The sequence below is a fragment of the Coffea arabica genome, chromosome 5c (genome assembly GCF_036785885.1).
Source record: "Coffea arabica cultivar ET-39 chromosome 5c, Coffea Arabica ET-39 HiFi, whole genome shotgun sequence".
NCBI lineage: Eukaryota > Viridiplantae > Streptophyta > Magnoliopsida > Gentianales > Rubiaceae > Coffea > Coffea arabica.
In genome coordinates this window covers 33,716,914-33,789,002 of record NC_092319.1, presented here as the reverse complement: position 1 = coordinate 33,789,002, position 72,089 = coordinate 33,716,914, and the positions used below count along the sequence as shown (strand labels likewise).

The following is a 72,089-nucleotide window of genomic DNA, read 5'->3' as shown; positions in this document are numbered from 1 at the left end:
TGGAATTCTCACTATCATTTTTATTATATGATTTTCATTTATTAGACTACATGATAAAACAAATGGTTGGAGTACCATTATCAAAAAGTGAAGTGCGATTCACATTTTCCAAATAATGATAGTTTGCAAATTAAAAAAAAACCACTTGGATCAATTGGACTGACCAAATCAGTTCAGACATTTAAACAATTACTTTTCCAAATTGTTTCTTAAATTTATCTAGTACGAACTATTAAATAATTTTTGCTTTGACAAATTTTACCCTTAAATTTCACATTAATGAACTATTGGAGCATCATTTGGGATTTTTTTATGGAAATATATACAAATTGTATGACCTAGTTCTTTTTTGTACTAATTTTGTTGAAAATAGTTCTTTTTTTTCAAAATAAACTACCCAAAAAGGCCAAGTTAGATTGGAAAAATATTTAGTAAATTTGTACATTGACTGACTAAATATGGCACAAAAGAATCCATAAACAAGGAATTATGCATCAGAAATCATGTACACTCCAATTTAATTTAAAAAATAATAATATTATCTCCAAACTTCTAAGTTAAAAAAATCTAAAAGTTAAACGTATCCACTCTTGCTTTTAATCACTCACGATATACGTTATTAGATCATATAGTAATATTCTCCAGAAATAATAGTCATTTTCCAAACTCCTATTTTTAAAACTCTAAAAGTTAAACATATCCACTGTTATACTTTAATCTCTACTAAAAGAAAAGGTGTGAGATGCTAATCTAGTTTCAGTTTAAGAGTCGCGTTGTCATGACCTTTTCTGAACAATCAAGATACAATACAAACTTGATATCATCTACATTCATTAGGCAATGCATTCAAATTTCCATTAAAGAAATTGAACCAAAAAGCATTCAATCAAAGTGCAACAATTCACCCAACATTCATTTTTGTATTCATTTCTTTAGTTAACTAATCATTCTTAACTAAATCATACAAGATCATTCACAATTTTGTATATTTTCAGGAGATACAAGCATTTCAATTATCTAACAAGTTTAACAAGTATATTTATGTCCATGAATAGAAACCAAATTGATAATCCTTAGAACTCACATTCATAATATTTTCATAAGCATTTGGAATTTTCTACAATTATTACCCATTAAAACATTACATAAAATGCTTTTATTCACCTCAAATGATTGAAAGGATTTCTCTTGTTATTAAAACTGGAGTGCGTCTTTTTTTATTAGTATTTTAACCTTTAAGTTTTAGAAGCATTTCCCTAAAATCATTTGTCTTATAGACACCTTGTTTTTCTTTGTGAATTGTAGACTTGTCCTTTTTAACCCACAACAGTTTAACTTCTCTATCAAAATTTTCTTTCTTATAACTTGTATCAATTATATGACCAAATTTTTTACAAAAATAGCATGAGATATTGGATGAACAAGTTATTTTATGCTTAGCAAAATTTTCAACCCTAGACGGGCAGGAGGTGGTGGAGTTTTGCGTGATGGTGAGGGGAAGCTCCTGCTCGCTTTCTCCACATTTTTTGGGAGTTGTACTAGCATTCAAGCTGAGGCGAGGGCCCTTCTCTTCGGGGTTAACTTGTGTATTTCACGTGGATATGTGAGAGTGCAAGTTGAAGTGGACTCACTGGTGCTAGTTCAAATATTGCAGCAAGCAATTCGATGCCCGTGGAGTATTGATACAGAAGTCCGGACCCTCCTTTAGCTATCGTCTCATTTCGTTAGCATCTCTCATTGCTTCTGAGAAGGTAATCAAGTGGCTGATTGCTTGTCTAATATTGGCTGTGACGAAGCTTGTGACAGAACCTATCATCAGCTTTCGGATCTCCCTACTCGAGTCCGAGAGGCATTTAGACTGGACAAAATTGGTCTTCCTTCCCTTAGAAGATGCTAGGATAACTTGTTGTCTGAGAATGGTACTCCTCTTTCCAGCCAAGTAATTTAGTAGATGCATTGTGCTCCTGGGAGGTAAGGTCTATGTCCCCCTCCGTTTCTGTCTCTTTTCTGACGGGAATAAAAAAAATGATCTTTCTTGATTAAAAATGCTTAGCAAAATTTTTCATATAACCACTAGGCAATTTAGATTCATTTTCATCCTTACAACAAGTTTCACTTTTTTCTTTTCTAAATTTATTCAAGCACAAATTCAAATCATCCATTTTTTTCTTAATATTTACATGTTCTACTTTTAAAGATTCATAAACCTTCACTTTTTCTTTGAGTTTTTTAATTTTCTTTTTTCAATTCCTTATTTGAATTTTCAAATTCTTTGTGAAACTCTTTTAAACTACCAATAGTGACTTTAGTTTCTCATTTTCTTCTCTAATTTGTGTCTTCTCTAAAGAAGATTCATCCAATTGAGATTTTAATATCTTATTCAATTCATTTGCTCTTTTTAACTTTTCATATAAACTTCAAACAATCTTTTTAACTATTAGATCATCTATATTATCTTTGTCATTAGAATTTGAAGTTGAACATTCTTCCTTTTCTTCACTAAAATTAGGATTTTTACTCTCATAGATCTCTTCTAATTTTCTCCAAATTTCTTGAGCACTTTTACAATCTTTTATTCTTTTTGGTTCATCTTTATCCAAAACTTTACAAAGATTATTCATAACTTGTATATTTTGTGCCAATATTCTTTTATCATGAGACTCTTTCTTAGTCTTTTCTCTAAGTTTTCCTTTTTTTTATGATTAAAGCATTATAAGAACCATTCACAATAACATACCACAAATCAAAATCAATAGATTTAATAAAGGTTTCTGTCGTAGGTGATTCATTTATAGATGTTCCAAATAATAAGTTGGTTGCCATGATCTACTCTTAAGTCAATTGCATTTAATCTCTAGTTGACCAAATTTTGTTACCAATTGTAAGGTCCAAAGACTAAGGGGGAATGAATTAGGTTGTATAAAAACTAAACAAGTTATACAAAATTTCACCTGATTTTAAAACTAGCTGAATTCATGTAAGTGATTACACACTTAAGCAAGCAAAAAAGCAATAAGAATAAGGCAATTTAACCTTAAAAATAGAATAAAAGAGAAGAACATAAAGCAAACAAACTCCCAAACTTCTTTCAAATTCGGAGTTGAATCTTCCACTATTAGTAGTTTCTTCAATTGATGGCATAGCAAATCACCTTGTATATAAGAAAGCTCATTCTTTGCTTATCCTAAACGCCCTTTAGTTGAGCTAAAGAATTTTTCAATCTCACTCAAATTAACCCTCACAATGCGACAATTGAACGCCTTCAACCAACTAAGAACTAGTACACTTTTTAACCTCACCAAAATTACAAGTAAACTCACACACGAGTATTTTTCCTCAAAATTACTCTTTCAAAGTTTGTAATCATTGTAGGTGAAAGTCTTTCTAATATTTAGATTTGGAGGTATTTATAGATAGTGAAAATTGTCCCCAAGAGTCTCTCTAAAGGTGAAAACTTAGTTGCTAAAAAACTAGCCGTTGGAGCTATCAAATGTCCGATCCAAAAATTTTGCATCCAAACTTATATCCAAAGGTTGTTAAGTTGGTCTTCACTAGGAGTTTTAGACATCCGAACCTACGTCTGAGAGATGTGTCTGATAGAAATAGAGAGTTCACAGAGAGTTAGCCAGCTTGTTGGATGACTAATAGTTATATTCTATGTTCGACCCATCGTCCAATTATTAGAGTTGGCATTTTCTTCATTTTTCAGATGTCCGATCCTTCTATCTAGCATCTCAAGCTACGTCCAACCCTAAGTGATAAGTTGCATTCAAACTTGTTTTCCTTTTTTCTAAATTCATTGAGCTTGGACCTGTTCCTAACAAATTTTTCATGAAAAGAAATTAGTCCAAATCATTATTATGACTTGTTAATCATTAAAACCAAGAATTGATCAACCTAGATCTTCAATTAATTATCATTCAATTATTCAAAATATATAATTGAAAAGGTTTATACATGTTGGTACCAACTATCATAGGTTTGTTGAGATAATTTAAAAGGGCTTGCAACATAATTATGTATTATAAGAAATTTTGTTCTTAAAATTCATACTTCATGCACTGATAGAAAGTAAACGGGACTACATAATTATGTATTATAAGAAATTTTTGTTCTTAAAATTCGTACTTCATGCACTGATAGAAAGTAAATGGGACTACATAATAGTTGTGCAATAAGGGCCTCCCAACATTTTCATTGTCGATCTCCTGAGCATACTTCGAAATTTTAACTTAATTTTAGTAAAGATAGAGAAAAACAAATTGAAACGTAGGTAAAGAGAAGAAAAAGAAGAAATGAAAGAAGAAAACATAAAGCATTGCAATGAGAAATCATCCTTGATTGGGTTTCACAAAACAAGGTTGAGGAAAAGTTTCAACAAACTTTTGAAATTATTTCACGATGTTTTGTTTGTTAAATAGAGAAAGGCCCTGATTGCACAGCTATTATGTAGTCCCGTAATTATGTGGGTGGTAGTTATGTTTTAGTGGTGTTGAAGTAGGTATATATGCAAAATTGTGGCAATGGTAATAGAAGCTTTAATAGTGCCGGAACAAAGAGTAATTAAGAATTATTCTCCCATTTTACTAAAGCATATTATGTAGACAATTATCCTTGATTAACAAAATTTCTTAATAAAATTAATTATCTCAAGTTTAGTTTATGAATATTAGTTCAAGACGTGTACAGAAATATCTTGAAATATTTTGGCAGTCATAAAACTAAAACGTTTTATTAATTTTTTAAGAAGATTTGTACGACTTTGCTGTTTCACTATAGGGGTAATATGATGTTTCAAGAGGTTAAAACATGCAGACAACATGACACCCACTAATATTTTGGTGATATATTAGCAAGTGAAATAGACGAGCCAAGATTATTAACAGGACAACATGACAAGAAAAAGTTTAAAGACTTCATTTTCTATGACCACCTCAACTGTAAATTGAGTTTACATCCCCTACTAGTCAAAGTTTGTTAATGCTGTTTCATTTCTTGGGTTGTTGATATTTGTATGCAGGTTCTGAACAATCTCAAGTGTAATGAGATAATCTTTAATGAGAAATCTAATGGTAATGAACATGTGGAGTGGATTAATAAGATTATAGCTAAAGGGGCTTTTCATGAAATTTACTTGTACAACAAATCCAATTACATAGAAGGATCGGCATGGTCGAGATTTTCTTATACTAGGAATGCGATAAAGCACGCCAGCAATTTTGAAACAAGTCAGGGATTATTGAAGAATAACCAACAAGTTGTGATTTGGATAGAGCTGATTGAAGAGAAACCATTTGATCTTTTCGAGAATAATATAGTTTTTCCTATGGAACCAATCAGTTTGTGCATTAGATTAGAAATCCAGGATATCTTATAAAAATGCCACAGAACTTTCAAGATGGAAGTTATCCTATAGGTGCTGTATTTATACCTGTTCGTAATGCGAATTATAGTATTCATTCTTATAGGAATGGGAATGAAAAACAAGAGATACTTTTTTGTCAAAATATGGACAAACAGAAATTTAATTCCAAAGGAAGCACTTCATGAAGCCTCCCGCAATTTGATTGATTGATTATTTCACTTTTACATATGAAAGAAGAAAACATGCATTTGCATTTGCATGAGGTTGTTTGTAGAGTATGACAGCTATGGAGATGATGCATAGTAGACATAAAAAACCAAACAAATATAAGTTAGATTATTTTAAGTTCAAGATTTTCTACTTAATTTTATCTATGTTTTTGCTCAATTAATGCAATGAAATTCTGAAGAATTTTTTGGATTTGCGGGTGATGATATGCAAAGATGTTTTATGACATTGATTTTCTCCAAAAAAAAAATGTTAAACACCCCGGAACTGCTTTGACTTTATATAGCAAAAAAAATTTTAATTTCTAACTACTAGTAACTTTTGGTACACCTTGTGTTTCTTTTAGTTGAAAAACAAGAAATGTGTGAATAGACATAAACAACATTAAAATATTATAGGTAATTATAAAACAAAAAGTTCTATATACATTTTTTTTGGTGAAAGGTAAATTTTATATTTCACTGTATGGATGATAGTAGTAGTTAAAAAAGAGACATAAATGTTAACATTAAAGAGGTACTCTGTCCATACGTATACTTAAGTTTATATGTGTGTGTGCATCACACATACATATAAAGATACACACACGCACATATATTGTTAGGCCCCAGAATTCACATTGTTTCGATGATGACAAAGAGCACTTGTATTTTTGTCAAGTTTTGTTGTAGAATAAATAAAGACTTTTCGGATGCACAAAGCAATTATCCTAAGACTCATTGGACCATCCAATTGTCTCATAAAAGTTTCGCAAAAGGAGTAATTTCATGTTACTTAGACACATAATTGGACACTTCAATAAAATCTTCCACTATCTGAATATTCTTGTTAAGGCCTAGTAATATTCTAGTCAACGGATGTAAAATAGAATGCATCAAGGTTATTTGAATTCCAGAAGTCGCAAAATTCTCAAATAACAACTATGAGGACACACAATTGGACACAAGAACTGTCCCAAGTACTCTGTCAAAATAATTCTATTCTAATCACATTGAAACAGACAGGACGCAGGTTGGGACATTTAATGACCGTTTGAACGCCATAACGGCTAGTCTATTAGCTATTAATTTTTAGTTAGTTGATTAGTTGTAACGTTATTATTTTCCTATGTATTAATAGCTATTGAGATTAATCTTGTAAATAACAGTCAGAAAATGTGATTAGTGAGTGTTCAAGCAAGAAACTCATTGTTGTAATAGTTAGCTAAGACTGAAAAACTCTTCTTAGTGAGATTGAAGAGTACATTTATAGCTTGGATAGGTTAGTGGTGACGGTAAAAGTTCTTTCTCTTCAAGTAGAGAGACTGATTGAGCAGAAGTGATCTGAATCCTTGTATAAAGTATAACTTGTTCATCTACTTTGAAGGAGCTGTTTGTAAATACAAGTTAAAGTTGGTTTCAAACTTGTGCTGTGATTTGATTTGAGTTATTTTCAGCTTTATTATTTTGAACTTATTGTTTATCATTGCTTACAATTTGTATATCCAACTATACTAATTCTCCTTGTAGGAAGTAATTGTCCAAAAAGGAAGTAAACTTTCTTAATATTATTTAAAGTTTGGACAACCTAATTCACCCTCCCTCTTAAATTGCCTCTGAGATTGACATATATATATATATATATATTATGATATATGTGGTCCAATGAATATCAGGACATGACATTGAACCTATTATTTCATCACTTTTATCAACGATTTTACTCGTTTTGATTAATTTTTATTTGATCTCCCATAAGCCAAAAGTATTAGATTGATTCAAACTATATTTGAGTTTGGTTGAGAATCAATTGGACAAAACGATTAAGCCTTTGTATTTTTGTGTCTTTGTCTATATATATATAGTGATTAATATATATTACTAGGCATTAAGGCACACTTTATGTGTGTACAATTAATAAATATATAATTATTTATAAAGATTTTTTCTACAAATCGTTTTTACACTATGAAAGTAATTTTTTAGAGGATTTCAAGAAAATTGAAATATACAAACAATTGGTTATTTGATAGTTGCTTACAGTTATAAAAGTTATAAAAATAATTTTAAAAATTTTTTAAACTTGGAAAAGAATGAAGATAATTGTTTAATATGGTTAGCCCATTTTAACCTTTATTATAAGGGTTACAAAGGCATAACATAAAATGCCATAACACCATAAGCCCTCTTAGGCTTTATATATAGTGTAGGTAAGATATTTTGAACTTGAATTTCATGTGTGTGTGAAATTGCGTAATGTAGTGAAAAACACGGTATTTGTCGGATGTCCATATTGATATAAATTTCATATAATGATTTTTAAACACCCAATTAGATTTCTATGTGAGTTTGAACCTCAACCCAATAATTTTCTGAGTCTTTGAATCTGATTTTTTTTTGGTTTCAATATAAATCCTACTCATTCACAAACTAGTTGCGAAGTGAAAAAAATAATAGAAAATCGTTCAAAACGTCCCTCACATTTTGCAAAATGACTTTTTTCATCTCTCACTTTTAAAAGTGTAATTTTACTTCCCTTATAAATTCACACTGGTTAAATTTGGTCCCTACTTAGATTTCTAACTAGTTTTTGGCTGGAATCCACCACATGCCTTGCATGTAATCATTTTTGAGGGGCACAATTGTCAATTCAAATTTTACATAATCCGATTTATAGTCTCTCATATTTTACAAAATGAATTGTTTTATCTCTCACGTTTCATAAAATGAATTTTTTTATCGCTCACATTTCACAAAACAAATATTTTCATTTCTCATTGATCATGTGTACGAATAATTTTTTTTGTTAAACCCATGTATATTTCTATTTGATTTCACTTAAACAGTACGAATAGCATGCAATATATCCCTATTTGATTTCACCTAGACAGGCTAATTGTAGTTGTATATATGCTATTCAATAGATATATTCATGGTTTAAAACTAACAATTTTGTTTTAAACCCATGTATATATGTGACAGCCCCACCTCACCTTAAGGTGAACCAAAGGGTTGGTGGACCGCCTGCCCAACTCTCGTCAGGACTACGAAGTCGAATCACGCAAACCCGATATAGCGCACAAACGAATTCCCAAGAAAACAATCAATCGAAGACTACTAAGTTGAGAAGCATGAGATCTACACCGTAAGATACCATCTCAAATGAATACACTTAATGTACACGATGAAACACTTATATACATTCATGGAAAACTGTACAACTAAAAGCGGAATACTTCATTAAAAAAACAATTAGGGTTTTTATTACACAGGAGACATTCATGGAAAACTGTACAACTAAAAGCGGAATACTTCATTAAAAAAATAATTAGGGTTTTTATTACACAAGAGCTAACAAATAAACGTTTTACACCCGCTCAACCCTTTTTGCAAAATCACGGCTCAAAGTGTGGTTCCCTGCAAGGAAAACAAAGATAATGGGAAAGGGGTGAGCTTACGCTCAATGAGGTACCAAAATAATAGCAAGTAAGAATCATGGAACTTCATATTTAATTAGTCACATATGCAAATCAAATAAAGAAATGAACAAACACCATAGATAGAAAGGATACGGGTGGCTCTCAAGAGCCAAATTTCCACTTGCTTCACTGAAGCTTGATCGAAATAATAGTTGACACTCCGTCAACTTCCAAAAAGAGTAACCAGTCCCGTCCAGTAGAGCACCGCTTTACACCAAAATCCGTCCACCAAACTTACCCCTACCGGGCCCGAGCTCCAAACAGAAACAGAAGTGGTAATACTTGAGTATACCGGAATCAAGGGTCTCAATACCTAAAGATCCTAAAACAGACTACCGTGGTTCGTTATCTAATCGACCAGGCCCTTGCCGGCCCGACTCGAGTAACTAGCCACAGGTGTTGAGCTCAGAGATCACAAAAAGGTCGTTGGATACAAGTTTCCAAACGACGTCCGAACAGATACAGATACATTCAAATTCGCACCAAAAATTGGCATATGAACAGACAAGAGAACGAGTGTAATAAAGTACACCCTCGTCTCAAACAAAATAAACAGATAGTGCAGTCATTTAAATCGCAGATTGCAGAGGCAGAAACCAGGTTAAATAGCAAATGAGGGGAGTGGTACACTCACCTGATTAAATAAGGATAATTTCAAAAATTTTCTTCCCAAGTATGGCTTTACTCGTCGGCACCTCCTAGAACAATCAAGGTAAACACTCAAGACTGGACTCCAAGACATAATAAGTGAAATTCGCAAGTAAAACTTGATCACCAGTCAGGTGCCTATCCAAATAAACCATTAATGTAAAGCGAAAAGGTGACTTTAGAGTGAAAAGATAACGATTAGTCCTAAAGGCATGAACAATCCTCAAAACCCTTCCTACAATGACTGACCAACTCCAAATTTGAAGTAGAAAATAAAAGTAAGATCGATACTAGGAAAACAGGATTTTCCAATTTCGCGCAACCCTATATGAAAAATCATATTTCAAGTTTTATAAGTCCAAAATGAGTAAAATTTATACCATTGGAAAATACATTCCAAGGCCTATAACTTTCCAGAGAACACCCTCACAAGATTCAGAGCACAAGTCAGTCAAATTCAAGCCTCAAGTTGCTGCTTTATCCAGTGAAAGACATAACAGGTACAATATTTCAGTCAACTTTAAAAAATCACCAGAAATTGTACAGATAGAAACAAGGTCTGAAATTTACACGGTTTATAGCCCTACGAATCTAGTTTAAACCACAACAAATGGAACTCAGTTCCGACATTCCTACATCCAGATATAGTAAATTTCTCGAGACTGTGCAGAAGCTCCACGAAAATCTTGACAGCATTTCCCTTAGTCTTTCTTTACTTTTCCAACCAAACCTCAACACCCAATCACAAACTATCAAACACCTTTAATTAGAGCCACAATACCCTTCAAAACAACCAAATGGTAGCTCAACAAAGAAACCCTAGAAAAGCCCCAATTATAAACCCTAAAACCAAAAGACAGTTTTGACATCATTTAGCGGAACGGACATAACTTGAGCTACACTTATCGGATTTGGGTAAAATTTACATCGTTTCGAAGCTAAGATAGATAGCTATAACTTTCATGAAGACCACTCAGTCCAGTTCTCACTATAACTAGGTCAAATATACCAAAACAACTCCAGATTTTCCAATTCGAAGTTTACTGTGGCAGTCCTGATTCATTCAGTCATATCTCAACATATACAACTCCAATTCAAGTGATTCCAAAGCCATTAGAAAACTAAGACACAAGGGTAGAATTCTTAAGAAGACATCAACAACCAAATCAGTATTATTCCTGGTCAAAACAACCAATTACAGAAGCTTATTAGCATGTTCGGATAGAAACAGGGCAGCAGGGGTATTTCGGTCTTTTCACAGGCTACGTTGCTCCGATTGAGCTGAAATTTGCAGGCTACTACAAAACATCATTCTCTACAACTTTTATGTTTGGGCAAGAGCTGATTCGGCCTCTAACATGCTCAAATAAAACCGGACAGAACAGGGTCATTCAAAACCCTAACTTGGAATTCATGCATTCAAGTGCTAATCTTCCCCAAAACAACATCTAAAATAACTAAAAACCACTAATAAGCAATTAATTGAAGTAAAAAGGATGTTCTTGACAAAATACCTTAAAACCCCAAGAAAGTTGGTAGCTTAGTGCTTCCCTTTCCAAAACAACTCTACCAATCCTTCTTAATCCTTTCTAGCAAGAAGTTTTATGGAGTAATTTGGAGATTAAACGGTTGAATTGAAAGATTGGGCAAGATTAGAGGTAAGAAAGTGGAGAGGTTTTTCTTCATTTTTGCTTGAAGATGGCTGGCCAAGAAGATGAAGAAAATGAGAAATTTTTGGTCAATTTTAGTATTTATTTGGTAAAGGTGATAAGATGGTCTTATGATCAAAATGTAAGAATTAATCAACAAGTGACACTTGTCACTTCAATTAATACATGGTTATCTTTTTGTCTCTCCACTTTCATCCATATAACAACCTCTAATTATCTCTTAGCACCTGGTAAAATAAACCCGGTATCCAAAACTTAATCTAACTGGCCAAATTTTTCCGAACTTTCCGCACTAGCAGGTCCCACGTCCGGTATACGCTCTTAATTTCTCAAAAACCAACCGATACTAGAAAAATCATCTAAAAACTATATTTACTCATAAAAATTATCTAGAAAACTTTTCCTAATAAAGAAAATGCGGAAAAACATGCCATTAAATAGGATAAAACCCTAGAAAATGGAAAAATTTATGAGCTCTCACAATATATTTATTTGATTTCACCATGTGAATCTATTCAATATTTGTGGTCTTCTCTCTTTTGGTAATAATTTATTTATTGAGCTGTATGATAAAATCATCTAATTAATGGGTCCTAACTCGAATTCTATAGTCATGCTAATAAAGTGCAGTTTAAATCTAAAATTTCTACTAATCAACTTTAAGATTAATAGTTGAATTACTTGTCTTGTGATTGTCTTAAAATTTGTAAGTGCCAATCACTACTTGTTTTTGTCACACTTTTCCTTTGTTTATTTTTTTCCAAATTTAGTTTAATATAAATACTCGATAATCTTTAGAATTGAATGCCTTCTTTATTTTTAATTTTTGAGTAAAAGGAAATGAACATGAGTGAAAAAATAACAATTTTTTATACCCATGTATATATCTATTTGATTTCATCTGAATAATACGCTTAGACAAAATTAAATAGAGATATATTACATACTATTCGTACTATTTAGGTGAAATCAAATAGATATATACATGTTTTTTTTTAAAAAAGTTATTCGTACACATAATCAATGAGGGATGAAAAAAATTCATTTTGTAAAATTAAATGTGAGAGATGAAAAAAATTCATTTTGTGAAATGTGAGAGACTATGGATCGGATTATATAAAATTTGATTTGATAATTTTGCCCTTCCAAAATGGTCACGTGCAAAGTTCGTGGTAGATTCCGATCAAAAATTAATCGGAAACTTAGATAGGGATCTAATTTGACCAATGTGAATTTATAAGGAAAGTAAAATTATACTTTTAAAGTGAGTGACAAAAAAAGTTATTTTGTAAAATGTGATAGATGTTTTGAATAATTTTTTGAAAAAAAAGGGATCAAAATCAGAAGTAAAATATGGGTACGTAAAGAGGACAGCAACTTGCAACAATAATTCAAAACAAGTTATACGTGACGAAATTTGACCTGACTATCAAATGCGTTGTGTGCACGAAGGAAATAAAAATTAAGTTAAATTTCTCATCCCATTAACATTGGATGAAACTATAACAAACTTAAAAGTTCAGGGTGTAATACGTCCAAAATAGAAATTTAAGGGGCAAAGTGAGAAACCGTCATAATTTAGGAGGTTAAAACTGTAATTTAACTTAAAAGTAAATCCCAGCCACACCCAGTTGCCAATCGCAATCAAACTGACGTGGGCCGTTATTCTCCTCAAACTGCCGCACCAAATTTCCTCTTAGATTCATCTCCACACTCCCATTTTCCTCTTACATCTGACCAGAGAAGGGTGAAAACTGAAAGGAACACCAAGCTTTTTAAGCCCAGCAAATTCTCCAGCTGCAAAACTGGAGCCGATGATCATCAAAACTGTTCAAGATTGAAAGCCCATTTGAGAGAAGTCTTAAATTAGGGAAAAAAAAGTGACTGGGAACCTGGGGGGAATGGAGGAGAGTTCATCTGGGGCAGTTGTGCCGGCTGCAAAGGGGGAAACAAGGGACAAAAGGGCTGCAGCAGCGGCTGCCAGAGAGGTGGATGAAGAGGAGAAGGAGAAAGAGAAGACAGAAGAAGAAGAAGGAGAGTTGTTGGATAAGGAATTGCTATGCCCAATATGTATGCAGATAATTAAGGATGCATTTTTGACTTCATGTGGGCACAGTTTTTGCTATATGTGTATAGTAACTCATTTGCAGAACAAGAGTGATTGCCCCTGTTGCTCTCATTTTCTGACACCCTCTCAACTTTACCCCAATTTCCTCCTCGATAAGGTAGAAAGAATATTCCGAGACTCTATTCTGCATTTACTTGTTGCTTATTTTGTTGTAATTGTTCTTCAATTAAACCTTTTGGTACTTAATTACTATTATTTGTTGATGTGGAAATCTTCATCAGCAATGAAATTGGAGTTAATTTGGCACGATTTTACTGTGTTTTTTCAAGGAAATATTGCAAGTATGATCGTTATTGAAACATTTGCTGGTTATTGATAAAAAATGAATTGTAGTTAATTTTCGTGGAGCGCGCTCACACACATATAAAATTCATTTTATGGCTTCTCGCGCCTCATGCAGGTGATAAGCAGTTTTGATAAGTTAGGTTGTAAACATATCGCTAGCCTGAAGTTAGGTTGTAAGTATGCATGTTGGACGAAGTGGTCTTAGTATATTCTGTGGAAGATGTTAGCTTCAGAAAGGTGAAGAACCAAATAAGGTAGAGATACATTCCAGATGATCTTAGTATGTAGGATATGAAGCTTTTGCTCTAACCTTAAAATACTTTTGGATATCAGCCAAATCTAAGCTTTGGCCCATCTTGGTAATGAACTCCATTGTTGTGTAGAGTCTGTGTACGATATCATTGTCCTGTTTAAATTTTATATTTTTACAACAGAGTTGCTGATTGCCTGTGCTTAGTGACCTAGGCTCTGATGATAGGTAACATATCAGGCATCTTAAATCTCTCTCCCTGAGTGAATTAGTTTGATCCATTTGTCCACCTTGTGCACAAATCTATGGCATGAGGCACTTGATGCGTGTTGCTTGTTTCAATTTTCTAGTATGTTTTCTATGACTCTTTTTTTTTGTTAATATGATTATATTCCATTTTTAATTATTTTTCCTGCTTTCCTTGTTTACTACGTAGCTTTGCTAAATTTGGTGGATGAGACAACTTCTGTCTTTGCTATAGTATAGCACTTTTAGATTAAAATTTTTTTTTCTCTTTTTCCTTGTTTACTACATGGCTTTGCTGAATTTGGTGGATGAGACAAATTCTGTATTTGCTATACTATAGCACTTATTTCTATGATATAGCACTTTTAAATTTCTGTTAGGTGTATTCTTTTGGATGAATTAACCTCTGTTCACTAACTGTCTGTTTTCTATTTGGTTTGTATCTTGAAATCTTTTACTCCACAATGCAGCTTATTGTTATAAGGTTTCTCTGTACCACATTTGTAGCTATTGAAGAAGAGATCTGCCGTAAAAATTTCAAAAACTGCATCCTGTGCAGAGCAGTTTCGACAATCACTTGAGCAGGTAATTTATTTAATTAAGCACTGGTAGAATCGAGATACTGCTGTTACATCTGCCCTTGGTGGAGGGGAGATATGGATTTAGTCAGCTTGTTTTTCTATTGCTTTCGTTCAAATGATCTCGTTCACGGTATCTCTCATAATTGATGCTTGACCCACAATTGTGCAGCATATCTATGCACCCTTTGCTTGCTTTAATTTGTTCATCAAATTCATGGTGTTAAGATGTTAAGTTTTTTTAGAGATCATTAATTTGTAGGAATATCATTTAGAAGAAAGAACATTTTTTGTGCTTGTTTGTTACCTTGTGTCTGATTTGATCCCTCTAGGGGTTGAAGTGAAATTCTATTCACTAAAATCTCAATTCACAATTTGGTGACATGCTGCGCTTTGCTTTAGTGCGAAACTATGCCATGTAATTTGCCTCATGAGTTATAATAGGAAATGCTAGTGAATTGCATGAGAGAGGGGTCAATTGAGACTCATAAAGGGATGATTTCAGAGACCTCCCTTCAGGTTTTGGACAGTTTTACTTAGCAACCTTGTGGTGTTGAATATTACACTGACCTCCTTCATAGTGTTAAAATTAAAGAAAAATTTAAAACATATAGATCATAAAGGGATGATTTCAGAGACCTCCCTTCAGGTTTTGGACAGTTTTACTTAGCAACCTTGTGGTGTTGAATATTACACTGACCTCCTTCATAGTGTTAAAATTAAAGAAAAATTTAAAACCATATAGATAATTACTATATAACTTTCTCACAATTTCTATTAACTTTCAGCCCACTGAAAAAAAAGGAGAGACAGAGAGAGGAGAATAAGACCTCAGTTGAACTACAACTTCTCCCAAACCACTGCTTTATAATCACAAAGCCTCTGGAAAAAGTTCAATCTCACCAATTAAATTGCACTGTCATCTCATCTGAAGCCAACCTTTCCCAGACCCTTAAATTCAGACCACTGATATCACTACACTTCCAATTTTCCTCCTCCTCCTCCTTCTTGTGAACTGCAGGCTCTTTGCCTCTGTTGACTATTTTCTGATAATTTGCAAAAGGATGTGAAATTGAATAATTCTGTGCTTTTAGAGCCTGACAGATTGTTTGTTTGGTTGAAGAACAGGTCAAATCAAACTTGTGGGAAGCAACTGACTTATTGAGTTGGTGGTGGTCCTAGAAGTGAGGTAGTTGCTTTCTTTATGTTTGGCATTTAGGGAGGAGTGTTACAGTGCAACAGAAGGCCAATAGTTGAGGACGGGTAATGGCTAGGCACAGTTTGTGGCCAATGAAGAGTTGGATCTTGGGATTTGGATGGTTAGGAGAGGAAGACTGGTGAAGATTGAATGTGGAACATTGGTGGGAAGGGGTGGTGATTAGCTGGAGGTAGGGGGAGAGATATAGGTCAGGGAGCTTTTTACCTTTACTTTTTTTGTTTCTGATTTTGATAGAGATGAGGAAAGGGTGTTTTAGGATCTTCAATAGGAATTTTGTGTTTTTGCCGTATTTTGATCAGCAGATTTTAGGTTTTGTCACGTTAACAGTGAAAATAAGGAGGTCAGTGTGATATTTGAACCCACAGTGGTGCTAAGGAAAGTTGTCTGAAACCTCTGGATAGGTTTCTAAATTATCCTAACCAAAATTAGGTTTTGAACAATAAGAAAGACTCCTGAATTTTTGGTCTATCATAAGAGGCTAGAACTTTGGGAACAGGGTGTAAACTAATCCTGAATGTTCTTTGCGATCTTAGAGAGAAAGAATGGCTGAATGTACTCAGCCTGTATTTGCTGTAAACCTTGATTACTTGTTCCTTTACCATTGTCTATTTCTCTACTTAGCACAGGAAAAATTCCCAATTGAGATCTTTAATTTTCAAATGATCTGTTCGGCTTTAAATACCGTATCTGCACATAATGTCGACAGGTAGATATGTGCTTCTTTCTTTTGATACTTGTAGGTGCTCTTTTTTTTTTTTTGTTTTGCTTGAGGTTGAGGGCACATTAGTTTAGAACTTTTGTGAAGTAAAAACTGTATAGTGTCATGCTGAAAAAGCATTACATGGTAAAATGCTTGGCATAGCGGGTGATGTAAATTAAAGCTTCACTAGAATGTCCATTAGATCTCAATTGATTTAACTATAATACCAAAGTCTACTATCAAGACACAGACCCATTAGTTACTTTTCCATTTGCCTAGTACACTTAGGATTCCTGTAGTTTATACCAGTGCCATTGTTGAAACGAAATACTTGATACTTACTGTTATAACTAGTGTCGTATATGATGGAACCTATGGAAATACTTTCATAGTAATGTATATTCAACTGGTGGTGAGTATGGTGTAAACCTCATGCAGGAGTATTAGTTTTCACTATGATTTAAGTTGAAGCAATAGTTATCTACGAATTGTTCTAAAAGCTGTTGCATGTGCGCTATGCATGTGCTTGATGAACGTTCTTTTGTCTTTTGGCAATAAGCGCAATCATAGTGTTTTGAAGCTCTATAAACAGTCTTTTAGTGTACTCTGGCATGAGCTTTCATGACTTAGATCATTATCAAACTTCAGAGCTCTTGCGTAGTGTTCGATTGCTGGGAAATGTGTGGGAAAGTGAATTAAAGTTGGTTACTTTTCCTTTGTGCATTTCATTTGCAAGACAAATCTTCAAGTGTTTCCCCCCACTTTCCTGCATTATGTGTCCTGAAAAATATGCAGGATTTTGCAGGAAAAATATCAGTGATGCATTAATGTCCTAAATAATGTACCACTACATATTTTCTCTGAAATATATTTTTGTCAAACAAACATGCATCAGAAATCAATTTCTTTCCTTTACCTCTCTCTCCTGCCCTAGAAGCTATTCTTGTACTTGACTTTACACATCAATCTTCATAGTTAGTGCTGTGTTCTGCACCAAAATCTCACAGCATAAGGACACAGGGCTCATTGTGAGGGTCATTTTTGTAGAAACAATTTCCCTGTCAGAGATTTGGCTTGGACTAATCCTTCATGATGTTTTCTTATTCTGATTGGTGTGAATCCTAGTATTGTTTCCATCCTCACAAACAGCCATGAATTGATTCAGCCGTAGGCTAATTGATGTTCTAACATAGAATTCCTTGTTGGATTTTCTTGGGATGTTGTTATTGATAAGCTGGGTAACTAACTAAAATGGGTTGGTTTTAATGCAATCCCCCCCCGGGGGGGGTGTGGTTAGTCAATATGCATGCTATTAGCCCATAGGATTCTTCTGCATTCAGCTGTGTATGTGCAGAAGCTTGAAGTGTAACATTTGCTAAAATGATGTTTCTCACACTCTCTGGCTTGATTATATATGCGTGCTCTTATCTTATAGGATTCTTCTGTAGTTAGCTGTACATGTGCAGATGCTTGAAGTGTAACATTTTTTATCATTAGACAGGGTTGTGAAGTATCCATCAAGGAGCTGGATACCCTATTGACTCTGCTGGCAGAGAAAAAGAGAAAATTAGAGCAGGAAGAAGCAGAGAGAAATATGCAAATACTGCTGGATTTCTTACATATCTTAAGGAAGCAAAAAGTTGACGAGCTTAACGAGGTTTGTGCACTAGATTATGAGAAGGCATCTTGATATACCCTGCTGGATGCACCTGAATTGGAGCATTTGTTTTTGCTTTTTGCTTTGGTTCACTAGTGTATTCATCCGTCATCAGTTAAGTTGTTGATATTTCATGTCCCTACTGGATATTAGAATGTTTAGTTGTTTTTGTCTGCATTCATGATTCTTCAAGGGCCATGGAGATATTAAAATTGCTAGAAAGTTCAGCCCCAGTAAAATGATGATGGGATTTTCGTCTTCTAAGAGCTGTTTGAGAGCTCTTTTTAAAGTGTTTTTGGCTGCTTTAATATTTACAAGAAAGTAACTAGTTTTGAGAAGCTTGTAGATGAGCTTTTCAGAATTACTTTTGTTTGCTATGATGATAGTGTGCCTTGAAATTTAAACTTAATTTGTACAATGTACTTTTTTTTTTGCAACTTTTTTCTTTTAAAACTTTTATGAAACTGTGCCCCTTCAGTACATATCTGAAATTCAGTGTATGGCTACTTGTATGTTGTTAGCTGTACATAATTTATTTTCCAAATATTTATCTGTCCATATCTTTAGGTCAAGTTTGGTAGTACAGATTTTGATGTCGAGGCATTTGCTGTTCTTCTTGGTTCCAATTTTTCCAGTTGTAATTTCATGGGTGTATATGTTATTTGCTTTTACATGTCATCCATTCAACTTTTCTTTTACATTGCAAGGAAGGATTTCTGAAATTGATGATTAAACTGGGTTTTACCAATTTCTAAGTTTGTCTGGCTTTCCTGTGCCACATATAAAGGGTTACATTACATGTACAAATTTGGTGGGATTGCATGTTCTCCACTTTCTGCTTTTGAAACTAACATAATTGATCAGTATAACACTTATGTTCTACATGTCCTGTCTGCAGTATATCTGAAGTTGTAATGGTTGATGCAGTACATTCACAAATTATTTGAAAAAAGTTTTATATGTTTTTGGAGCTGGTTTTATTCTCAAATAGGTGTCGGATTAGCACAATGAAAGGCTAATAATTTTGGATGCAACATTTTAACAGACAGGAAAGCTCAATTGAGTTGAAAACACTTTGTTGGTATCTTTTGGGAAAAGCTTGTTTCTTGCTTCCTAATTTTTTGAAAGCAGAAGTTATGTACTCTGGAAAGTATGCCTCCTCTAATCTTCACTATGTAGATGGTGTAGAAGTGTAGAGTGAACTTTTATAAGCTTTGAAGGTGGCTTTGTTATGGGGATTGGTTTGTCCTAATTTCCCACTCTCCTACCTATTGAGTCTTTTCCTGATTCATAATGGTTCCTCGCAATATAGATGTAAATTAATGGATAGTTATATTTATCAAAGAAGTGAATATTCATAATCACTTGACCTCAAATTGATACCAAATTTGATTGTCACATTAGTTTCCTATTAAATTATTACTGTAAAAGCTGACATACTATGCCTTAGAAGTGTGTTCACCACTAGTGATATTTTTTTTTGCTTCATCTTTAGATACAAAATGATCTTCAGTATATTAAAGAAGACATTAACGCAGTTGAGAGGCATCGAATAGAGCTGTACCGGGTAAGGGACAGGTTTTCACTGAAACTGCAGGTGTTATCAGATGATTGCTTGGGTGTGAGATCACGTTCTTCATCCATAGATAGGACAAGCAGTGGACTTGTTTCCAGTTCTCGTAGTGCTCATGGAGGAGCTACTGGGAGCTTTCAGTATAAGAAAGGGGATTCAAAAGCTCAATTCAGCTCTCCTGCAAACCACAGGAAGGATGCTTCTCTTAGTGGATTAAATACACAGCCTATGAGTCAATCGGGCCTAGCTGTAGTACGGAAAAAGCGAGTTCATGCTCAGGTTAGCATTTTTAACTTGCTATGGATTTTGTCTCATAAATTTACCATTACAGTGGCTCACTCTTCTGCTTATGTTGCTTTTGGTGTGGTGTATGGTAGGAATGGCAAAGGGCCGAGTTTGGGGCGGGGGTCCCCTGCGTGGTTAATAAAAATTTGTCATATAATTTCATTGTAGTCAAATTTTAGCAAATAATTAAGTACTAAAATATCAATACATTACCAAATCATTTTACATTGTAGTTTTACAATTGAAACCCATAAAAACTATCAAACAAAAACTATTGGAGTACAATCCAACATGATGAAACAAATACAACTAAAGTAGTCAAGTTTTCACTTTTGAAATAAATACAATCACTAAGTTATTATTGTATTTTTTTTGCGAGAAAAAAAGTGTTATCCCTAGTGTATGGACCCATAGTACTTGTTATCTGTTGATAACTTTTACAGAACTCATTTGCTTTCTATTCTTTATGATGGTTGGACAAAGGGCTATGGTCCAAAAGTTCACTGTCTGCTGTTAATTTACTTTTATAAGGTGACTGGCCTTTTTTTTTTGGGTCCAAAACTTCCATAGCTATAAATTTATTGCAGTTGGGATTTGAATGTTAGATTTACAATTCATCTAATAGTTTGCTCTTTTTCAACACCAAAGTCCTTATATATGTCTTTGCTTGCAGTTTAATGATTTACAGGAGTGTTACTTGCAAAAGAGAAGGCAATTAGCCAAGCTGTTATTTAATCAAGAAGAGAAGGGTAGTACCATCGCGCACAGAGAAGGTTATAGCGCAGGTCTGGCAGATTTTCAAACTGTACTCAGCACCTTCACGCGATACAGGTAAAGTTACTCATTTTCTGTTACATGAAATACTCGTATGTTATTTAAATTTAATTCAATGCACTAAAATGGCTTTGTATCTTGTGTTGTGGAGTAGTCGGTTAAGAGTGATTGCAGAGTTAAGGCATGGGGATATTTTTCACTCTGCCAATGTTGCCAACATTGTCTCAAGGTAATTGGGATTATCTCCTTATAATTAGTGGACAACTGTTGTTATCTTCTTCTGTAGTTGACTGAGCTAGTAGTTACTTATGTAAATAGTCAGAGTAGCAACTAATGCGAAAGATTGACCAATGCCTTTTCCCAACTAAATGGTAGCAATTGTTCACCCTGATATTTCTTCTGAAATAAGCAGAAAAGCTGGATGAACTTGAGTTGGAATAGTTATGCTAGCTAGAGAGATTGTGTTGTTGTATTGGTATATTGTTGTTGAGACAGACTTCTTCAGTTCTTTTGGCTTCTATACACTGACAATTTTTTAATTGTTAAACTATACATGAGTGATTTACCATGTTGCAGTATAGAATTTGATCGGGATGATGAACTGTTTGCTACTGCTGGAGTTTCACGCCGAATTAAAGTTTTTGACTTCTCTTCAGTGAGTTTCAAACTTGCAGCTAGTTCTGTATTTAAGTTAAATTAGGTTCAAAGTGAAACATGGAGATATTTGATATCAGCAATTTTTTTACTGCAATTAGTAGGAATAAAGCTGTGAATGTCATTTTTTTTTTAAAGATTTTTGCTGGTTGGTCAGTTCAGTACAATTAATAAAATCCCTTCCAATGAAATAATAGCTCATATAAACTCTTGCACAACTTAGCCTTTGTAAGTATCACAAGCTGCCGCGGATTTTAAATAATAGCTCATGTAAACCCATGCACAACTTAGCCTTTGGAAGTATCAGTGACAAGCTGTTGCGGATTTTAAGTTCATTTGCAGCATTTGCATTGCAAAAGATAGTTCTGAGTGGCGCTTATGTTTCTTTTCATATGCAATCATCTGCTTTAGATGTGATAGAAGCTAAATCAAAGTATTCAGATATCTGATATCTGTGTATTATTAGGATGTTAATATACTTGAAAACACTAATCTGAGCATTCTCCAGATTTAAGTTCTTACCAGTAACACTAAATTGCAATTAAAAGAGGAGAAGAGTGAGATATTCCTAAACATTAGAACTTTCTAAAATCCTCTCTCTCTCTCTCTCTCTCTTTGGTGTGTGTAATGTATGAGCAACTTGTTCACGTGCTGCTCTGACAGCACACTAGTAGAGCAAAACTTAGGATTTCATTGTTCCTTAGACTAACTTTTCTCTTTTTATTTTTCAATTGATAGGTAATATATGAGTGGTATTCATAAAAAGGTATTCCTCATATATAGTAGGTGTGCAAGTAAGTTCCAACAAAAGGTTAATCCTAGATTCTATGCATACAAGGGTAATATGCCTTTCGATGAGAGCACATGAAACAAAATCCAGTTCTACATATTCTTATAAAAGTTTGCTCAAGGCATTTTCTCTACCCCTTCTTACCTTGAGAAAGTGGGGCACCTTGCATTCTTGAACTGATAAGTATCTTTTGGCTAAACCTAGCCTCCTCTGTCCCGAGGGACGTGGAGAGCTAATTCCCATTTCTTACTGAGTTAATTGAATTAACAGAAAATTCTTCGCTGGATGTAGGAAACTTGTTAAACTTACTCCACATGATCTTGTCTTTGTATATGTCATATTGGCTCACATGTTATTGGTATGGCTGTTGCTGTAACCAGCAAAATTAATAAGGGGACACTTGGTTTGCTAAGTTCATAATTGCGTGTTTCTGAAATGCTGTTTCTTGACCGGTCCACTGACTGTTGGCAATCTGGTTTGGTTCTCTAGATCATAAATGAACCTGCAGATGTGCACTGTCCTGTTGTAGAGATGGCAACAAGGTCTAAGCTTAGCTGCTTGAGTTGGAACAAGTACACTAAAAATCACATAGCTAGCAGTGACTATGAGGGAATAGTGACTGTTTGGGATGTGATGACACGGCAGGTAAATCTTCTATCACTTAGTACTGTATTAGTAATGTACTTGTTTGTTTGTTTTGAGGATGGTAAATTTGTACTTTGGACCTAACTTGGTTGATTAATTTTTATATGATGATAAACTTGGACAATTCAGAGTATCATGGAATATGAAGAGCATGAAAAACGGGCATGGAGTGTTGACTTTTCGCGTACTGAACCCTCAATGCTTGTGTCTGGAAGTGATGATTGTAAGGTACTATAATTAGTTTTTATTCCTGGAAGCACAGTGATCATGAACAGTTAGTACATTCATATTTCCTACTTGTTCTTTTAGAGCTTTAACGTTGTCTGTGCATTACAGCTGTAATTAAGTAGAGTCAAGTAACTCACATGCAAACTAGGCTCGAATGTCGTATAATCAAAGATTGATGTGACAAAGTAAATAAGATGAATTATCCGTTCAAGCTTGAGTCTTGTTCATTTTTAGAATCTTGAGCTTGACTCTTGTTTGTTTGTTGATAATTAAGTTTTGAGTTAAATTACATTTGAATGTGCCAGCAACCAAATGAATTGGATTTTAGCTTGCAAATGCAAGAAGCCAGTATTCTGTCTTATGTACAGACAGCAGAGACAGAAATGCATAACATACAATACTATTTTTCTTTTGCAAGCAGTGCTGGCACCTAGATATGCAAAGAAACTACATGGACCTGGAAAAACACTATTGAGAGGGTTCAAAGGACGGTGCTGAAGACTTCCAAGGATGGGTCAGCACAGTGTTAGCAGAGAGGAGAGGGAAAAAGGAAGTGAAATGGTGCATTTGTCTACTGTTGACTTTCATGTGGTTCGTAGTTAAAACAAAGATTAATTTACTTGAGTTCAAAAGTAGATTTTGGAGTGGAAGTAGTGAGAAAAACAGGTAGAATTGGGAAAAACTGACAGTGGAAGCTGTAGAAAATGACAAGTTGGGAGTGAAAACTAGAAACTGATAAAAATTGAGCCTATTTTGTGATTGAGCTTTACTTGTTAAGAAGACCAAACATTTTTAACAGATGAGTTTGACTGAGCTCCGTGAATAAATCTGTTAATGTACACCTTCTATCATTCATGCATGTGATAACATCTGTTGTAAATCTCTAGTGTGATGTATGAGCTCCATCATATTTCCTTGGATAAAATTGCAGGTCAAAGTCTGGTGCACAAAGCAGGAGGCTAGTGTTCTCAACATTGACATGAAGGCAAATATATGCTGTGTAAAGTATAATCCTGGATCGAGTGTTCATGTTGCGGTAAAGTATATTTTGTTATCAGCCTTGTTCTTAATCTGGAGTCTGTTTACTTCTACTAAGTTTGTAGAATCTGGTTGATTACTTGTCCAAATAATTGAATGTGGTTTTGCAATGCTACCTTGTATCATGTTGCTGTTACGAGCAACTTTACATATTTTTCCATTTTGCAGGTTGGCTCTGCAGACCATCACATCCATTATTATGATTTGAGAAACACCAGCAACCCACTTCACATATTTAGTGGGCATAAGAAAACCGTTTCATATGTGAAGTTTCTGTCCACCAATGAGCTTGCTTCTGCATCAACTGACAGCACCCTGCGGCTGTGGGATGTGAAGGAAAATTTGCCTGTAAGTTCAAAGAGTAATCCATAATTTAGTGAGGTGATAAACTCAGTCTGAAATTAGCACTCTCACTCCTAAAAGGGTCTTTTAAAGGACGAATGGAATGAAAGTGGCTAGTTTTGGAGTGAGTTCATCACTGGGTGAAATGTGTCAATTGTTTAAATTTGTTGTAGTGACAAACAGCTCCTAGTGGTAAATTGCCGTTATCATCTCCATTGACTATTTGTGACTGGCTTTTGATATTCAAATTGGTACTAATTTCCAATTGTTTTCGTAGGTTCGTACATTGAGAGGGCATACAAATGAGAAGAACTTTGTGGGTCTCACAGTCAACAATGAATTTATTGCTTGTGGTAGTGAAACAAATGAAGTATTCGTATACCACAAGGTCGGTTATCTTTTCTTGAACATCATTTTTATTTGATTGTAGAAAAAGCGTTGATTCTTACATGCACTTTTGGGCTTAATAGGCTATTGCTAGACCTGTGACTTGGCACAAATTTGGTTCTCCGGAAATGGATGATGCTGATGAAGATGCAGGTTCTTACTTTATTAGTGCAGTATGTTGGAAGAGTGATAGCCCGACCATGTTAGCCGCTAACAGCCAAGGAACAATTAAAGTGCTACTGCTAGCTGCATGAGTGTGTGAAATTAATATGTTTATGTGTCCTCACGAATACTAACAATTTATTACTTGTGAAAGTGTATTGATACCAAAAATTGGTACCTGATGCTTAGAAAGAAGTTGTACTAAATAGTTGTTGTGACTCCAGAATGATACAATTTTAGGTGTTTGGTCTTTTTATCTATTATTTTCTCTTCACCTAACATCTTGTAGATAGTTTGAATATAAAAGAAGTGGAATTGCTCTTTTCTTTCAGTTCTAGTGAAAGTTCTTCGATGAAATGCTTCTATTGGACTGCATTCTTCTGCGGTATCGACTATCGAGTAATATTTCTGGCGCACTCTTGTTACGCTATTTGCAACAACTTCACTTAATCTACTAAGGACACTAAAATGCGATAAAGGGTGATTTTTGAAACTGATTCAAAGGCAGCTTTGGATCTAAAACAAGGAGCAGGTTCGGAATCACCATTATCCAATCTGATACTTCTCATCAGGAATTACACACGTAGGGATTGGGAATGTAGACTACAACATGTTTGGAGAGAAGGGAATGGGTGCGCAGACTGGCTGGTTAAAAGAAGTGTTAACAAGGGATGTAGATTCTAACTGAACTTCAATAGGAATTGCGGGAATTGATTGGAGCAGATATTTTGGGTGCTGCAACCCTGTGTTTTGTCCCTGCTTAAGAGGGTCGACCTCCCCCACGCGAAAAAAAAAATACGATAAAGAAATGAGGTAGTATTTTCATATACTATTCAATGAACCTGCAAAATTATGACAAACTAAATACAAAAGCAAAAGCTTAGAAGCTTTTGTTGTTTTTTTTTTTGCCAAAATATATAATTTGTTGGACAGGGGTCCATTGGGTGATGGACAAAGGTCCAAAGACAATACAAAAATCTACTAGCACAGAAGAGTGGGATTAACCCATTTTTCATCTTGATACATGTTTAAGCATTTTTTTTTTGGTGTAAGTGGCATGCTTTGAATTCGGGTCTCTTACTCATATTTTTTCCTCCCATATCACCTAATCCATCTCTCCCCACCTCTCTGATATATGTTTAAAACATGATTGCTGAGAGATATGATTATATCATTTTTTCCTATTTGTACAACTAGGGGGGGGGGGGGGGGGGGGGAGTCCGCGCTAAGCGCAGGAGTTTTAACCTATGCGATAAAATATTTATTCAAAAACATTTATGGAAAAGATAATAGAATTAGAACTCCATGGTAATTGGTTTAATTGAATCAATTGAGGTGCATGAAATATATAAGTAAATTGGCCAAATCAACAAACTTATAAAGGAAAACAAATTTAGAAGTAAAAGAATAGGATTGTGGTAGATAATCACACAATACCACAACAACAATAGCAAAAATATCATTACCTTTGTTACTATACCATTATAACACAAAATCGTAGTCATGTCCAATCAACAATTAACATGTATCAACTATAAGATCAGATTTAGATCCTACCTTGGTAATAAAATTGCAGTCAATAGATAATCTTTAGTTGTAGTTTAACCACCCACGAACATCAGATTTTGGAAATATCAATGTAAGAAAGTTCCTATGGATATTCATATGTATGCATCATGTATTCCATAACAAAATTTCCATATTCATACAATAGCTATTGAGAAAATATTGTAGTAGAAAACTCACAATTTTTATTGTATCTGCTAAACATCCAAAACTGTAGAAAGAGGGAAAGTAAATGAGCATACTTGTCCAAATACCCACAACAAAAGATTGATTACAGGCATTTGAAGCAACAATCTTCAGTATTAAAAGTCTCCATTATTGTCAAGTTGAAGAGCACTACAATTTTACTTGTAATAGATTGGAAATATAAACCAAAATCAATCATGTTTATTATTAAGTGTTTTCTGAACCAACCAATCATCTTTAGCATTAAGACCCTCTATTATTGTAGCTATAAAAGCTATCCAGCAATTATAAAAGAAGATGAAGAGCATTGCAATTACATTTGTAAGTGATTTAAACACCACTTAAAAGCTTGATAATCACATGGAAAAATAAGCTAATTGCAAATGGGAAGACACAATAATTAAACCCAACTCAACTATACATTATAATGTTGTCCATTTGGCTTAATCACTTGCATTTGATTTTTTCCATATCTAAATTATCCCCAAAAATGGCAAATGAAAAATTTTACAACAGTCACCTACAAACTCCTTTATATATATATATATATATATATATATATATATATATATATATAGGTTCAGATACAATCCTCCTATGACATCTCAACAGATGACAACCACAACTATGTTTAATCAAACATTACATGGCTGCAATCAACTAATTGCTCATGTCCTATTCATAGGATTTATTGGGCAATTCAAAGGCTGGTGGAAAGAACATCTCATCATTGGAGACAAAAATATTATTCACAACATTCTAGTCACAGCCAACAAGGATGAATCTGATCTACAAGATGGGAACATCCTGCATGCTTCATGCAGAGAAGATACATACAAAGAATGGTTCTCAACAAGTATTTACTTGAGAAACGGGGAGTAAATACACGACATTACAAACAATGGATCAAAGAAGCATTAGAAGAATTATCAGCAATGATTTGCTGAACAAATGCTTCTAGAAACATTCAAGCTGGCAATCGGAACAAAAATTCAGAAAAAATCATTTTCACTGTAGCACCGGAAGTACTGTAGCAGTCCGGCAAGTTACTGTGAATGCACGGCAACAAAAGACAAACAAAGCACTGTAGCGCGCACTGTAGCACTACGGGAAAATTTGCTATAAATACCCCTCAAACCCAACACTTTAAACAACACCATTCTTACACCATTTCTTCAAGTCTCATTCTCTCTCTAGCTTGAAGAATCCTCCTCCCTCTCTCTACAAACAAGTTTCTTAGTTTTTAGATTTTTAGTTTTTAGTTTTCATCAAACAAAGGAGCTTGCACACAAGTTTCATATTCTTGTAAGTTCTCTTTTTTTTTCTTGTATTCTAATTCAATCAAATGGTCGGCTGAGCCGCCTTATATCCATTTGCTTATTCTTATTTTATTCGTTTTGATTATATTAACCATACATGGCTGGTTATACCGCCTGAGCTAACACTAACTTGTTTTTACATTCTATTATTTACATTCTGTTTAAACATGACTGGTTCAACCGCCTAAACTAACTAGTGGCAGTCCGGCTGCGACCCACTTCCTAACTTTTATGCTTTCTTCCTCTTAATTCTTTACTTGTTCCTGGTTTAAGGGGCTAACCCTCGTCCCGTCTGAGAGCCTACAATCCTCTCATAAATCCGATTCAAACAACTCAGACACTACAATCCTCTCATAAACTCTCAGAATCCATAGATCCACCAAAATCAAACCATATAAACCCAATAGATATAAATCTACCAGATTCTCCTGTAGATCTATCAAACCCAATAAGTCTACCAAACCAAAAGTCTATTAGAATTTCAAAACTTTTGATTTTCGAACAATCAATTGATAATTCTGTTAATTCTACTAGTATTAATATTGAAAAAGACATAGGATATTCCTCAATAAATGTCTTAAATAAAAAGCAACCTAGTATCAAACCTATAACTGATAAAATGTTCAAACAAATATTGATTCCTTGAAAACAATTACTAAAGAAACTGTTGAAATTCCTTCTCAGTCTTTTCCCAAACCAATGGTTATTAGAAATTCACCAACAAATATTATTTCTTTTAAACAAGAAAACCAGCTAGTTGAAACCCAGTCAACTAAAGATATAATTCAAAATTCTTTACAAATATTTATTTCAAGCTTATTCCGTGATTTTAATATCCCTTCCAATAATGAACATATTTCTCGGAAAAATTCAAAAGAAATTCCTGCAAACTATAATCAGGAAGAAATTCCTAAACTATTTATGTATTCTTTCATAACTTACAAACAATTGCAGCTTGATAAGCTAAAGGTACTTAATATCGAGTACCCAAGCCTCAAGGTGGAATCATGTACAGAGGAAACATGGTTATCCAGCAAATACAAGGGACAAACTGAGGAGACATGGATCTTCAACAAATTAAAGGGACAACCTCATTTACAAGGAGTATCTGGAAAATCTGGCTAGATCCCGAATCAATATTCCAAGATCTATCAGACCCAGCAAGTGGGGTCAGAAAATCCAGAAATTCAAGAAAAATCAGTACATCCAACCTTTATATTCTTGGGAGAATAGAATTGATCATCCTTCTATTCAAACAAGAAATAAATGGCAAGCCATCAGACACATCCGGCGGAAAATTAGACGCATCAGGCAAAAACCTCAGACAAAATCTTTTCTGAACAAATCAATTACCAAACAAGAGGTTCAGGCAGAGTCTGCTTCAACAAAATTGGTCATTCATGAAATTGAAATCAGGATTGACCAAGAGGCAGCTTATACCCATGCCAAGAAGATCCTTACAATCTATCCAGAAAAATACCTTTTCAATCTTTTTACCCATTTCATCCCAAAAACTCCTCTTCCAAATACCTACTTCTCAAACTTGCTTTTCAAACCTTTGGAAGACCAAAAGCTTTGGATTAAACAATGCTTTCCAATTCCTTTACCCAAACAAAAGTTCGGAATTCAAAGGACTTCCTTGATCAATACCATACAAAATTTCCAAAGGTTTTCTACCCTAAATAAATCATATTCAAATCCTTTTTTACAAAATTATACTTTCAACCGAGAAAACATCCAAAAACTATACCACCTCCAAATAATTCATTCTGATATTTTTAGAATAAAATTCAATATCCTTCAAAACTCATACAATAGGGAAGGCATCTATGAATGGAGCATAGATGGAATGTTCAGATATGAGGTTCTTAGGGTGTGATGCTCTAGGACGGGGAAGTGTCACAAGATCAGATCCAGGGAAAATGGGTTTCTACTATCAATCTTATGATTTTGTTTGGAAATATGGTCGTCATGCATAGTTAATTTTTCTCAAAAGATTTAGATCTATTCTTGTAGGTTTATTTTACTATCTTTATTATGATGGAAATATGATCGTCATGTATAGTTAATTCTTCTCAAAAGGTTAGATCTTTTCTTGTGGGTTTCACACTATCCTTTGTAATCTGATTAAGAAAAATAGTTTATCCTCCATGGACCCTGAAGGATTCTGTGCCAAAGGGAAGAGGATCATAAGTTGTTTAAATCTCTTTCTGTGTTTAAATTTTCCAATGACTTCTCCGGTTAAAGCATACTTCATAAATTCTAGTTCTTCTTCAAACAATAAATCTTTGAATAAACTTCAAACTAGAATTGCTCAAATTGAACAATCAATCCTTATTCAAAGAAAACTAGAAAACAAACCTTCTAAATTCCAGATTAATGAACAACACATTAGATCTGAATTCTTTGCAAACCACAATCATTGTAAAAGAAAACAATTTCTTGACAAATATAAGGGAGAAGCCCGAAAAAATATTCAAGAAAACTTTTATGACTTTTTGACAAAAACAAAACAAAATATTCATTTCTTTGACTGGTATGAGTCTCAAACACTCCAGGAGTCTTCCACAAATCCAGTCCAAACCATATCTATACCTGCATCCATATATATATATATATATATATATATATATAAAGGAGCACTATAAAAACAGTAATACGTAGGACTTGATGTCTTCTAGGAATGTTGCAATTCGAACTGCCATGTAACTTTGTTTCTAGAGTTGAGCAAATCAACTATTTGTTAGCTACTTCTATGCATATGCTTCTCCACCCCTTGCTCAGCTGCTTTGATGATTGCACGCGATTATATCAAGTCAAATACAACATTTCTTTGATATTCATTTTTTTTCTTGGAAAATTTGATTATTTACCTTATAATAAAATATTTTATATTTTTAATTTATTTAATCAATTCTTATTACAAAGACTATCTAGATTTGGACTCTTTGATCTATTCATTTTTTAATTTATTTTGAGATTTTTGATAAATTATGGATTTAACTCTGATAAACAAATCTTAATATGATCATGTTTTACCAAAGTTATTGTGTACTCATAATGTTTTTATCATTAAATCATAATATTGAAGGTCATTGTGCCACTTCTATTGAAGTTAGTGTTATTAAGGTTACTGCACACTCGTGATGCCACAAATTAAAACGGTTTTAATTACAAATCCATTATTTATCAAATTCTATTTTTTGTAGCAATTGATGAAGAAATAAATTCTGGCATTAAGTATCAAGTAATAAACATGTTTGTGATCTCACTTTGACAATTCAATGTAGTATTGAGAATGACATATTTTGATGGCTAATAATACCTATGTGCTTTGCGTGTGATTTATATTCCAAAATGTAGTATCATTAGATACTAAAATTTTTCATAATTTTGATTGTCAACCGTACTACAATATTCATATGTTCTTTTTGTTAACCAACTTTTTTGAATGCATCAAATGATAAACCGACGTTTTTCCAAGCAGATCCTTTTTTTAGAGCATTTAAATAATTTGTATCTTTGACTTTAACAAACAAATATTGCTGTTATCATGATTTTCCAAAGTTACACACTTTGATATCATTACACTTACTACCCGTTTGGTTGCCACTCCGGAATGGCAATGACAATCACTATCAAAACGTCTTCAATCGGAATAGGTTTACGCTATTCCTTTTGAGGTGTTTGGTTTACGAGAAGCAATGGGATGATTATTGATTTTGTTGATTGGTTTATTCACAGTCATCAATGGGAATACAAGCCCAATTCAACAACTATTTTCCTATGAATAAATAAAAAGTTATGGGATAATTTCAGATGCCTCCCCTGACTGGAAGCTTGTTCATTGCATTCAACTGGAGGAAGAGGTTGATAGTGTTAGTCAAATCTGGATCACGATTAACTCAAATCCTGATCCGGTTATTATGACTTAACTCAAATCCAAACCTGGTTTCTAGCTAATCCAGACTTCTGTGATACAGATTCATGCTTGTGCTAAACAACTACTAAGAATACAAGGCCGGATTGTGGATTCGCTATTCAATCCATGGCCGGATTGAACCTAAGCCAGTTTCCCTATAGTTAGGCAGTTTTATCTAACATAAACAAAATAAAATTTGTACATAAAATTAATACTGCAATCATTAATATAATACATTTTTAACCAGAATCAAGTCTTTTATAATACATAAAGACCATCTACAATAATGCAAAAAAGTCCAGTGATGGTACTAACCAAGTTAGCAATCTGATCAACATATGCCAAACTAGTATAATAACTTCCAAATCCAAAAAGTTCAAAACTATCACAAAAGACCATTCCATGATGGTAGTAGTTTACAATATACAAAAAAAACTAGATGCAATGGTTGATTTTTAACAATTAGGAGGATAAAGAAGGATAATTATGTAGGGATACTTTGCATCAACTAGAAGTTGAGAAAATATATTCAGTTTGGCTTCTTCATTAGAAAGGATATCAGTAGCTTTGAAAACATCAAGCGTATGGAGCCCAAGTTTGTAAAGCTCTTCCACAATTGTGTTCTTTCTAGTAGTTGCAAGTTACTCATGGGCATCTTCATTTGCCATTGCATTCGCGATAGTAGCAAAATGGCTAGTAAGACTAGCCACACATGAAGTAAATTGCTTAGTAGCCTCAGCAAGTTGTGCTTCAAGAGATGGTGCTTGGGCAGACTTCATTTTTTTTTGGCTCCTTTCTAGCAGTTGGTGCTTCTTGTTTCTATTTTCGTGAGGTACTTGTGCTTCTGCATTTGAATGAGTAGCTTGTGTGGCTGAATTTGCTTCTACAACTGCATTAGTTTCATCCATTGCATGGGTATTTCCACCCTCTACCTCCTCTACTTCCATGTTGTGAATAGCATCAACAAATCCTTCAACTAATTGACCAATAGATCTATCCCTTCCATGTACAATTTCCAGATCATTCAAATAAGGAAAACTTAAGTCCCAAGTACCTTTTGTCTCTCTATGTTTTTGCAGATGTTCATAATCTGTTGTCAAAACTAATTTCAAACATTAACAAAAAGAAGTCAAATCTTGCAAACATATTAGAAATATGAATCAACATCGTTACCTTGATCTAATCATCATACCATTTTCTCTCACACTGTATTTTATGCTCAACATCATTCCATTTGCAGCCACTTTCTTTCAGCACTTCTATAATTATGTGATATTTGCTTTCAACCACTTCAACTTTGAGTCAATATGAGAAGAAACCTGCTTAGTAAAGGTTGGCATCTTAATTCAAATTCTTTTATGTAACTCAACCATATAGTTGTTTTTGAACCCAAAATTAGCTTTTTACATGGGATCACAAGCAATTTCTTGTAATGCTTCAATTAACACCTTTGATTCATTAGCGGTCCAAAAGCATTTGTTTCTTCCTCTACCTCTAACTTTTTCACTTTATTGTGACTCATCAATGTCCATCCTACTATTAATATGCAATAACATGCACAACAAAGATAATATAAAAAAAGTCTGGAGGTAAAATACATTTTTAATGCAAATGGCAAGGTAAAATATATTTGAAACATAGAAACAAAGGCTATCAATGCTTAAATTAAACAAAAAAAAAAATCAAAGTACATGTTCATAATTGAAAGAAAACATAGAAAATAAAAAATATATAAAAAATCTGATGCATTTACTCAAGGCTGGCTCTCCATTCGTTAAACATTTGTTGTGCTAAGTTATTTCTGAAATTGACCCAATGATTTGTTGCTTGTATGGTGGTTATATATTCAATCTCATGATCTTCAGCATCACTGTCTCCATCAAGGTCATCTTCCTCTATACTCAACGAGTCATCTAGCTCATCTAATGGTGTTTGCCTCCTTATTAAGTTATATCAAGGACAACAAGCTAAGATGATTCGACCTTGGGTTTGAATAGGAAAAAATGATGGGGCTGCAAGAATCTTCAATTTTCCCTTTAGTCGAAAACACCTTTCTATGACATTTCTTGCTTTAGAGTGTTTCATATTGAAAAATTCCTCTACAATTTTTGGTCGTTGCGCTTCAAATTGGTTGAGATGACATCGTTGCTCCCAATCAGGAGCAAGAAATTCCTCAGAGTTACAATATCCACCATCAACCAAATAATAACAACCTTCATGGAGATATATAGAAGTTAGATTAATATTCTATTAATCACCTAAGTAATCCTAAATATATCATTGGTATCTTGCGGGACTTTTAATCCATTAGGCCTACATATAGCATCTTGTAAAACACGTCCATCATGGGTAGAGCCCTCCCAATAAGGTAAGACATAGATAAATTGCATGTCGGGTGCACAAACGCCTAGCACATTCATTGCAAGATCTGATTTTCTTGTTCGATATCTTGATTTTTCCTCTTTAGGTGGTGTGACTTTACTCATTGTACCATCTAGAGCACCTAGGCAATTCTACAATAGAAACCAGAAAAAAAAAAGAAAAAAAAAAGAAGAAAAACTGCATTTAAATTCAAATGAAACTAGTGCTCAAGGGGTTAAAGAAATCTCACATTTAATGTATGAATACCTGAAAACATCTCCATCTCTCGTCATTACAATCATTGTCAATCGGTTGAGGAGTCTTAAGCAACAAGGTATGCGATTTCAGCAGAGCTAAGAGGCATGAATTAAAGTTATGATTCACAGTTTCTCCACTTCATAAGAATTTATGTGATATTGTGTTATTTATTTTGTGATGAGCTAATTTATATAAAAACATTGCAACAATTTCTTCCAAACTCATAAATTTGGTGTCTTCTAAACCACCAACATCTCTAATCATCTTACACAATAAGCCAAAAGTGCGTCTATCTATCTGAAGTTCACTCTTACAATCGGTGTCACTGTCTTTAACTAGTCTAAACATATAAAGCATTCTTTCAGCTGTTTTCTCCTTAGAACTTTTTAACTATTGCTTTTTGTTTACCAAATACAACATAGTAATATGATACCACATTGCAAAGATAACAACTAGAGCTACGGCAAGAGGTGGCAATTTGGATTGAGATCCATTTATCCATCCATATAATCCATAATTAAATGGATTTAGATTATCCATTTATAGTATTGGTTTTAAATGGTTGATCAAAGTAAAACCATTAAATTAAATGGATTTATATGGATTATCCACAAAAACCACATATATCCATTTATTTAAAAACCAAATTAAAGAAACGGACAGGAAATGACTAAAAGAGTAAAAGTCTAAAACACAAGAGTTCGTTAGTTTCAGAGTCCTGACGTTCTGTCCCTTCTTGCAACTCTCCAAAAAATTGACCCAAAAGAAATTCCAAATATACTTCTGTTCTACGGCCACTAACCTCAGTTTTATCAAGAAAAATTTAGGTGAAAGCTCATCTGACAATTTAAGATTAGTAGAACTTCATTTGCCAGACGTTCCTGAACTTCCTCCATGATGTTCAAAGCGATAATGTTCAAAGACACATATGCTAGCATTTTCCAATGATTTCAAGTACCCAAGGCTGGGCAGCGCCGCGCCATTGAGTTGCCTTCAGGTAATTATATAGTTCTACTTTTACGGTCAAAAGTTTCCTCAACTAGTACGTTTACAAAGCAAAATCTATACCCCTAAGCTACAAATCGAATTTAAAGAATAGAGAATTGAAGCAAACAAGAAGAATCAACAAATCCATTTGCTCGCAGGCTTATTATGCTTATTATGTTTATGAAGTGCTTGATGAACTTCCCCTGAGAACGTTGAATCCAATATTTGTCTTGCATAATATGTGTAACCATATAATAATCAGAGTACCTGGCTGTGTTTGGGAAGGTTATGATATGGGGAAAAGGCAAGGAGGCAATTGCATCTCAAGATGGAGAAACTGAAAGCAAGAGGGATGAAGTAACCGATGGTAGCCAGGCTGCGCCTCTCATTATCCTCGGCCAATGCACTGATTATCAAACAAATGGGGTTCATCTACAATTTAAGCATGAACATGTTTTACAAGCTCAGTTAGCATTGCCAAGAATTGATTGAATATTGCTGAGCCGCTCTATCCTTTTCTTTTTCCTTTTTTTGTCTTATCATTTTCTGTTAAAACAGTAGGCGAATGGATCTGAATTCAGTTTCTGTAATTCGAAAGATGAAGAGCCACTCTCTTCTCAGTGCATTTTTCCAGCTTGTCAAATGTAAACTATCCTGAAGAGTTATAATTGCTCTTGATTGTGGAACCTGCACAATTGCTTTAGGTGTTTTGCTTTTGCGTTCTTCCTTCTTTCAGTTCAAGCACTGAGCTACAAAATCTCATTGAAGGCCACAAAGTTATCCTTATCGATGCCTCTTAAACTTTTATGAACTCTGACTCATGTATGGAAGAAAAGGAAAAACCTAAAATTTGTCCTCCTTCTCATCCAAATACACCTAAAATTTACAAGTATGAGCGGTTTTAGTCCCCAAATTTTGGACGAAAACAAATGTGGTACCCGATCTTTCAAATTTTGAGCACATTAAGTACCCTTGGCGATTTTTTCTCAAATTGCTACCGGAAAAAGTCATGCGACAGTCACATGTCCGGCCACAATTGTATAAAAAACGGCCAAAAAAATGTCAAATGCCATTCTAATACTAAATATTAAATTTAAGGACTAATAGCGTAATAAACAAAAAATCCAAGGACCCAAGGACTAAATAACATCATGAGTCAATTAAAAAATAAAAGAATGGTTTTAAAGCAGGCTGCCATTTTCTGTGCACTGGATAACCAGTGGGTTTGGCATTTTCTCTTAGTATAAAACCATGTTAAAATGAGCGGTTTTAGTCCCCAAATTTTGGACGAAAACAAATGTGGTACCCGATCTTTCATGGTGTTATTTAGTCCTTGGGTCCTTGGGTTTTTTGTTTATTATGCTATTAGTCCTTAAATTTAATATTTAGTATTAGAATGACATTTGATATTTTTTTAGCCATTTTTTATACAATTGTGGCCGGACATGTGACTGTCACGTGACTTTTTCCGGTAGCAATTTGAGAAAAAATCGCCAAGGGTACTTAATGTGCTCAAAATTTGAAAGATCGGGTACCACATTTGTTTTCGTCCATAATTTGGGGACTAAAACCGCTCATGCGTCATAATTTAGGTACCAAAACTGCATTTTTCTCTACAAGAAATGGTAATGTAAAAAAAAAAGTAACAAAAATATTTAAATGGATTATAAATGGATAATTGGTTTTTGTTTAATCCATTTAGATCCATCCATTTAGATCCATTTAATAAATGGATCTAAATGGATTGGATAAATTTTATCCACCATCCATTAAGTCAAAACCAATTATGAATCATTTATCCATATTGCCACCTCTAGCTACGGCCATTGTACACATTATACGAATATTATGAGTTTGCCTTTTGTCGTCTAATTGTAATAGGAGAACGAGCCATTCTATATAAACATAAATACATAGTTACCAACTTATTATAGTAAAGTACACTATTCAGAAAGTTAACTACTTTAAAACTTGAAAAAAATGCGAAAAGCTTTCAATAGATGCAACAAAGTAGTTTAATCTTTCATTTACATACAACATCAACCATAAAACAAATTAGAATAAAAAAAAAGATTCGGAAAAGTAACCCATGAAATCATCTTGTACAATGAAGAGAGAGAAAGAGTGTTACCTGAAATTTCTCTGGTTAGAACAAATTTCTCTGGTGTATTTGGGATAATTCGCTGATTTGATGCTAGTTGTCGTAGTTGAGAGATGAGAAAGAGAGATGAGAGAAAGAGAGCTTATGAAGTTTTCTGGACGCAGCAATAGGTAAGGACCAAAATACTCGTTAACTGCGTTTGCAAAATTGTAGATTTTCCATACTCATAGATTGATGCCCGATAGTTGTCAACCAAATCTTATCAATTGGAATCAACCCCTTTCAAAAGTCATAGTGGAGACCCATTACCCCCAACCAAACGGGTACTTAAATCATAATATTACGGTATTTGATATACAAAATAATTTTGTTAAGTGAGAAAAATAAATTTAGTTTCTAACATGAGAGCAATAGATGGAACCTACAAATATTAGTAACATAAAAAGTTAAAATGTAATATCAATTTCTAAAAGAGCATTAGAGTAAATGAGTTAGTGTATTTAAATTATGTAATTTAACTCAACAATCATATTGTATATTTATCCTAGTCTCTTCCACCTATTCCCCAGGTTCTTGCACACTGAGAGAAACCGAAGAATGAGACAAATTAAGAAAGAAGTCAATGATTCAATCAGGAGAATTATAAATTCAAAATTAAAAGCAATGAAAGCTGGAGAATCCTGTGATGATGACTTCTTGGATAGATTACTAGAGTCAAATTCTCAAGAAATTCATGAACATGGAAGCAAGGATGTTGGAATGACTGCCCAAAAGGAGATAGAAGAGTGCGAGCTCTTCCATTTTGCAGGACAGGCAGTTAGTGCCATGGCCCTCCTCTCTGAATTTTGAAAATTTTAATTCATAGTGTGTAAATATATGTGTAAAACAAAATTGGCTCCCCTTCCCTAATTTTTTACAATTTTAGTTTATATTATAAGAATATATATATATACACACACACAAATGAGCCACCTTTGAATTAATTTTTTCTTCAAAAAGTTATTTATTTTTTATTGTGCTAATTATTTAATCAAAGGTTATTTCTTGTCTTAATTTTCGTTATGACTATACTGCATATTTATGAAATAGAGATACATTTATGATTAAAATTAATATTTGATGTTTTTAAATGTCATATACTTAAATAAATGAAAATTATTTCGAATATAACATATTAAGATAGTTTTGTTAGGAAACCCCCCGGCCCCCCAACCCAACCCACCCCACACAAAGGAAAGAATCCTGGCTCTGTCACTGCTAAGTCGTCTAAAAGTTGTAAGTACTCTTTTGCACTGGGAAATTGATCTTTTTGCATAAGCTTTTGGCGAAAATCCAGTCAAGGAGGTCTTAATTTTTTTCTTTTGTGTACGTGTTCATACGATTATATCACAGGTAACTATGCTATTATATGTAATGCTAAGGCAATATCCACCGTTACTCTTTTGTTTGCTGGAATTCTAATCTTAAAACTGTTAGCGTTAATTTATCATGATCCTGAATTATGGGGAGATAATGTGAAAGAGTTCAAACCAAAGCGATTTCCGGAGTTGTGTCCAGTGCAGCAAAGGGTCAAGCTGCATTCTTCCCAATTGGTTGGGGACCTCGTATCTGCACTGGTCAAAATTTTTCTATGTTGCAAGCAAAAATGGTGATGGTGATGATCCTGCAAAGATTCTCCTTTGAACTTTAACCATCCTACTCATATGCTTCCTGCACACTGATCACACTTAAACCGCAGCATGGAGCTCACTTTATTTTGCAGAAGCTGTAGGTTGTGCTTCATCGTTTGGAAATCCTATGTGGGTTTCACAAAATCATTCATAATCTATTGTCGGTTTCGCTGATAAATGGAGGAATCATCTACCATGTGGTATACCATATTTGTGTTATCTCATGGTTTATTTCTTTTTTCATTTTTTTTTGGTCACACTGTTGTTTTTACAATGTAGCATACCACGTTGTAGAATTGATATAACACACGCACACATATAGATAAGGCATAATTTATATATATATATATATATATATATATATATATATATATATATATATATATTATCACTATCTTACAAATAAGGGATGATTTCAGAAACTTCCCTTGAGGTTTCTAACAATTCTACTGGCCTTCCCTACGGTTTATAAAATTACACTTACCTCCTTTAGTAAAATTGTGGGTCTAATTAATTATATTATATGGAGAGAAATTACTCATATACCCTAAAACATTATGTCTTATATTAGAAACTAATATCTAATGACTGAATAATTAGAGCACTAATTAACGGAAGTAATTGTTGGGAATTTCTTTAATGATGAATGGTGACTTGCAATTACAAAATAATACCAATTGATATATCAAATGGTGCAATTTGATAATTGATAGAACTTGACAATGACTGAAATTAGTTATAATGTGAGAAGAGGGGCTTTGGTACAAGGGAAAAAATTATAGCAATTTTTTTAAACTCTTAAAGCTATGATAGTTGTAAACTAATTTCGTGGAAGTAAAGGAGAAAGGAGGAAAAAGAAAGGCAAAATTAAAAAAAAATTTTATTCAAAATCACAAAAATTATAGCAATCCTCGTATTAAGAGATATGACTAGTCTATTTTGCTGAATCTTGTAATCATTAGTATAGTTTTGTTGCTTATTTATAGTGTCTAATGAATTGAATGTGCACTTTTTGAATAGTAAAATGTGTGTGTTAATTGTTTTTAACTTTTAATTATTTTTATTCTTTTATTAATACAACTTATATACATGCATTAGGGATATTTATGAAATAAAAGTTTCATTTCTCTTCTTAAAGTACTTTTTTAATGTTAATTTTTATGATTTGGGCTAATTTTGTTACCAAAATCTTAACCACAAGGGTGGTTTGTATAATTTTGCAAACCTCAGGAGAGACTAGTGAAATAATCAAATACCTTAGGGGAGGCTTTTGAAATTATCGCTATAAATTAAACTTGACCTTGGGTCCCACAGATCATCAGGTCAAGAGTTTCTCGAGGTACTTGGCATTTAGTCAACTCTATCAATAAAACAATTAGGTTCACAAATGCTTTTGAATAATTTGGTGTAATTGTTGCTAGATCTTTTCTCGAATTTTTTTTTTTTTTTGAAAAACAGAAAGGTTTGTGGTTCGGTTTTGAAGGTATACAACTTACAACAAACACAATGGACTGCAAATTAACATTATTCCAATGGCAGACGCAAGTCAATCAAGCGCATCAGTATAACAACACCATCAAATGGTTTGCCTATTCCTCGTTCTTGTACTGGAGGAGAGCTAATGCTAATCCCAGGATGATCAGGGGGATCAGGAATTGCAATATCTTAACCAAACCTCCAAAAGTCTGGATTCCTCTAGAAGCCGCTGCTTCTTCAGTTGTATCTTCATGTTCAACGGGAAGAGTCGATATGTCTACATCACCAATGTAGTAGTCAACCAGCTTTTCCTTGCCTCCTCACTGTGGTTCTGTTCGTCAAAATCAATTGTGGCATCTTTCCCAGTTACTGCAAGAAGGACCTCATCACCCCCGGGATGGTCATCCAGAAATAAGGACACATCGTACACCTTCCCGGAGATTATAAGCCAGATGTCCCCCCTTTTGTCGTGCCTTGCAACCTCATCAAAGACAAACTCTACGATCTGTCATCTCTTCGAATATGACGAGAGGGAGAGCCCAGAAAAGCTTGTTATGTGTATGGCTGTTCTTTATTTCAGCAGCAGCAGCAGAAGCAGCAGCTTTGGGCTTTGGAGTCCAGAGACAGTTGCAGTAGAAGAGGGTATCCAGCGAAGCAGTGGTACAATTTATATAATGGTTGTTTTACAATTTATGAAATCGGTTCTTTACAACCGTTGTTCTTTATATAATGGTTGTTTTACAATTTATAAAAATTGTTGCGGTATTACAAGACAACATGCTAATACAGTAATTTTTTTTGTTGTTTTTTTGAAGGAACATGCTAATAATTCGAGAGGAAGAGGAAGAATTTTACATTCTACCCTGTGATGCTAACTAATTATACTACTACTACTACTAAGTAATGGTACCAAGCGGGGCTATAATTAATAGATCTTTTCTCGACTTGTGTTCCACTTCTGAAATAAAGGACACAAAACTATAAATAGTAAACCAAACCATAAAGTTACTAAATAGCACCAAACCCTAGACACTAATAAAACCAAAATCAACCATAATAAATTGCACGTGAACGTATTATAATCTATTTATTTTGGTACGCGAATATTTACATTATGATTATTTGGTAAACTAGTTATTCACCCATGCATTTGCACGGATACCTTTTATGTTTTAAAGCTTATATTTTTTGGAATGAAAATTGATACAAAAGAACTTAAATTATTATTTTATAAAATTTAATATACTAAGTGTAAGTCAAATATTTAAATTAAATTGATTAAAAATAGTTAATTCATAATAACTTAATAATTAATTTCAATCGAATCTTATCTCATTACTCAATTGTTAATGAATTTATTATTTGATTAAATTATTAAAAATAGTTAATTCATGGCTGATTCTGTTACAACTATATATGTGTGTGTGTGTGTGTGTGTGTGTGTAAGCCTCTCTTAACAAGATGGAAAATTTTAAATTTGGTATTAGATTGTCATTAATAATTTTGTACTTTGATAAGGATTCACATATACAGAGATAAGGATATAAAGAGATAAGTGGTAATAAAAGCTAATTTTATCTTTCTTGTTCTGGTTAAACTGTCAAAGTCAATTTAGTTCATAATTCAATGATGTGTTAAGATTGTTTATTTTACGAAATCATGTTTGGGTCGAAATGGTCTAATTTTGGGAGAATTGTGCAATTTCGAAAGAGAAGAAATAGACTTCTGATCAAATGCTACCAACTCCAAATGCTCAGGATTTTTTAGGAAATGGTGTATTCACAAATGGATTAAAGATCCTGATCCTTAATGATTCTTGAATGCACATATATCTTTGGATAAGCACTTTACCGAACTTTAGCAAATTGCTCGAGTGCACATATACCTTTAGTAATTTACTTTGGCTACACAATTAGATCCCCTTAGCAGTTGTTACTCTCTTTGAAGTTCAATGCCTTCTAATTGAATTTTCTTTGAAAAGAAAAAAAGTCGTCCATATGATTTAGGCATTCGTTTTATATTTCTTGCACAAAGTAATCCATGTTTAAGCATTTAAGCTAATGTATTTTTATCTGTTTTATATTAACTGAAGAAAACTATCCTCAATTTAAAGTCCAAAATCTTAGATTCTGAATTTGACTTGGCAGCACGCTAGCAGCTAAATCCACAAACAACAAAGAAAACTAACTAATGTAACTTGTAGATCTATCAGTTCTCCAAAGTTTTGACACTTGTGCTTTATGAATTTTTAAAACTTCTAGCACTTAGGGTCTGTTTGTTAGGACTAAAAAATGTTTTCCTAATTTTCAAGTGTTTGGTTCAATTATAACATAGGAAAATATTTTCTTTTGGAAAAGATTTTACGCTCGATGGCGTAAAATAACTTCTGCAAAAAAGAAACTGAAGTTATTTTCCTTATCTTAAAGAAATGGAAACATCGAAGTCAGGCAATCACGTCGCCATGCTTCCTCCTCCTCCTCTTGCACATGCAGCCTCTTCATTGTCCTCTATTTTTCTCTCACACACAAATATATGCTGAGGCAAAAAATTTTGACAAACTCAAATCTCTTAAGATTAACTAATCTAGATCCAAAGAACTGTTCAAGTTGTCTATATTTGGGTGAAGGTTGGTGATGATGATTAGTATGTCTATGCATGGTTTTGGTTTCTTCAGCAGATGTAAATGTGGGAAAATAGTTGACGATGGTGATAGAAGAAGAGCCGACAAGGATGCTAAAAGATGAATAAGTTAATCACAGCAACATGGGCTCAGTCTTTACGACGGGCTTGGGTGTTTTTGTAATAAGTATCCAAACACCAGAAAATAATAGAGAAAAGAAACTATTTTCCTGTAAAAAATTTTCAGTGGAAGACCTTTTCCAAAGAAAATATTTTACTCTCTACCAAACGGACCCTTAATCTGCAGGTACTTCTGTATTTGGGATTAGTATTGTCAATCCCTACAATTATTTATCCGCCAATCATTTACACAGAAAGCATCTCTCTTAACCTTCAATTCTTATCTTCTTGTAGCACTACTACATATCCTTTTTGCAGAAACAATGTTAGCTTAGAATTAATAATAATTAAAAATACCAAAAAATTCATAATTTAACTTAGAAAATGTGACTAACTTCGACATTTCTGACAAGTGTCGAACCTGTGTAATAATAAAAACCTACTCAATGAAAATATAAATTTGCATACAGCGGTAAGTAGGGTCGATTTCACAGGGATTGGGAAAAATTTGCTCTTTTTCAAGTTAAAACAGAATGGGGGGATTTTCAAGATTTAACGACTAATGGAATATCACCAAGGCAATGAAACACACAAAAGAAATTAGGAAAAACAATTAATGGAAAAAACTCTAGCCAATGTCACACTTCAGAGATTGTTCAAGTAACTGATCATTGATGCAGTTATAATTCCAATATTCATTAATAAATAGGTTTTTAACTGCTGATACGATCTGACAGTCAGTTTCTCCTTACTGTTTCTATAATCAAGGTATGACCATTGACTATTTTCCTAATTTAGAAATAACCCTAGGTACGACCACAGGATTTAATTCCTCAATTGCATTAGAAACTAGAGAAATCCTGTTCTAATCAATAAACACGGTACGAGGGTTTATTTAAATTAGATTGTACGTTTTCCTGACACAAATCTAATTATGCCAGTTGCTACCAGGATTAGAACAATCAAACAATTACGGATTCAATTATTCTAATTAGCAAATAGATTACATGTATAATTCAATATTGCACACCTATTCAATCACATACTAATCATACTTTATGAAGTAGAAAACGTACAAATATCAAAGAATAGAGAAAATAAATAAAATCAATTAGATCTCACAGTGATAGCTGAACCAAATCCTTGGTGTTTCTTGACTAGAAATATGAAATTAGTTCTCCATTAAGGGAGAACAAGCCATGCCAAAAATAATCTGTTCGAAGCTTGCAATTATCTTTCTCTAAAAATCGGTCAAAAGGAAAAACAAGAACAAGAGCAACTACATTTTTGGCCCTAGCAAAAGGGATTGTCCCCAACGAATTCTACATGGCTGACTCTTAATTGGTTGGTCTCCTAATACCAATCAAATTCCTAAGGAATTTCCTATTACAATTCAATTTCCTACAAGCTTTCCAATTGCGTGAGATTGACGTGGACTGCCAAGGAATAGGAAACTTCAGCAATCATCAATTTTCGGAATTTGACTTGGATTGGGAAATTGTTCGACGTTAGGAAACTACCAATTTCAGGTTTCGAACCTTTGAACTTCGGCGCCCCGCATGCAAATCGTTAGAAATCCTCCATTTAAGCCTTTTTCACTCCAATTTCTGAAATTAACACAAGAATACTAATCGTGGGTAAAACCAGTCAAATAGGGTGATATCTAGTGTAAATAAAAAGGAAAATATACCAACTAAATGTACCCTATCAACTCCCCTACACCTAAATCATGCTTGTCCTCAAGCATAATCAAGCTCAGAAAGCAATTCATAGCAGGTCCCACCAATAAAGGCATCCTACATTCCCCAACAACTTCATCAAACTCAGAATATATCAAATTGACATTCCTTACATTTAATATGCACTCATTCACTCCAAAGTGTATAGGGTATAAGACTACTCTCAAATCGACATAATGGAATGACATTACCATAAGTTTGCTCATACATCACATCTCCACCACTCAACCATGGATCAAATGCAAAAATTAAAGGGACTTTCACACGGTTGTAATGGGCCTCGGGTGAAGGTAGGGTAGAAGGATAATTCAAGATGTAAATATGCCAAAGAAAATGCCAAAAGTCCAATGCACAACTTCCTTGTAGGTTTACACTTCCAAGGCATGCTACACTTCCATCAACCAAACAAGTGAAAGCAATTGCCGGCACTTCCCATAATCACAATTCAATAAGTATGCACGAAAGCATGTTGCAACACTTTTTTCACTCTTTTTTTCTTTTGATTCTTCTCTTTTGTTTTTTGAATCAAACATTCCAGAAAACACCTGAACTTGCTACACTTGCTTTTCTCATTCTTTGCCTTGCAAATAGTATACCAAATTTTTATGCAATGAAATTTGAGCATTTCTCTAGCATAAAGGTACAAAGAGAAAGTCTAAAAAGAGGTCATAGGCTAACAATTAGGGTATCAAACAAAGAAAAGGGTTAAAGGCTCAACTTGGCTCGCTAAAGGTAGATAAAATAAAGGTAGGTTTTTGAGCAAGTCAAAAATGGTTCAATCCTAGGTGCCCTTATCATTTTAATGAATCTAATTCAACAAAATTGTGATCTCAACATGCATAACAAAGCAACTTCTAGAATGACAAAACCATGTGCGTGAACCACTCAACAATAAAAAATAGATCAAATATAGAGTATAATGCTCACAATCAGGTTCAACAATCTCACCGGTGGCCAGGAATTAATGTCAAATCCAACATATTCATCAATTAATTCCATCATCAAGAAAAGTAGAAAACCCCATGGCATGAACTCACTATTCATACTCGCACCTCAATTGCATTCATCATTGTTTAAAACAAAAACTAATAAGGAAAACAAAATGCAAACAACTCCTAAAAGCATAGCTAACCCTCCCCCACTCCTAAACCTTACATTGTACTCAATGTAAGTAGTAAAGAACAAGGTAATGCAGAAAAGGGACAACGATACTTCCCTGAACATGTAGGAAGGTACCAATGGACTAGGGCTCGGGAGGAAAGGGTGAACGGAAACCCACGTGTTGGAAATAGTGAGCGAAGTTCTGGGCTGTGCAGGACACCTGGCGCTCAATTCGCTCCAATCGAGAATCCATTTGATGTAACTGGAAGCAGAGATCTACTGAATGCCTCTCTTCAGAAGATGATGGCAGTGGTGCAGAAGGGGAAGAACTAGGGCCATCAGTAGAAGTACCGCTAGTCTCAGAGGCGGTAGCTTTAGAAGCTTTGCGCTTCGGTGGAAGCTGGATCAGCCCTGGAGGAGTAAACTAGAAGACATCATTGACCTGCTGAACTAAATCCATTTTCTCCAAACAAACCGAATCAAGGGGTTCCATAGTGCAAGCCAAATGCAGATTATGATTATTCAAATCCAAAACCCCAAGATTAACGGCCAAACGAGTGATATATAAACCCAAAATTAATGGCTTATTTCTCTTGCTCAAGACAGTCCGGAAGTGAGAAGCAAACCAACATCCCAAGTTAACTTTAACTTTATCAACCACACACCAAATAAAAAAGAACTCGGGTTTTGTCAAAGTACCCGAATTGTCCTTCCTACCCGAGAAACTATAAGCCATGAAACAGTGAAGATAACGGAAAGCGGGGTTCTTTAGATATGAGGCCTTAGACTAGCTAGGATCATAGGAGTGGGTGTCACCTGACAGATCCTTCCAATAGCCAGTGTTATGAGAGAAAAAAGGTTCAGTGTATTCACAGGTATGCCATATATTCAGCAGTTTGAGAATAAGGGGCATCAATAAAACCAAAAGCCAGATTGAATTCAGTAATGGACTGTTTGAATTCTTTACCCATCAATCGAAAATGAACTATATCAGGAGTTGTAACAGAAAATTATCTAGTATATTGAACTCAAAAATGGCATAAAATTCCCATGTTAACTCAGTAAAAATAGGCAAAACAATTGACACATAATTGGTCCAACCGATAGCAGCTATCCTCCTAGTGACCTCATCTTTAATGTTTAAAATGTCTAGTGTATCAATTTATAAGGAATAATTTTTCTTGTACAAGCAGCTGCATACTGTTTCTTATCGGCTGCCTTAGTGAAGTTCAGATTGCCGTCAAAGTGGGTCGGGGAAGAGAGGTGAACCCCCCTGTTCCTCCCAAGCTAGGACCGGCGACCACCCGAAGCAGTTGCTTGGGAAGGTCCACTCAAAGGAATAGTGGATTGGGGTAAAGAAGTGCTGGCTGTGGATTGGTTTTTAGCATGCTTTTTCGGCATTTGGGGGACAAAGAGTCAAGAATAAGCAAGAAGTCAAGGTCACATCCCCAACCTGACGGATAGACATTAGGTACTACTGGAGTACTAAGTGTGCCAGGCGAAACCTGAGTGTGAACAACCAAAATCTGCCAATTGTGTTTGTCATCAGATGCCAAATAATGTGTCTGTCCTCAGTTAACAAAAGAAAAGAAAGAAAAATTAAGGAAAGAGGGAACTTGATGTGAGAGCAGGCAGTGAGGGACTAAGAGATAGTGCCAGCGTCGCTGTCGGAACGACATGCAGGCAGAGGCAGTGACGATGACGGGGTGGGCGCGATGGCACGGCGATGGACAACAAACGACAGGCAACGATGGCAGCGATGTGGACGGCGGGGACGATGGCGGGCAAAGCAGGCGGCGCGCGAGCACACGATGCGTGCAACATTGACAGTGGCCGAGCCGAGTAGTGGACGGCGAGTGAGCGTACGATGCGGATGGTGGGCAAGCGGCGGGGGAAGGCAGCAGCAGGAAAGGGAGAAAAAGGAAGGGAAAAGAGAAAGAAAAGGAAGAAAAAGAAAGAAAGAGAAAAGAGAGAAGAAGAGTAGGGCACCATTTTTGTTTTGTATATATATAGGAAGTAAGAAAAGGCAATTTTGTCCTTTCACCCCCTTTTTTTTTGTAACCACTGTATTAGACGTGGGCACGCCTAACTGCCCTCGAGTCTTCTGACCAACTCTTGGAAATTAAGACCCTTCGTGATCACGCCTAACTCATGCTGAGTCTTCTGCTGAAATGACGAAAATTCATGCCTTAGGCGTGACCACCTGGCGTGGGCATGCCTAACTAGTGAAGAGTCTTCTGCCCGCAGATGAAAATTGTCTTCCTTAGGCGTGCCTAATTGGCATGGGCACGCCTAATTGGTAGGAAACTTGCTAATCATCCATAGCGAAAATTTAAGCCACCAAATATGAAAAGTTCAAGAGAAACATATTAAAACACATCGAAAAAAATCAAATAACTAAAAAAAAATGGATTGGATTGCCTCCTAATAAGCGCCTTTCTTTAATGTCTTTGGCTAGACTACACCGAAAACTTTTTAATCTATATAAATGGGTTCCTCAAGGTGCATGGATTCGACTTTGTCTACTGAGAAGAGCTTAAGCTTGGAATGATAGAGGAGGACTTTTTGTTCAATTTCGAAAGTTTTTCTTGAAATTTGTTGATCATAAAAAACCCTGTTTCTCTCTTTGTAGATCATGGCATTTTCGTACGTTTCATTCCTTAATTCTTCCAACTCTTGCAATTAAAGCTTCCTCTATACTCCCGCTTCGACCAAGTCCATATTACATTGTTTGACCGCCCAGAATGCCTTATGCTCCAATTCAACTGGAAGATGGCACGGCTTCCCAAATATCAACTTATAGGGAGACATCCCAATAGGTGTTTTGTATGCAGTCCTATATGCATAGAGTGCATCCTCTAGTCGTGAACTCCAATCCTTCCTATCAGGGCGAACTAGTTTCTCCAAGATGGACTTAATCTCTTTATTCGAAATTTCAGCCAACCCATTCGTTTGAGGGTGATACGATATAGAAATCTTGTGAAGAACACCATACTTGCAAAGTAGAGCCACAAACACCCTATTACAAAAGTGTTTTCCTCGGTCACTAATCATGGTCTGTGGCATCCCAAAGTGAACAAAAATATGAGATTTTACAAAGTCTGCAACTAATTTGGAATCGTTAGTCCGGGTGGCTTTTGCTTCCACCTACTTCGAGACATAGTCGACAACCAATAAAATATACAAAAAATCATAGGAGCACGAAAATGGGCCCATAAAGTCAATACCCCATACTTCAAAAATTTCACAAATTAATATGGGGTTTTGGGGCATATGGTCTCTATGGGAAACATTGCCTACCCTCTGACATTTATCGCAAGATTTGCAAAATAGTTATGCATCTTTGAATAGGGTAGGCTAATAAAACCACTGTCCAACACTTTACGGGCTGTTCGTTTTGGTCCAAAATGACCCCCACATGCATAAGAATGACAAAAAGTTAAAATAGAAGCAAATTCAATTTCACTTAAGCTGTCGCGCCCTATTTTTTAATGAAAAAATAATGTGTTCATGAATTTTTGTTCAATTTTGGGAAAAATGAATTTTTAATAAGAAAATGAATAAAGAAATGAATTTTGATTGAAAAATGGATTTTTGTTTTTTAGAGAATAAATAAGAAAATGGGTCTAAAATGGGACTAAAAAAATGTGATGATTTTGACCCAAAAATAATAGTTTAAAAAGGATTTTTAATAAAAAAATACGAGTCACCACTTGATATTGAGTTAAGGTGTATCAAGTCATCTAAAATGAATTTTAAATAAAAAGTAGAAAAAACCCTTTTTAAACGACTCCAAGTCTGCGAAAATCAGAGAAAAGTGTTCGGGAGTCACATTTGAAGAAATGAAAGGCAAGGATAAAATCCAAGGCGCCCTTTCAACCTAACCTAGAGTTAGTTGCGTGATTTAGTCAAAAATTTTCTTATTTTAATCTAAAAATTTATCACATTTGGATGTCACTATATAAATGCAAACTTAGATCTAATGGCTATCGGAAGGGTCAAAATATCTCTTCCAAGTTTGATTGGTGCAAGTCACATTAATTGTGATGCCCAAGAGTAATTCTTTGAAGAGATCACGAATATGCAAAATATGAGACTCGAAGAAAAGAAAATAAAAGAAAATAATAACATACAAATATACATGACCTAAAGGAATGGATCATAACGGGAGCGGGAACTATAATTCGTGACTAGATTTTCCTTTTTATAGAGGAGATACGAGCGTGCTAAAGTTAGGGAGCCATACTCGTCCATATCCCATATTTAAAGGGGTGATTTCCCTATCTAATCAAGCGAATGATCTAACCTAATTCTATTTTTCTTAAATGAAAAGCAAGTCTAATGTCATGTTTCACACATAGGGATAAGGAATATACATATAGGGGAAATATTGGATAAGGGATATACATATAAGGAAAATGTCATACAAAATGATAAAAACTCTAAAAGATAGAAAATATGCATGCAAATGTAGTGATTGTTACACAAACATGATCTAGCGCGTGAACGGTGCTTAAGGGTCTAGCGTTGGACTAGCCCATGTCTATGAGTTCCTATTAACATTGGACTAGCGAGAAAATGGAAAGAAAGGGTCACAACTAGTGTTGGACCAGTGTGGTGACGTCAGGCATTTATTATAATCAAATAAATCATATAAAGCGTAATAAAAGTAAATAAACACATAAATCACATATAGCACATAACACATAAGCATGATATCTAGATGCAAGATCCTAAGAAAGCAAGTAACACGTAAACACACAAGCATGCAAAATACACAAAGCAAATAAAGCGAATAAAGACCTAACTATTACATTTGGGGAGAGGCCCTAACTACAATCTAAGGGGGGAAGAGATGAAACAAAATAAAATAATAACCTAACTATTACAACTTGGCATTTAAATGTCTCTAAAATAACTAAAATTAAATTAAAATAAATATACAAAATTAAAATAAATAAAGTGAATAAACAAATAAATGAAATAATAAAAAACATTAAAAAATGTAATTTCACACATAAAATCACATAGTAGCACATAGGATCAAATAAAATCAAAATAAAGGAGTAGAATATACCTCCCTTAAAGTGGTGTCCTAAAGAAATGAAATTTTTCTTATTTACCCTCCAAAACAAAGAAAAGGGTCAATGCATCACTTTAATTAACCAATAATCACATGAAATGGAAATAATCATGAAATTGAATCAATCAAAGCATTCCAATAAAAGTTAACAACCCATATTTAACAAATTAAAACAAATAAGGACCCAATTGAAAGAATTGAAGAAATTTGAGGGTCAAATTATTATTATTACAAATATTAGGGGTCTAAATTAAAATTAATTAAAATTAATGGCTTAAAATGAAACCTACCAAAACAAAACTAAAATTCACAAAAAATGAATGAAAAACCATTTGTTACAATTAAACAACAAAAATACTCAAATTTTCACTAAAAATTCGAATTAAAATCATAAATTTCTCAAAAACTATTAAATCTCAAATTTCATCCTAAAATTCACTAAAAATCTATCCAAAAATCACATTAAATCATATAAACATTTTTAAACGGACCGAATTGATTAATTTTCCAATTTTCTGGGCCATAGTAGCATTAGTTGACAAATCAGGGGTCAAAGTGCAATTTTTGGAAGTTTCATGCATCTTTTTCAAAGGAGCCTTCTTCCTTACTAGTTTCCACAATTTTTCCTAGTTTTCGCAGTCATTTCTCTTGGTAAAACATGACAAAATGCAAAAATTTCAATCACCGAAATGTAATCTTCTGGGTTTTGCCGATTCAACACACTCAAGCAGCCATGAACTCAATAAATAAAAAACTCATGGCTTCCTCTGATATTTCGAGATTTCAGCAAGCTCACACGGCAAATGTACACTAAGGCATTGTGAGATACAAAAGACAACAAAAATGAAAAGAATCAACTCCAGACCTCTTGGCTTCTCTTCCCTCCGGACTGGCAAACCCATAGGTTCTGGGTTTTGTGGTTTTCATGTCAAAAAGATTCAAACAAACACCAAACTTTCAAGCCAAGTCAACAAGAACCAAACTCGAATCTTGTACTTGGCACTCCTAAGGATTCTCAGATCCAAACCACATGCACAAACAAGGACCAAAGATGCAATCTTTAGTTCATCAGATTACATATGTGGGAAAAATACTATCTATTCATGGCTTCTAAATTGAGTTCATAGTTTCAGATACACCTTAAATGAACAAAGGGATGGATCCTAGGCCTATTAACAGCACAATAACATCACCAAGCATAACCACAGTCATCGTCATCAAGCATCGACAAAACTTAGGAAAGGAAGAAAATCATGCATAAGGGATTCAACTCTCTATGAAAATTGTGTCAAACCAAGATTGAGAAGAGTCCATGATTACTTGAGAGTACATAGGCTGCTAAACGAACAGGAAAGACCCCAAGAAATCGAACGGCTCTGGAAAACGAAATCCACGAACTGGGTTGCGGCAGATTTCAGCGCTGATGCAGGCGATGCTTTGGGTCAAGATTTGGGAAGGTTATGGATGTTTATCCTAAGAACTTTCTATAAGAAAGTTGTTCTAATATGTCTAGGGAAAGTGTAAAAACAACGAAATCCTCCCAAAAACTCAACAATTGATCTGAAATTTGCAATGGAGTCTATTCGTCCAGCTTGGAACGATGTTTTCCAGCAGACAAACTTTTGTTTTCCTTTGATTTTTCGCTTGTCTTTCTTCTTTTTTTCTTGGCTATTTTCCCTCTCCAATCTTCCCAAAGTTTCTCCCTCTCTCCTCTTCTTGCTTTCTTTCTCTCTTTCTTCCCCCTTTTCTCCCTTTCTCCTTTTCCTTCTCTTTTCTTGGTTTCCCTTGCCCAAAGCTCTCTCCTTTCTCAGTTTCTCTCTTTTGTTTCCCTTCTCTGGTTCTTCATCCGCCACTTGGTTCCTTCTTCCCCCTCGCTTGGTTCCTTCTTCCCTTTTTTCCTAGTGCCCCCGCAGCTCCCTTCTTTCTGTTTTCTTTTTTCTCCCCAGATCCTCTGTCCAATATTTTGGGTCCAATTTCCTGTCCAATGTGAAACTATGTAGTTTCACTTATTATATCTGTTTATATGACAACTAAAAATTAGTGGATATTTGGCTGCCTTATACTTCTTTTTCTTTCTTCTTTTTTGGGTTTCCTTTATTTACACAACTTTGTTACAATTCTCATTTTTTTTAAAACAAAGTATCAAGGATTTCAAATACAAAAGAATATTTAAAAAAGACGGGAATTGTAACAAAGTTGTGTAAACAAAGGAAATCCAAACAAGAAAAAATAAAAAGAAGTATAAGGCAGCCAAACAACCACTTATTTTTAGTTGCCACATCAGCAGATATAATAAGTGAAACTACGTAGTTTCACATTAGACAGGAAATTGGACACAAAATATTGGATAGAGGATCTGCTCTCGATTTCCCTAAGCTCCCGGTTTCCTCTCTCGGTCTCCTCCTTTTTCTTTTCTCTTGCTCTTTCTTGTTTTTCCTAAAGCTCTCTCCCTGAATCTCCCCTCCTTTCTTGCCCGCTTAGTTTTCTTTTTTTCTCTCAAACCCCCAGCCCATTGCTTCCTCTAATTTCTTTCTTTTCTGTTCATCCCTTGCCCGTTGCCCTTTTTTTGCTTTTTTTTCTTTGTTTTTTTCTTTTCTTTTTCCTAAGCTTCCAAGTGTCTTACCACCTAACCCCCCTTGCATGTGTTGTCAACCAAGAATGAGGACACTTGTCCTATTTGCATGTACTCCATTTGTCTAATATCCCCCTAATACATTTGTCTAATGATCTCCTAATACACTTATCTTCTTATTTTCATTTATTTATTATATATCTTCCAAAAACAATTTAGGTAAACAAAATGATAAAACGTTAATTCCTAATTGCAAATGCATTGCACAATTTTTATTTAACTTAAAAAGAATTGAATCTAAAAGGATTAAAGACAAATTTTGAATTTTTGTGAGAATTTTTTCCTTTTATAGAAATTTAATGTAAAAAATACCTTAAAAATGAAAATGATAAACCTAATTTACAAAAATAAACACTAATTATCATTTAATCAGTTAAAATAAGATAAAATTAAAATAAAAGAATAAATAATAATAAAAAATAAAGCTAAAATTGAATTAGATAAAAATTGAAATTTTGGTGTCTACAACTTCCAGAGATAGGTGTCATCTCACATGTAGTACTTAGCATCACACGTAGTACTTATTTTCATTTATTTATTATATATCTTCCAAAAACAATTTAGGTAAACAAAATGATAAAACGTTAATTCCTAATTGCAAATGCATTGCACAATTTTTATTTATCTTCAAAAAAAATTGATTCTAAAAGGATTAAAGACAAATTTTGAATTTTTGTGAGAATTTTTCCTTTTTTAGAAATTTAATGCAAAAAATAACTTAAAAATGAAAATGATAAACCTAATTTACAAAAATAAACACTAACTGTCATTTAATCAGTTAAAATAAGATAAAATTAAAATAAAAGAATAAATAATAATAAAAAATAAAGCTAAAATTAAATTAGATAAAAATTGAAATTTTAGTGTCTACAACTTCCAGAGATAGGGGTCATCTCACATGTAGTACTTAGCATCACTCTTGAGTTTGTCCTTTTTCACTTTTGGCCATCTTGTAGGAAACTAATTAGTGACCAGATAATTTATCATATCTGCATACCAAGGGAAAGATGATTGAAGAGAAAATAAATGCTCATCAGGAAAAGTCTCCCTTAAAGGAAAGTCATCCTTTGTAATGGATAATCTACTCAGATGATCAGCAACTAAATTTTCTGATGTGATTCCACGATCTAGACAACCGATTCACCAACGGTTTAGGCAGCGGAAAACTTGACCCTAATTAACCCTAGAAGTTACGAACAATATTGATACTATCTCAACCCGTAACCAATCGAATTAATGAACCAAATTGTAAGGTAGAGGAACGCCACAATCAAGGTGGGCACTTGATTGATAAGTTCAATTGAATGACTTAAGAAAACTCTCAAGTATTCAAGGAGGACTCTCTTGGAGAGAGAAAGTGAATAAACTCTCAAGTTTATGAATGTAAAAATCTTTTCCTCAAACGTATAAGGCATAGGCTTATTTATAGCCTTACAATGACTCCAAAACCTAATCTAACTTGGACTAAACTAACTTCCCTAATTAATTAGCAATAATTCGGCCATTACAAGACAACTCTCGGCCGACCTTTGGACTGAAATAAATGACTTAAACCACTAATCAACTATACTTTCGGTCCAATTAGAAAGTAAGCTGACCAAAATAAGGACACTAACAAACGACCAACAAACAGCAAGGAACTTTCTAATTTATAGCCTAGCCATCAATACTAATTAAACGACAAAACTTGGGACTTGAATCTTGTATATTGGCATGCCTTGATTCACATCATTCCCCTCCTCTTGGAAGCGATTTGTCCCCAAATCAATGGCTTGCTTGGACAGCATCAACATTGGGCGCCACTTTATGATGACTAGCCGTTCTACATGTCGTTTATGCAACTGTAAGATGCATGTGAACTTGACACACAACGTGGTATGATTCAGCATGTGAGGAACATCTCTTGGATTGTGCGTGACATAGGCGTTGATGTCGCTCAACTTATGAGAATGTAAATGCTTGAAATCCACTTCATTTGATGCATACGAACTAGGAAGATGTGAAGTAGACAAAAGGAACAATGTGGAACCAGATTCCAGAGGCTGAAACAAGCATGAAAATTCGTGGTCAACTGCTGGCAAATAGCCTTCAAAATCGGCAGCAACTAGCACTACAAAGTGCACGAAATCTGATTGGATCTTGCTAGGCAATTCTGGAAAATTCGGGACAGCTTCATTACCTGCATGCAAAGGATAAAATTCAGTTCTTAAAAGACCAGAATTTTGCTCAAGGATGGAAAGGATTTCATGTAGGAGTGGATAGGGGAATGTAGAGGAAGATTCAAGTGGAACCACTCCCTTTGAGTCGTGAGTAAGCTTTGTGGCAAGCAAGACAGATCTAGGAGAATAAGGGGGTATAGTGTATTGAAGAACAGATTTGATGAGCAAACTACGAATTCCGTAGAAGCACATGAGGTCTCCAAAGGATTTAGGAACTGAACAAAGTAAGGTAAGTGTAATTGCACCATGCTCCAGCTGCACAAAAGATACTGTGTTAAATAAAATAAAGGTTAGTGTGCTAGGAAGGAAACAATCTCCCTCACAAATGGCTCGGGCAATCATGCTTAATTTCCCCCCATTGCGACCTACTATGGCCAACTGATTTTTGCCCCTTTCCTTTATATCTTGCTTGACACTTTGTTCACTTCGTATGCTCCTTTGTTTACTTTCAGCTTTATCCAACTCCCACTCCCTTTGAAGCATTGCTTGATCTTCTCGCACTTGCTTAGGGGAAAGCGGAGCAAGAGTAACCTTCCTATCGCTGTGAAGAAAGGAATATTTGTTAGTACGACCGTCATAAGTAACCTTCTTATCGTATTGCCATGGCCGTCCCAAGATGATGTGAGTGGCTTGCATCGGCACTACGTCACACAATAGCTCATCTTCATATCTACCAATGCTAAATTTCACAGGTGCTTGTTTGGAGACACGTACTTCACCACAATCACTAAACCATTGCAATTTGTAAGGTCTAGGGTGATCTCGTGTAGGTAGTTGTAACTTCTTCACCATTAGAGAACTTACTACATTAGCACAACTCCCACCATCGACAATCAAACTACACACTTTGCCATTAACAAGACAACGTGTATAGAAGATGTTCTCTCATTGCACTTCCTCCTCAATGCGCTGTGCATTCAACGCCATCCTTGTAACCAATCCTAACCCAATAGGTTGATCGATAGGAACCTCCTCACTTGATTCGTCATCATCATCCTCCTGTAATGGCGGCATCCCTTCATACTCCCTTTCATCATCGGTGGTGATATCTCCATTAGGAAGCATGATCATTATTCGCTGATTTGGGCATTGGTTCGCAATGTGACCGACGGCTTGACATTTCCAGCACTTAATATCTCGGTTTCTAGGCCTTGATTCTCGTTTACTGGTTTGGAAGCTCCTCTAGAATCAAATTTAGAAACATTTGGTCGAGGGTTGATGGATACCTCTTGCTTCGGCCATGAAGTTGTTGGATTACTAGCGGCTGTATCATCTCCCCTAGGCTGGAAATTTCGTTGATTTGAAGTGTAAATAGAGGCATAATTTCTGGGTGTACCCCTCCTCTTGAGCCGTCGCTCAATTTTGATCGCCTTCTCCACCATGTCCTCTAGTTCAATATAGTATTGTAGCTCAAGTTGGTCAGCAATTTCCGGTCTCAAACCACTAAGAAAACGCGCCATTGTCGCTTTCCTATCCTCATGAATGTCGGCTCTGAGCATGGAATTTTCCATGTCCTTGTAGTAGTCCTCAACCGAACGATTTCCTTGGGACAAGGTTTGAAGCTTTTGGTACAAGTCTCTATGGTAGTGACTTGGTACAAATCGCTTCTTCATGAGGCGTTTAAGCTCAGTCCAAGTGGTTACAGATGGGTCACCACACCTTCTTCGGCTTGTAACCACTTGATCCCACCAAACTATAGCATAGTCGGTGAATTCTACCACAGCCAATCTCAACTTTTGCTCATCCGTGTAATTGTTGCAATCAAAGACTAACTCCACTCTCCTCTCCCATTCAAGGTATGTATCCGGATCTGATTTACCTTGGAATTGTGGAATTCTCATTTTAATTCCCTTGATTGCATCACCAACTTGTTTGGTGTTCCTCCTCAGTCGCCTTTGCCCACGGTCAAAGTCGTCATCTGAGTTAGAGTCACTAAACTCGGGCATAGGCCTTTCGTGACTTCTCCCACTGTGTTGATACCCTTTTGAGCCGTTTTGGGACTCTTCCAACCTGTCAAGGCGTATATTCATGGGCTCAAGCTTTTGATCCAAAAGGCGTCCCATCTCCTCCTTCAAACTTTCTGTCAAACGGGAAAAATCGAAAGCTGGCGTGCTTTCTCCTTCGTTAGACATGGCCTTTGATTTTAAACCTGCAAGAAAGGGTTAGTATAAAACAGAAAATTTTATCTCACGACTTCCTCACGTGTATCACTCACTCTCGTGTATCCTCAAGTGTTTAGAACACTCTAATGATCTCACCATTCACTTCCAAAACCCTTGATTGCCCCCTTTGAAGAAATCAGAAATTTTCTCCAAGTAGTTCAATCAACTTTAATCAAGTTTTCCCCAAAAGTGGCGTATGAGTAACTGGAATTTAAGACTGAATGAAGTCTCAAAAGGCAGCAATTACATAGGCAAGAATACGCTGGAAGTTTAGTGACTTAGTCCGCAAAAGAATGATTCAAGGGTGTAAGAGTTTAATTTGGACAAGGACTCAATGGAACCTAACGGCTAAGCAACCTCTAATCTGTTTAGAATTCTGATTGTGTGTATCTAGCCACGAAGTAATCTAAAAAGGACTCCAAAAACACCATTGCACACGGTTGGACAGAATGCTACTTCAACCGAATCAGAGAGCAAGATGGCAGAACTTGTTTGGATCTTAGAATGACTTTACCCGACTTTGCACGCGGCTGATTTCCTTTGGAAGCTGTAGACAATGTTTCTTGGGTAATTTTGGATTATGTGGAGGATTGTTTTGGCGGCTGGCTTCCCAAGTCAAGCAACAAGTCTGAAGTGGACAGATTGGTGGGGCTAGGGGTTGTCCTAGCAAGCCAAGTCGGTTGGGGTTTCCCTCGTCAAGGAGATTTCTTATTTCAAGAGGGTTTCTTATTTCTTGTGATCCGATTCTGGTTTCCTCTTTCTTTTCTTTCTTTCTTTGACTTTTTTTTCCAACCAGAATTCTTTTCTTTCTCTTGAATTTCGGATCAAGGTTTCAAGAATAAGAATGATTGGGCAGCCTTGTGATCAGCGGTGGTCAGCCTTGTCAATTCGGATCAAGGTTTCAAGGTTTCAAGCGGTGGTCAGCCTTGGTTTCAAGATTCCAAGAGCAAGAGCCGATTGGTACTTGTGCCAATCAAGACCTCCACTAAGTGTACCAAGATTCCGTGACACAATCCAGCAATTCATATGAAGACTTCCGAGATTCACGAAGAGAATAGATCAAGAAATCAAGATTTTCAAGAAGTAAAGGTAAGCCTCTCAAGGTTTCCAAGGAAGATAATTGCAAAACAGTTTCAGCCTTTTTGTGTAGAACAACAATTTTCCAAGCCCTCTTGTTCAAAGAAAACACTTCGGTTTCGAGAATTAACCAACGACCAGAATTTTGGTTGCCTCATGCATGTGTTTTCCTCTTTTTCTCTTCTTTTTTTTTCCTTTTTTTTTTGGTGGTTGCTTTGCACGACCAGAACGACTCAACAACACAATGAAAGGACTATGATCTGATCTAAACAGTAGCAAGAGACGGCAAACAGATTGCTTGCGAGAAACAAGACACGAGAACACAACGACGGCACAAAATCTTAGCGGCTGTTTTCATTTTTTTTTTTTTTTGACTCGATGACTTCAAGACTCAAACACACAACACTGAGATGCAATTAAGGACAAGAAAACACAGCAGCAATAGACGACACAAAGTGGACAACAAAGGGATAATTTGCGGACAGGACAAACGCAAAAACAATGAAACTAGCGACTGATGATTTTTTTTTTTGACACACGAAATCAGATTTGATAACAAACGAATATGACTTGAAACAAAGCGAAAAGGAAGGATATAACCTGGTGGTTGTCGACTAGCTCTGATTACCAACTGATGTGATTCCACGATCTAGACAACCGATTCACCAACGGTTTAGGCAGCGGAAAACTTGACCCTAATTAACCCTAGAAGTTACGAACAATATTGATACTATCTCAACCCGTAACCAATCGAATTAATGAACCAAATTGTAAGGTAGAGGAACGCCACAATCAAGGTGGGCACTTGATTGATAAGTTCAATTGAATGACTTAAGAAAACTCTCAAGTATTCAAGGAGGACTCTCTTGGAGAGAGAAAGTGAATAAACTCTCAAGTTTATGAATGTAAAAATCTTTTCCTCAAACGTATAAGGCATAGGCTTATTTATAGCCTTACAATGACTCCAAAACCTAATCTAACTTGGACTAAACTAACTTCCCTAATTAATTAGCAATAATTCGGCCATTACAAGACAACTCTCGGCCGACCTTTGGACTGAAATAAATGACTTAAACCACTAATCAACTATACTTTCGGTCCAATTAGAAAGTAAGCTGACCAAAATAAGGACACTAACAAACGACCAACAAACAGCAAGGAACTTTCTAATTTATAGCCTAGCCATCAATACTAATTAAACGACAAAACTTGGGACTTGAATCTTGTATATTGGCATGCCTTGATTCACATCATTTTCTATCCATCGTTTATCTCGAATTTCCAAATCGAATTCTTGTAGCAATAATATCCATCGGATCAACTTGGCTTTGCTTCCTTTTTGGTCATCAAATACCGCAACGCTGCATGATCAGAATATACAATCACCTTAACTTTTAACAAGTAAGATCTAAATTTTTCTAAGGCAAAAATAATATCTAAAAACTCCTCTGCGGTGGAGTAGTTCAATTGCGCTCCATTCAATGCCTTTGAAGCATAATAGATTGCATGAGTGGCTTTTCCCACGTTTTGCCTCAAGACTGCCCCTACTGTAGTGTTGTATCACACATGATCTCGAATGGGAGACTCCAGTCCGGGGGTTGGATAATTGGTGGTGAGGTCAACAACTCTTTTAACTTATATATATCTCCGTCCATAACTTTTGATGATTACAAAACAATTGGATGTTACTAATAATTGTTGAAGAGATTGTTTCAGGAATTGGAACAAAAACAAGGTCGAAGACTTGAAGCCAAAACAGGATCAAAGATTGACAAATTGCTAAAATGGCTATCGGACGCACAAAAGGACCATATCGGACGGCCGACAACCATCGAGTAACTTTGGACGCATGAAGAACTCACACTCGGACATCCGATGCCAAGTCTTTTATGATCACTGACCTCGATCGAACGCACAATACCTCAGTACTGGACGTTCGGTAAATGTTGCGGTACTTTGGACGCAATGCACTGAGAGCACCGGACGTCCGAAAGAAATGAAGAAGGATTTGCAAGCTTACATTCGGACGTATATTGTGGAAGGACCAGACGTCCTAAGAATCTCAAGAAAATGTCTTGAACTCACTGTCTTCGTTCGGACGCAGAAAATCAGAGTACTGGACGTCCAACATCACCAACGACTAGTTGACTCCTCAGATGCCTTCTATCCATTGACAACATTAATTAAGAATTTTTTGGTCTCCTATAAATAGAGTATAGTCAACTACTTCAATAGAACTTTACACATTAAGTCTATATCAGATCTTGAGTAATTCAAGTGTAAGAATACTCCAAAAAGAAGATTTGTACTCTTAGTTGTGTAATCTTCGTTTAGCTTTTCAAATGTAATTCAGTTTCTTCAATAGTGTAACTTTGTGAGGGTTATCCGAGTGATTTTAAAACTTCCTTACTTGATTGAGTGAGACTTGAGACAAGGAGAAAGTGATCCTTCCTTTGTACACAAGAGATTGGTTGTAAGTTGATCAACTTAAAGAAACTTGGTATATAAAGTGGTATTCAAACTTAAGTCAAGTTTGAAACTTGGTCTGCCATTCTATCCCTTTACTTATTGTCTTGCAATATATATTGTTTATTTCTTCTACTCACAAATTACTTGTGCTAGTCCATTAATTGTTTCTTTGTGAGGTCCTTTAGAAAAAGAAAGCAAGTTCTAGAAAAAGTGATTCATATCTTGGCTAGTTTTTTGGATAACCTAATTCACCCCCTCTTAGGTTGTCTTCGATCCTTACAATTGGTACCAGAACTTGGTCTCCTAGAGATTAAACTCAATCGGCTTGGGAGTAAAAAATGACAACCAACAATGTCATGTTCTTTGAGGGACAATTTGTCACTAGACCTCTAATGTTCAATGGGTCAAACTATGTGAGTTGGAAGGAGAGGATGATCATTTTCTTACAATCTATTGATATTGAGTTATGGTTTATTGTTAATGAGGGCCCATATGATACTTCTATTATTGATGATAATACTCATAGGCCGAAACCAAAAATAAGAAGTGAGTTGACTGTTAAAGATAGAACTCATCTTACTCTAAATACCAAGACTATGAATGTATTATATAGTACTCTAGATTCAAATGAGTTCATTAGAGTCAAAGGCTGTAGATCTGCAAAAGAAATTTGGGATAAACTTAGAGAAATCCATGAAGGAAGCGAGAATGTGAGAGAATAAAAGAAGTCCATCTTAGTCACTAAGTATGAATCCTTTATGATGGAACCTCATGAAAATATTGACAAGATGTACTGCAGATTTGATGATCTTATCAAGGATTTAGAAGTGTTTGAGAAGAACTACTCTCTAGGTGAGAAAAACAGAAAAATCTTGAATGCCTTATCAAAGGATTGGAAGAGTAAAGTGACTGCCATAAAGGAAGTTAAAGATCTAAATATCCTACCTATTGAATCTCTTATTAATTCTCTAATCTCTTATGAGTTGAAACTCAAATCCAAGGTGCAAGAAGAAGAAGACACAAAGATGAGGAGGAGTATTGCTTTGAAAGTTTCACAAGATGAAGAGGATACAGCCTCCCTGGATGGAGAAGATATGGAAGGTGATGATAGTGACATTGCACTCATCACAAGAGGCTTCAAAAGAATACTCAATAAGGGGAGATTCAGAAAAGGTGGTCTGAGCAATTCCTTCCCGAATCAGTCCAACAACTTGAGAAATAAATGGAAACTAGAGTTTAACAAAAAGTAAACTGATAAGTATTTTGAATGCGGCCAACTTGGACACTATGCAAATGAGTGTCCAATAAAAAGGAAGAAGGAGAGCAAGGTTGAATGAAAACCAAGGTTCAACAATTTTCAGATCACCTGAAATGACTGCAATTCAAAAGGTGAAATCGAAGAAGAAGAGGAATCAGCCCAAGTGGCCTTCATGGCCATTGGTGATGAAGAGGTAACTACGTGTAACTCTTTAACTGATAGTGACAGTGAATCTGATGATGATGTTAATTCATTTTTAGAAAAAATGCACAACAGTTTGAAAGAATCCTATGTCAGAAACAAATAACTAAAACAAAAGATCAGTTTTTTAATTCAAGACAATGCAAATCTTTTTCAACAAAACAAACACTTGAAAAATGAAAATGAGAATCTGAAAAGGATTGAATTAGATTTGCATGCTAAACTCGACAGAAAAGCAAATTTCTGTGACATACTAAAAAGTGAACAAAATTGTTTGAAAAGAAGAATGAGTGATCTTGGCCAGTGGTTTCAACATCAGAAACAGAATTACTTTTAAAGAAATGTTAAAAAATCTCACTTTAGCACTCATCGGAATAAGTTAAATTATCATGCAAATGATTTTACCATCTATAGGAGAAGTTAAGTCAGTTTTGTTAAACCTGTTCATTTGAATGATCCATCAACTATATGCAGCTTTTGTTATCAATTTGGTCACATGAATAGCAACTGTTATGTTAACAAAACATGAGAAATGGTATGAGATGCATGTGGATGGTTAGACATAATGCTAACTCTCAAGGACACAAAAACTAATGGGTACCAAATATTATCTTGTGGGCTTTTGTGTAGGTGAACTTGATAAACATTGTTAAAGAATCAAAATGGTTCATTGATAGTGGATGTTCAAGACATATGACCGGTGATGCATCACAGTTCATCAAGCTCAAGCCAAAAGCAAGTGGAAAGGTAACTTTTGGAGATGATAATAAAGCCAAAACTGTTGGAATTGGTAACGTTGGTAAGAATGATCAAACTTTTGTTCGTAATGTCCTTTTAGTTGACAATCTGAGCTATAACTTTCTAAGTGTTAGTCAATTATGTGATAGGAACCTGTTTGTGTTATTTAAAAAACATGAATGCCTTGTTCTTGACTTAAAATTCAACATTATTTTCAAAGAAAAAAGAATTAATGACATTTATGTAGTTATTCTTGAAAAAGTTGATTTTTCCAGTCTTAGTTGTCTCAAAGTAGCAAATGAGGATCCCTGATTGTGGCACAGAAGGCTCTGTCATTTCAATATGAATTTGTTAAAAGAGATTTCTAAAAAGAAACTGGTTAGAAGGATTCCAAAACTCAACTTTAGTAAAGACCGTATCTGTGATGCTTGCCAATTTAGAAAACAAGTCAAGGTATCTTTTAAACCCAAGAAATGTGTTTCTTCTACAAAGCCCTTAGAACTCTTACATCTTGATCTTTTTGATCCTACTCAAACAATAAGCCTAGGTGGCAAAAGATTTTGTTTTGTTGTTGTTGATGACTATTCTAGATACACTTGGGTGATGTTTCTTGCACATAAAAATGATGCTTTCAAAAACTTTGTTTCTATGGTTGCTAAGGTTCAGAATCTGATTGGTTTGAAAATCATAAAAATTCGAAATGACAACGCACAAAATTTCATTTTTGTGGCTTTCCAGAATTTTGTGACAACAATGGCATTACACATGAGTTTTCTATTGCTATAGTTCCTCAGCAAAATAGAGTGGTTGAAAGGAAAAATAGTATTTTTCAAGAGGCTGCTAGAACCATGCATAGTGAATACAATTTACCAAAGTACTTTTGAACTGAAACTATAAACACTGCCTGCTATACCATGAACAGAGCTCTTTTAAGACTAATTTTGAACAAAACTTCGTATGAGCTGTTGTTTGATAAGAAATCTTGTCATTGGTTATTTTAAAGTCTTTGGTTGCAAATGTTTCATTCTAAACATCAAGGAGCATCTTGGTAAGTTTGATAAAAAATCTGATGAGGGGATCTTCTTGAGATATTGTGAAAATAAGAGGGGCTTTAGAGTTTATAATCGTAGAACTCTGGTTATAGAGGAAACTATACATATCACTTTCGATGAATTTAATGGTGACATTTTCATGAGTTGTGGTGAAGATAATGATGCAGGTGTTCTAGAAGAACTAAAGAAGCTAATAATCAGTAATCAAGGTACAGCTTCATTAGAAAATGATTCAAAGGAAGATGAAAATCAAGACAGTCCTGCTAGGGAAGACAATGACAGAGACACTACCATTCCTAATGATCTTCCAAGAGTCTGAAAATTTGTCCAAAACCATCCTAAGGAACTTATCATTGGTGATCCATCCGAAAAGGTCAGAACACGTTCCTCTTCTAGACAACTAATAAATAACTTTGCATTGGTCTCACATTTTGAGCCCAAAAATGTTGTTGATGCATTGAAAGATGAGTTCTGGATTTTAGCCATGGAAGAGGAGTTAAATCAATTTGAAAGAAACAAGATTTGGACATTAGTTGTTAGACTACAAGATCATCATATCATTGGCACTAAATGGGTTTTAAGAAACAAAATGAATGACAAAGGTGAGGTAGTTAGAAATAAGGTCAGATCGGTAGTTAAGGGATATATTCAAGAAGAAGAAATAGATTTTGATGAATCATTTGCACCTGTAGTTAGGTTAGAATCTATTAGAATGTTTTTGACTTTTGCATGTTTCAAGAATTTTAAATTATTTCAAATTGATGTTAAAAGTGCTTTCTTAAATGGTTTTATAGATAAAAAAATTTATGTCAATCAACCTCCTGGTTTTGAAAATGAAATTTATCCAAATCATGTTTTTAAACTCTCAAAAGCCTTATATGGATTAAAACAAGCTCCAAAAACATGGTATGAACGTTTGAGTGGTTTTTTGATTGAAAATTACTTCAAAAGAGGTATAGTAGATACTACTTTTTTCACTAAACAAAGTTCACGTGATTTTCTAATTGTACAAATATATGTGGATGATATAATATTTGGTGCTACTAATGAGAGCTTGTGCAAGGACTTTTCCAAAATCATGCAAAAAGAGTTTGAAATGAGTATGATGGGAGAATTAAATTTCTTCCTTTGACTCCAAGTGACACAAACCCAAGATGGAACCTTCATCAATCAAACCAAATACACCAAGGAACTGCTAAAAAGATTTAGAATGGAGGATTCAAAGCAAATTGGAACACCCATGTGCACATCTACCAAGTTTGACAAAGATGAAGAAGGTACAAAAATTGATGAAAAGAAGTATAGAGGTATGATTGGTAGCTTGCTTTACTTAACAGCTTGTAGGCCTGATATCATGTTTGCTGTGTGCTTGTGTGTTCGTTTTGTCTTGTCCAAAGGAATCATATTTAAATGCGGTAAAAAGAATCTTCAGATACTTAAAAGGAACCTTGAATTTTGGCTTTTGGTATCTTAAGTGTCATGAACTTCCCTTATGTGGATTCTCTGATGCTGATTTTGGTGACTGTAGAGTAGATAAAAAAAGTACAACTGGTGTATGTAACTTCCTTGGAAATTGCTTAGTATCCTGGTTCAGCAAGAAACAGAATGCTATTTCTTTGTCTACAACCGAAGCAGAATATGTTGCTGCTGGTGCTTGCTGTGCTCAATTGTTGTGAATGAAAAATACATTGAATGACTTTGGTTTAGTGTATAATTGTGTGCCTATGTTTTGTGACAACACTAGTACCATCATTTTGATAAAAAATCTCATTCAACATTCTAGAACCAAGCACATAGACATTAAGCATCACTTCATTCGCGATCTTGTCCACAAGAGTGAAATTTGTGTTCAATATGTTTGTTATAAAGATCAAATTGCTGATATCCTCACTAAAACCTTTTCACTGGATCAATTTGTGTATCTGAGAACAAAATTGGACGTTTCAGAAAAAATTCTCTAAGTTTCTCTTTGGTCTACTCTTTATCGGACGTCCGATGGATTAAAACGGACGTCCGACAGTGTTCTTCATCCCTTTTTCAGAAAAATTCGAGTTCGGACGGTTGTGTCGGACGCGTCACTTCGTTCGGCCGTCCGACATTCAAAAATTACTTCATATAAGGAAGTCACCTACCTCATTAAGTTCATTTACTCTCTTAGTCTCGGACGCAACTCTTCAGTTTTCTTTCAAATTTCAAATTTCAAATTACTCTATCCTCTAATCAAGTTCCAAGAAAATGATTCAATTAGACACCATTACACTCATATTGCCCGTTATCTGGACATAATAACCTCTTCCAACTTCCAACTGTCTCATAATTCCCAATTCGCATCCAAAACCCTAAGTTCTCAAAACCTACTCCTTGTGGTTGGTTCGTGCATCAATATTAGTTCATGTTGCATTCTTCATCTATCTCATACACTCTGCACCACTCCCTACATCAACATCCAACTACATTACATCATGGTTAGAATTAGAGGTGGTTCTGCGGGGGTTGGACGCTCTTTTAGATTTAGGGATGAGGATATTGATATTGTGGAACCCTCCACCAAAGCATCCAAAAAGAAAACTGCTAATCGAGGTAGAAAGGTGAAGCAGATTGTTCAAAGGAAGCGAGATGCTCCAACTGTTGAGCCATCTGATGAGCAGATGGAAGAGCATAACTCTGAAGAAAATCCAATTAGTAGGAATGCAGAAGAAATGGAAGAGCCCACCCATGCTGAAGTAACTGTCACGAAATTACCTGGGGGAAGAAAAAAATTGCCCAAAAGAGAAGCATTGCTCAATCAAATGCAGAGAAAAATGCTGAGGATCAGCACACCCCTGAACCATCTACCAGAAAATCTCCACGGACAAGGACTGAGGTTCAGAATACTGAGTCGTCTGCTAAGCAAACTGCAAAAAGAAAACGTTCTGCAAAGGAATCAAAGACTCAGCCTGCCAAGGAACCTCCTCATCTGCCAAAATTCGTTGATGATGAGACCAGAGACAGATTTGATTTGGTCTCATAAAAGGGATTCATCACTCAAAGGACTATTTCTCCTTTTGAATTTCGTAAGCTCGACCTCGAACCTATCATTAAACTTTTTGAGTTCCAAATATGGGTTCATCTTCTGTCCATCCCCAATACTTTTTACCCTGATATGCTTCATCAATTCTTTGTAAATCTCAGAAAGGGTAATTCATACATAGAACTCATCTCTAGGATCAACTCTGTAGACATCACGTTAACTCCTGACATTGTGAACTCTATTCTGAAAACAAATATTGAAGATGGTTTTAAAGGAAAAGTTGTAAATTTCTTTTCATATGAGGAATATCCTTCCGCTTATCATCATTTTCACATTGCTAAACTCATGACCTATTTTCGATCGCACTTCAACACTCCTGCTGAGGCAAGATTAGAAGATCTTAACCCTCAGAATTTGATCACTTTTACCGTCATTTCAAATCTGTTGGTGCCCACTGATGGCCACAGAACTGATGCGAACAAAATGGAGCTTTATCTATTTTACTGTTTTGTTGAAAAAATCAGAATTAACTTTGGGTTTGTGATGTGCAAATTTCTGCTCAAGATTAGCACTGATAGTCAAAGAAAGCTCTCTTATGAAAAATTTCAGACTCCTATTTTTACCCATTTTAAAATCCATTTTATTCGAAAATCACCCAAAGACAGCGCCTCAACAGTTTTCTCACAAGCATATTTTGAAAGAAAGAATCTAAAATTTTTTGAAAGCCATTGATGTTATAAGGAGACAGTTGCAGAGACAAGGAGAAAGCATCTTCACGAAACCCCTGTCTCTCCTAGAACTCCTCGTGATCAGTCCCTGTATATCTCTCCATTCACTATCCACCCTAGAAAATCAGCCAGTAAGTCACTCTCTTCCAATTCTGAGGTCATTTCCTTGTTTGAGTACCTCAAACAGTATGTTCTGCTCATTGAAGATGGTCTCATGATGACCATGTCCCCTGTCCAGCAGTCTATTTTTATTCAAAAAAGGAATCTCCTTGTACCTTCAATCCTAGAATTCAATGAAAACGCTTATAAAAAAAAGCCAAGACCTTAGCCCACAGAGCATACTCCTGGTACTGAAGCCACTCCAGAAGTACATGCTTCCAGCTCTTAGTCAAAGATAAAGACAAGGCTCCTGTAACTGAGGAGGCAATTGAAGATGATGATGAAGAGACTGAGGAAGAAGACCAAGTAGATCCTGAGCAGTTTCGTCTAACCAGAAGAAGACCTGGATCGTCTAAAATCACTATCTAGGCACTGCTAGGACACTGCACATCATCATTAGGACAATAGTTCATCTTTTGCACTGAAAAACCTTTAGTATGCTATGTATTAATGATCATATTCCTTTATTGGTTTGTAAAACTGGTGCTACTCTGTTAATTGTTGTTTTTCTTATTATGATGTTTCTTCTATGAATAGATGTCTTTATCCTTTGCTGTGAACGATTCTGGTTGGTTTTTTCTGGATGCTAATACTGTTACTGATATTGTTGGATATATTTCGTCTGATTGATAATTCTTATTGAATGTTGACAAATTTGTTTGGTACAACTATTGATCATATGGTTGTTTTATGATGACAAAAAGGGGGAGAAAATGGATATGGAATCTATAAGTAAGGAAGAGTCGGTTTGAGGGAGAGTTACGTATACTCTCGCATTATGCAAAGGGGGAGCTGCAATCAAAATTCTAACAAAATTCTAAATTTCTTTTTGTTCCATCCAATGTTTTGTCATCATAAAAAAGGGAGAGATTGTATATCTCAATCCATAACTTTTGATGATTACAAAACAATTGGATATTACTAATAATTGTTGAAGAGATTGTTTCAGGAATTGGAACAAAAACAAGGTCAAAGACTTGAAAGCAAAACAGGATCAAAGATTGACAAATTGCTGAAATGGCTGTCGGACCCACAAAAGGACCATATCGGACGGCCGACAACCATCGAATAACTTCGAACGCATGAAGAACTCACACTCGGACGTCCGAAACCAAGTCTTCAATGATCACTAACCTCGATCGAATACACAATACTTCAGTACCGGACGTCTGGTAAACGTTGCGGTACTTCGGAAGCAATGCATTGAGGGCACCGGACGTCCGAAAGAAATGAAAAAGGATTTGCAAGCTTACATTCAGACGTATATTGTGGAAGGACTGGACGTCTTAAGAATCTCAAGAAAATGTCTTGAACTCACCGTCTTTGTTCAGATGCAGAAAATCAGAGTACCGGACGTCCGACATCACCAACGGCTAGTTGACTCCTCAGCTGCCTTCTATCCGTTGACAGCATTAATTAAAGAATTTTTTGGTTTCCTATAAATAGAGTATAGTCAACTACTTCAATACAACTTTACACATTAAGTTTACATCAGATCTTGAGTGATTCAAGTGTAAGAATACTCTAAAAAGAAGATTTGTACTCTTAGTTGTGTAATTTTTGTTTAGATTTTCAAGTGTGATTCAGTTTCTTCAATAGTGTAGCTTTGTGAGGGTTATCCGAGTGATTGTAAAACTTCCTTACTTGATCGAGTGAGACTTGAGACAAGGAGGAAGTGATCATTCTTTTGTACACAAGAGATTGGTTGTAAGTTGATAACTTGAAGAAGCTTGGTATATAAAGTGGTATTCAAATTTAAGTCAAGTTTGAAACTTGGTCTGCCATTCTATCCCTTTACTTATTGTCTTGCAATATATATTGTTTATTTCTTCTACTCACAAATCACTTGTGCTAGTCCATTAATTGTTTCTTTGTGAGGTCCTTTAGAAAAAGAAAGCAAGTTCTAGAAAAAGTGACTCATATCTTGGCTAGTTTTTTGGATAACCTAATTCACCCCCCCTCTTAGCTTGTTTTCGATCCTTACACTTATCGAATGCCTTCTTGCAATCATCACTGAATTCGAATGGTATATCTTTTTGCAGGAATTGGAATAGTGGAGCTCCAATCTTTGAAAAGTCTTTAATAAACCTGTGATAGAACCCTGCATGTCCCAGAAAAGAACGCACTTCCCGCACGCTTGCGGGGTAAGGTAAGGAAATTACCAGCTCTATCTTGGTTTTGTTTACTTCAATGCCTTTAGAGGATATCACATGACCCAAAACTATCTCATATTCGACCATAAAATGACATTTTTTCCAATTAAGCACTATGTTAGTTTCAATACATATTCTCAAGCTTAGCGTCAAATTATCAAGACACTCATCAAAACTGTCACCATCTACACTGAAATTATCCATAAATACCTCTATGATTTTCTCCGCATACTCAGAAAAGATTCTTACCATACACCTTTGGAACATTGCAGGTGCATTACACAGTATAAAGGACATTCTTCTATAGGCAAAGGTACCAAATGGACATGTGAACGTTGTTTTTTCTTGATCCTCCAGTGCGATGGCAACTTGAAAGTAACTTGAAAAGCTATCTAAGAAACAATAGTAAGCACG

General features: G+C 34.9%; 1 protein-coding gene and 1 long non-coding RNA gene across 2 annotated transcripts; both read left to right on the top strand.

The window, feature by feature from the left end:
• The first annotated feature begins 13,015 nt into the window (after positions 1-13,015).
• LOC113690435 (E3 ubiquitin-protein ligase COP1) lies at positions 13,016-25,640 on the top strand. Its single transcript, XM_027208340.2, has 13 exons — positions 13,016-13,593; positions 14,785-14,862; positions 18,276-18,431; positions 19,927-20,283; positions 20,963-21,120; positions 21,218-21,292; positions 21,640-21,718; positions 22,997-23,152; positions 23,282-23,380; positions 24,312-24,416; positions 24,587-24,766; positions 25,038-25,148; positions 25,231-25,640. Exons 1-13 carry the CDS (start codon positions 13,270-13,272, stop codon positions 25,399-25,401), a joined length of 2,049 nt encoding a protein of 682 aa, XP_027064141.1. The 5' UTR covers positions 13,016-13,269; the 3' UTR covers positions 25,402-25,640.
• A 10,028-nt stretch (positions 25,641-35,668) lies between these two features.
• Positions 35,669-36,594, top strand: LOC140007505 (uncharacterized). The gene is made up of 2 exons (XR_011814819.1): positions 35,669-35,918; positions 36,194-36,594. It is a non-coding gene; the product is annotated as an uncharacterized lncRNA (long non-coding RNA).
• The last annotated feature ends 35,495 nt before the right edge of the window (positions 36,595-72,089 follow it).

Excerpts from the sequence above, each read along its gene's own strand:
- LOC113690435 (XM_027208340.2), top strand. The coding sequence starts at position 13,270 with ATGGAGGAGAGTTCATCTGGGGCAGTTGTGCCGGCTGCAAAGGGGGAA. Across the intron at positions 18,432-19,926 it reads AAGTTGACGAGCTTAACGAG|ATACAAAATGATCTTCAGTA; the intron begins GTTTGTGCACTA and ends CTTCATCTTTAG. Across the intron at positions 21,121-21,217 it reads AGCACCTTCACGCGATACAG|TCGGTTAAGAGTGATTGCAG; the intron begins GTAAAGTTACTC and ends GTTGTGGAGTAG.